Below are 70,579 nucleotides of genomic sequence, written 5' to 3'. Positions count from 1 at the left end.
GTCAGGAAGGTAGTACGTCTACATTTACCTCAGTACCTGTTTTGTTACCATTATGTGTTTGCATCCTATTCCTGTTGTGTTCCCTCTCCGGGGGTCACGCAGACACTGGGTCACCCCCAGACTCCGTAACCCCTCTAACCTCATCTATCCGACTGTCTCAACTCATAGAGAGCAAGTGGTGACAGGGGGACTTTGGAATTGCCAGTCGGCGGTGCCCAAAGCTGAGTTTATCTCAGGCTATGCATCCTTGCTCTCCCTCAGCTTCCTTGCTCTCACCGAGACATGGATCACACCAGAGAACACTGCCACACCCGCAGCCCTGTCAGATGTGTATTCTTTCTCCCACACTCCCAGAGCTGCGAGGCGAGGTGATGGTACTGGCCTGCTCATTTCCCCAACATGGAAATACTCACTCGTCTCCATCCCACAGTTCTCCCCTCCCTCTTTTGAATTCCATGCTGTCTCTGTCATGTATCCAATCAAGCTCACCATTGCTGTTGTGTATCGCCCACCAGGTCCTCTTGGTGAATTCCTAGAGGAGCTCGATACACTAGTTTCGCACTTCCCAGATGATGGGTCCGCACTCATCCTTCTCGGGGACTTCAACATCCAGAGTGAGAAATTGGAACCTTTCCTCTCCTTCCTCTCCTCCTTCGATCTTCACCTCTCTTCTTCTCCTCCCACTCACAAAGCCGGCAACCAGCTGGATCTCATCTTCACTAGACACTGTTCCACCCCTAACCTCTCTGTCACTCCCCTCCATCTCTCTGACCACTATTTCATGTCCTACTCCCTCTCCATCCCCTCTTCCCCTGTAACTCCTCCTCCTACCCACATGGTTACCGCCCGTAGCCATCTCCGCTCGCTCTCCCCTACTGACCTTTCCTCTACTGTCACCTCCGCCCTCCCCGCCCCTGAATCCTTCTCTCTCCTACCCTCTGATACTGCCACTGATCTTCTCCTCTCTACTCTTTCCTCTTCTCTGGACAATCTCTGTCCCCTCACCTCCAGGCCTGCACGCCCAACTCCACCTGCCCCATGGCTGTCGGACTCAGTGCGTACTGATAGACGGAGCCTGAGAATAGCTGAGCGCAAATGGAGGAAAGGCAAGCTCCCAGAGGACCTTCTTAATTTCCAATCTCTTCTTTCCACATTCTCCTCCTCTCTGTCTGCTGCTAAAGCTGCTTTCTTCCGCTCTAAAATCTTAACCTCTGCTTCCAATCCTAAAAAACTCTTTGAAACCTTCTCTTCACTACTCCAGCCCCCACCTCCTACTCCCAACTCCTCCCTTCTCCCTGATGATTTCGCCAACTTCTTTGACAAGAAAGTTAACGATATCAGATCCTCTTTCCCCCCTCCCCCGGTCAACGCTCCATGCACGAAACTCACCCCCCCATCCCCACCCTCTCTCCACTCCCTGCTCCCCCCCTCCTCTCCACGCCCCACCTTATCCCACTTTTCTCCCCTCTCCCCCAACGAGGCCCTCAACCTTGTAACATCTAACCGCCCCACCACGTGCTCCCTAGACCCTGTTCCCTCGACTCTCCTTCAGTCTGTTGCACCCGAACTCCTTCCCTTCCTAACCCACCTCATCAATGCATCTCTTGTTTCAGGATGTTTTCCCTCTGCTTTCAAGACTGCCAGAGTCACCCCCCTCCTAAAGAAACCATCTCTCGACCCATCTGATGTCAAAAACTACAGACCGGTTTCCCTTCTATCCTTTCTATCCAAAACACTTGAACGTGCTATCTTTAACCAACTGTCTTCGTACCTCCACCAGAACGACCTCCTAGATCCCCACCAATCCGGGTTCAAGGCTGGCCACTCGACAGAGACCGCCCTCCTTGCAGTAACAGAGTCACTCCATGCCGCTAGAGCGAACTCTCTCTCCTCTGTCCTGATACTCCTAGACCTGTCAGCAGCATTTGATACGGTAGACCACCAGATCCTCCTCTCCACCCTCGAGGAGAAAGGCATCGATGGCTCTGCACACTCCCTGTTTGCATCCTACCTGACGGGCCGCTCCTACCAGGTGACATGGAGAGGGTCGACGTCGGAATCGCGTAGTCTGACTACGGGGGTTCCACAAGGGTCTGTCCTGGGTCCTCTCCTGTTTTCCCTCTACACTACATCTCTGGGCTCTGTCATTCGCTCGCATGGCTTCTCCTATCACTGCTATGCCGATGACACCCAACTGGTTCTGTCATTTCCCCCTTCTGATACAGAAGTGGAGACACGCATAGCTGGGTGCTTGGCTGACATTTCGGAGTGGATGACGACACATCACCTCAAGCTCAATCTGGACAAGACTGAGCTGTTGTTCCTCCCGGGGAAGGGCTGTCCGCACCGGGACCTGGCCATCACCATTGAAGACACAGTGGTGACCCCGACTCGGACTGCGAGGAATCTGGGTGTGACCCTGGATGACCAACTGTCATTTTCCTCACATGTCACATCCGTCACACGTTCCTGCAGATTCATGCTCTACAACATCAGGAGGATTCGCCCTTTCCTCACTAATGAAACGGCGCAGGTACTCATCCAGGCCCTGGTCATCTCCCGCCTGGACTACTGCAACTCCCTCCTCGCGGGGGCACCGGCGTCAGCCATTAAACCTCTGGAACTTGTCCAGAAAGCTGCTGCTCGCCTGGTGTTCAACCACCCCAAGTTCTCCCACACAACTTCCCTTCTCCGTTCCCTACACTGGCTCCCTGTAGCGGCTCGCATCCAGTTTAAAACTCTAGCGCTAACCTACAGGGCAATGAAAGGAACAGCCCCCTCCTACCTCCAGGCCATGGTCAAACCCTACATCCCCTCCCGACCACTACGCTCTGCTACCTCAGGGCGACTGGTTGCCCCGTCACTCCGAGGCTCCTGCGGTCGATCGACACGGTCACGGCTCTTCTCTGTCCTGGCCCCGCAGTGGTGGAATGAGCTGCCCACTGATGTCAGGACAGCAGAGTCGCTGCCCATCTTTCGTCGCAGGCTCAAAACTCATCTCTTCAAGAAGTACTACAACAATCCTCCCACCTAAGCACTTATTATATTATATTGCACTGTACTTTAGATTGTGATTCTTGCACTTTGCTTCAGCACTAGATTATGCTCTTAGTCACTTGTTTGTTTTAGAAAGAAGATGCACTTGTGAGTTCTGGCAAGTAGTAGTACATTGGCTCTTCCTACGTTAAATGCAATTATTGTTAGTCGCTTTGGATAAAAGCGTCTGCTAAATGACTGTAATGTAATGTAATGTAATGTAATGATACTCATAGACTACTGAGGTAAGAAGAGTGATAGTCAGACTACTGAGGTTATGGAGAGTGATAGTCATAGACTACTGAGGTTATGAGGAGTGATAGTTATAGACTACTGAGGTTATGGAGAGTGATAGTCATAGACTACTGAGGTAAGAAGAGTGATAGTCATAGACTACTGAGGTTATGGAGAGTGATAGTCATAGACTACTGAGGTAAGAAGAGTGATAGTTATAGACTACTGAGGTTATGGAGAGTGATAGTCATAGACTACTGAGGTTATGGAGAGTGATAGTCATAGACTACTGAGGTTATGGAGAGTGATAGTCATAGACTACTGAGGTTATGAAGAGTGATAGTCATAGACTACTAAGGTTATGAAGAGTGATAGTCATAGACTACTGAGGTTATGAAGAGTGATAGTTATAGACTACTGAGGTTATGGAGAGTGATAGTCGTTGACTACTAAGGGTATGGAGAGTGATAGTCGTTGACTACCAGCATTGCTTTTGGGAGTGACACAGAGGTGTGGCATTCCTGCACTCCCGCCGGCCCGACACGCCCCAGGAGCATGTTGTCAAAAACAAGAAAACTTTCTCACAGTGTAACCCAGTATTCCCAGGGAATGGCCAGGAAAGAGGATCATTTCCTCAACAACCGCACCACTTTTGCCTGGGCCCAAGGAGGAGGCTGGGGCCTGGAGGCCCCGGTAGAACAGGGCCCCTCTCTTCCAGCCAGGGACCGGGGTTCTGGGGAGACAGGGGGAGGCCGAGCACGGCCAGTCAATGGAGCCTCTTATGTATCAATTACCTAAAGTATCAAACAACACTTAAGTAGGTGGTCGGCCTGTTTGTTTGACTTTGGTGGACAGAAGTCCTCTGGTGAGGGAGAGAGAGAGAGAGAGGGGGGAGAGAGAGAGAGAGAGACAAAATATAGCTCAACACAAAACGGTTCATTCCCTCCGTTTCTCCGTTCCACAGCCTATTATTATTGGCCTGATTGTAGGGTCCACCTACTAATGTGGAATGGGCCTGAAAGAGTCCCACCTCTCCCCAGATCACTCAGGCTTAGCATGCTTGTCATGTCAGTGATGTCACCACCACTGGCAGCAAATCAAAACAACAATGCAAGAGAGCAAACAAACAGCTAATCCCGAGGGGTTGTGAATGGCCAACACGCCAGGCCAGCAAATGCATTCTCATGATAATAACTGCACTGAACTTTCGACACTCTTGGTGGATGGGGGCTTTTCAGAGGGGTGGGCGGCAGGGATCAGGAGTTGTGGAAGTGATGTGTTGTATGAGGTGGGGGGGGGGGGGGCTGGAGAGACAGGGGCGGGTCGACCGGCACCCCGACAAAGAGGAGAATGTGAATTGAATGTGTGTCAGCGGTGGAGGATGATTGGCCACCGTCAGCTCCCATACACAGCTGGGGGAGACCAGACTGACCAACACAAAGAGGACAAAAGGGAGAGTAATGATTGGGCAGCTTAACACCTCTGGAGTGAGAAGTCTCACACACACACACACACACACACGAACGCACGCGCACACACACAAACAAACACAATGCAATCATAGGAGAAGAGTGCACCAATAATACCATATACCTGACCATGTTCCACCACCAATGAGACCAGTATAACATATACCTGACCACGCGTGACCATCAATGAGACCAGTATAACACCACAAACCAATGCCCAGATGTCCTCTCACCCCCTGCAACCCCCACTACCTCAGACCCCTCCTTTTACTAGTAAAACAAACATCAAGGCAAGAAAAATACTGCAACGTGATCAGTTCCCTTAACAAAACTCCTCTTAACTAATGCAGGGCAACTCCCCACCCTTAAAACATCAGCCATGCATTGAAACGGACTGATTGTCCACAGACCAGCCTGTGTGTGTGTGTGTGTGTGTGTGTGTGTGTGTGTGTGTGTGTGTGTGTGTGTGTGTGTGTGTGTGTGTGTGTGTGTGTGTGTGTGTGTGTGTGTGTGTGTGTGTGTTTGTATGTATGTGTGCATCTCGTACCCACAGCCCTTTGATGGCAGGGGGTTAAATAGGAGAAGAGAGGAAAGGAAGCCACAAAGGCCCTCTGTTGGATCCTGAGAGTGGGGTTACCTGCTCTGCTCTCCATGGCAGGGTTCGATTTCACTACACACACACACACACACACGCACGCATGCACACTACACCACACGCATGCACACACCTTGGGACGGACACACACATACATGTGCTCAGCTAGAGTTTGAAGTGAGTGGTGTGTTTGTGTGTTTCCCCCAGGGGATAAAATGGGGTTTTTATGCCACCCATTCAAAACAGGATATATAGTGACAAAAGCTTCGATAGACTGCCACATTGTGCCCCAAGGGGACTGGTCATAGTCATTGTTAGACTGAGTGTTGTTCCCTAGGAAATTACATAAATGAGCTTTTGAAAAGAAAAATGTAGAGACGTTTCTGCAAAGTTAGAGGGGCCAAACGTTTTCTTACTTACGACCCCTGAACCATCCATGGATCTATAGACAGGGTCCAGCTGGCAGCTACAACCCGACAGGACTGCCAGGCCACCCACAGCTGGTGCCTGCAACCCACCCAGAACCCGAGATACAACCCAGAACCCGAGATACAGGCATCGGTACCAGGCGCCCTACAGAATGAGGAAATGTAATTTGCCCCAAATGTATTTAGTCCCAACTGAATGGTGGTTATTCTCCGTGCTTATAGAATGAAACAAATCGACAGCAAACTGCTCAAAAGCACATTGATAGATTATGTAGGTTGAGAGGAATACAATGATGTTCACCTCACATTTGGTCGATTTTGCTGACCGCTAGTTTAAGAGAGAGTGAGAGATAAACTCTTGTCTGCGCTGTGTTCAACACATGTTAAGTGCTTTCACAGGGCGGGATTCGAACCCACGTTCAACAAGCTCTCCCGCTTGTGAGGCGGTCACGTGATAGGTGTGCCAGTAGGGATCCTCCTTGGAGAAACTATCAGCGCTCCTTTTAGGAGCGAGTCTTCACCAGCTACTCACGTTTCACTCGGTTACACTAGATCGACCAGAAGACAGGTTCATGCAACTGTTCTGTTAGCAAGTTAATTGAAGAAACGTGGTGAAAATTTGCATCGCTGCGAAGTCCCGTCTGAATGGCTTTGTAGATACTAATTGTAACACACTAATTTCCAGTGATTGGAATAGAACATTTCCAACATAGGGACAGTGTTTGGTAGTCCCGTCTGAATGTCTGAATGGGCTTGGTTTGGTTAACATTAGCAGTATTATAATTCACCAAAAATGTGAACATAGCAGATAGGAGGATATAGGCCGAGCCTACATGATAGAGACCTCTTCTTTATTATGTAGGATGTAAGATATCACGGGGGTCAATGAGGCAGAGAGGGTACAAGCCAAATGACCACAAGGGTGATTGTGTGCACAGCCTTTTGTTTCCATTGGATAGGTACAGTGCTTCCTTATGTCTTCCTCTGCCTTCCAAGCATTAAAGTCGCACTGAAATGAAAAAAGCATTCGGTCCCATTTTGGTTCACATAATTAGTCATAGTGTTCAACGGTGTATGCCAAAAAATTTACAAAATTCTACTTTTGTTGTAATCTTATATCAAAGTATATAATTTATTACTTCCTGGAAAACGTTAAGTCACGTGCAGTGACGACAACAGGTACCTTAGATTTTAGGCCAATAATCTCACGACATCCACCCGTCAATCAACGCTATCCTTCTATCGAATCTGTCTAAAGTTCTTAAAACCCGCCCACTTGTCAATGTTCCAATCAAATTCCTCTAAACGCATGTCCCACCCTCATAGCTTGTTTGCATCGGAAATACGTCAAACTACGGAAGTTAGATGATCTCAAACGTCCGTTTCATTCATGGATGTATTAATAGGTTTCAGTGCGACTTTAAGTTGTCTCTTGGAACGTGGAAGACCTCCCTTCCCATCACATCCGCAGCTTCCCCGTGTGTGTGTGTGTGTGTGTGTGTGTGTGTGTGTGAGAGAGAATGAACTGAATTGATGAAGTGTCTAGCCTATAGCCTCTGTCCAAACCACGGATGTATGGTCCACAGAGTTAACAGAAGGAAGCCACACCCTAATCACGCTGAGACAGAAAGGTTACTCTGAGATGTCTCGTGTGACAATAGCTTAAAAGGTAAAAGATATGCAAGTGGCCTGAGAGCAGGGAACTCCCTCCCTTCCCCACTCCGTCTATTACCCAGAGGCCTCTCAGACATCACACAATGCAGTCAAGATAATAGATGTTCCCACTTCACCCATGCTCAGTCACACCTGGAGTCTAACCTTAAACCCTCAGGATATCATCCATTTCTGGTTAATGAGATTGCTGATTGATGACAGTGGAGCTACCCCTAGCTTAGACAATGATCAGATGCTGACATTTAATATTAAACTCATGATGGCAGTAGAGTCCTAGATTTACACAGGCCCAAAGCAAACTGTATAACAAACCAATGAGCTGCAGAAGATGCAGTCTGCAATGGTCTACTGCTGCTCTCTGTTGGCCAGATGGTTTTACTGCATCAATGTGCTTCTTTCAAACACAAATACAGATGAATGCAAAGAAACAATGCAGTGTGGAAAAAAACAATTTCACAAGTTAAAATGGATTTAATTATACCTCCATGGGGGCGGGAGGTCGCCCCTCCAAGGGGAAACACTGAGTCTGACAGTGAATCTGGTCGAAGTAGACAAAGGCCATCAGGAGGTCCTTATTGTATGTTACCATCTGCTTCTTCTCCTTCTCCTTCTCCTACACACACACACACACACACACACACACACACACACACACACACACACACACACACACTCCATTTAACAAACTGGACTGGGACGAGGAAAGTCAGCATCAGAATCAAGTAGAGCACAGGGCCAGGACCCACCTTGTCTTTAGATAACCTGTCCTTGGACTTCCTGTCCTCTCTGCGGTCTTCTCGCCTGTCCCTGCCGTTGGAGTCTTCATCATCCTTGTCTGAGCAGAAGGGAGGAGTAAAAGTCATGTGAGGATGACTAAGACAAACCCACTCTGGGATTTAAAAAAAAATTAAATAAAGTTTGGTCTGCAGGTCTCAGATACTGTGTTAAGGTTATACATCACATGTTCAGCGTGGTGCATGATTTCTCATCACAGACCTAGTGCTTGCACAGGGCGGGATTCGAACCGACGTTGAACAAGCTCTCCCGCTTGTGAGGCGGACACGTGACCGGTGTGCCAGTAGGGATCCTCCTTGGAGAAACTATCAGCGCTCCTCTTAGGAGTGAGTCTTCACCAGCTACTCACGTTTCACTCGGTTACACTAGATCGACCAGAAGACAGGTTCATGCAACTGTTCTGTTAGCAAGTTAATTGACGAGAACGTGGTGAAAATTAGCATCGCTGCGAAGTCCCGTCTGAATGGCTTTGAAGATACTAATTGTAACACACTAATTTCAAGTGATTGGAATAGAACATTTCCAACATAGTGACAGTGTTTGGTAGTCCCGTCTGAATGGGCTTGGTTTGGATAACATTAGCTGTATTATAATTAACAAAAAATGTGAACATAGCAGATAGGAGGATATAGGCCGAGCCTACATGATAGAGACCTCTTCTTTATTATGTAGGATGTAAGATATCACGGGGGTCAATGAGGCAGAGAGGGTACAAGCCAAATGACCACAAGGGTGATTGTGTGCACAGCCTTTGGTTTCCATTGGATAGGTACAGTGCTTCCTTATGTCTTCCTCTGCCTTCCAAGCATTAAAGTCGCACTGAAATGAAAAAAGCATTCTGTCCCATTTTGGTACACATAATTAGTCATAGTGTTCAACGGTGTATGCCAAAAAATTTACAAAATTCTACTTCTGTTGTAATCTTATATCAAAGTATATAATTTATTACTTCCTGGAAAACGTTAAGTGACGTGCAGTGACGACAACAGGCACCTTAGATTTTAGGCCAATAATCTCACGACATCCACCCGTCAATCAACGCTATCCTTCTATCGAATCTGTCTAAAGTTCTTAAAACCCGCCCACTTGTCAATGTTCCAATCAAATTCCTCTAAACGCATGTCCCACCCTCATAGCTTGTTTGCATCGGAAATACGTCAAACTACGGAAGTTAGATGATCTCAAACGTCCGTTTCATTCATGGATGTATTAATAGGTTTCAGTGCGACTTTAAGTTGTCTCTTGGAACGTGGAAGACCTCCCTTCCCATCACATCCGCAGCTTCCCCGTGTGTGTGTGTGTGTGTGTGTGAGAGAGAGAATGAACTGAATTGATGAAGTGTCTAGCCTATAGCCTCTGTCCAAACCACGGATGTATGGTCCACAGAGTTAACAGAAGGAAGCCACACCCTAATCACGCTGAGACAGAAAGGTTACTCTGAGATGTCTCGTGTGACAATAGCTTAAAAGGTAAAAGATATGCAAGTGGCCTGAGAGCAGGGAACTCCCTCCCTTCCCCACTCCGTCTATTACCCAGAGGCCTCTCAGACATCACACAATGCAGTCAAGATAATAGATGTTCCCACTTCACCCATGCTCAGTCACACCTGGAGTCTGACCTTAAACCCTCAGGATATCATCCATTTCTGGTTAATGAGATTGCTGATTGATGACAGTGGAGCTACCCCTAGCTTAGACAATGATCAGACGCTGACATTTAATATTAAACTCATGATGGCAGTAGAGTCCTAGATTTACACAGGCCCAAAGCAAACTGTATAACAAACCAATGAGCTGCAGAAGATGCAGTCTGCAATGGTCTACTGCTGCTCTCTGTTGGCCAAATGGTTTTACTGCATCAATGTGCTTCTTTCAAACACAAATACAGATGAATGCAAAGAAACAATGTAGCGTGGAAAAAAACAATTTCACAAGTTAAAATGAACCACTTTTATTTTTGCAAAGGACAACCATACATTGTCAATAGAAAAATAATATGCACTGGGCTGCTTTGGGCTCATATACGTTAAGATTTGGGCTCTTTTTCCAGGTGATATACATCACATCAAACACAGTGCCCTGCCTAGTTTGCTAAAACAATCCCAAAACCTAGAACGCAAAGTATTCTTACTTCTACTTCTAGAATGCAAACAATTCCAAAGTCAAAAACTATCAGGTTCATTTTCAAGCAGTTCCTTCAAGTTTGCGAGACATTCAGTTTATGGTTTGGCTTTGTAAGTGGTTGCTTATAGGAAAATATCAATCACACTACAAGCCAGGTCAGTAAAGTACAGAAGAACTGCAATATCAAATATGTTTATTGAACGGACATGTCAACAGAGAGAAAATATCCAGAAAGTGATCAAAGCGTGTTCATTTGGAGTACTTACCCCATCCAAAAGTATTTTTTTCTCATATACTTTTAGATTACCCATTTGGAACATAAATAAACATCATTATTGCTAATTAGAATTCTCTGATAAGTACAACTCACACATACTGGCATAAATGCAGCGCAATTTGGGCAATCATGTTCGGCGAAGCAATGCGGAAAAAAACAGCCAATTTCAGCTACAAATATGAAAAACCAATACAACAAGCAAAATAAACAAATTATAATGTATCACAAACTAGGAAATTAAAACTAGCTAATTTAAACAGATGAAATTATTTTCAGGTATAAAATCATGAGGTAATATGAAAACATTAGAACCAATCAATGAATGATAATCTATAGATACATGGCCATGGGAAAAAAAGTCCAAATTTAAAAAAAAAATTGAGTCGAATTATACTTAGTGCATATTTACAGGTTTATAAGAAATTCAATATCTGACCAGACACATTCGCTGCTTCATTCATTCGTCTGAACCGTTCGCTTGAGATTTTTGGTCGTCGGCTTCAGATTGCACCTTCTGGAAGATGACAAAAACTTCAGTTAGTCTGAACATGAAAGATGTGGCAAGTACCTCACATTATACACTCAATAATTCACTGAGCCAAACAATTTCCATTAATTGAAGTTAAGCACACCCGAGTACACACAGTCTACAACAGAGGAATGATGGAGCGGGGGTGCAGGGTTACCTTCTGCAGGGTTCCCAGCAGCTCCTTCATGGTGGAGGTGAGTCTGTCTGCGGTGTTGTGGAGCTGGTTGTGGTAGTTGTCCTTCTGCTCCTCCACCGCCTTGAGGCTCTCCTCGGTCTGGCCCAGGTTGGTCTTCACCTCCTCCAGCTCTTTGGCCAGCGTCCGGTTAGCTTGCTCCAGCTGCGCCATCACCTTGGTGTCCTCGTCTGAAACAACACCACCACACAGGTGTCCCTGAGCCCAAAGCATGCAGCATCGCGCGTCTAGTCACGCGTCTTAGGAGTCACACAGCGGCAGCCTGGAAAACAGACTTGCATTCTAATTCTTTTCAAGGTTTTTCACAGAACGTCCCATTCACACTAGCAGTGTGCTCTGGCCTGTATGACAGGTTTCATGGGTGGTGGTGGGAGTACTTTGCCAGATTCACTGTCAGACTCAGTGTTTCCCCTTGGAGGGGCGACCCGCCGCCCCTTCTGAAAGACCCAAAAAGTCAAAAATAGCAGACTTTTAGATCGCCAACATTGTTAGCATAAGTCAATGGAGTTTAACATAGCGAAAATTTGCATTGTGGCTAGCGGACATTTTCTGTCTAGGAGTGAGAGATGATGAAATGAAAATATGTTCTGTTGCTGTAGCTAGCTAAATAAGTAATGTAACCACAATTAAGTGTATGTCTTCTGATGCTAGTAGCTATGTAGGCTAACATTAGCTAGGCTATTGTTGTGGACTTAATGTCGTTGCATTCAAGTTTCCATTTTTCCCATTTAGGCTATGCATTTTCAGCAATACTTTTGCGATATCTCTGTTCAGCATTCACACACATTTTCTGCAGGAAATGTCATTGTTTTCTAGTAATATGTATTTATGTGTTGTAAATAAATAATGTGAATATTTATTTACCTAAGTACTCGTTTCATTTCAGCTCAGTGTAGAGAAATGCACCGATATAACAAACATGGATATCTATGCTAACACCCCGCGGCCCACGTCTACACTAGTAGTTTGGGGGGGCCTACCACCCCCCCTGAAAAAAATCCTAGGGGAAACGTGCATACACATGACTGTGTGCCATATGAGAGTGAGAGAGCCCAGAGTCAGACTGGCATGTTGACACAGATCTTTGTCCTCAGAATACTCTCAGAGTGCAGCTTTACGAACCTTAAACCCCTCTCCACATACCTATCTTGGAGTCCTGGACCATGAGTTTCTGCTCGATCTCCTCCCTGGCTTTCTCGCTCTTGTCCAGCTTCTGCATCATGCTGCCCACGTCCACCATGGCCCCGTTGTAAACGATCAGACTGCCTGATTCGGTGGCCTCCGCAGACTCGGCCTGAGACTTGGGACCTGGCAGCAGGGCTCTGTTACCTGGGGGGAGATGGGGGGGGGGGGGGGTTCCATAAGGCTCTGGCCACACACACTAGTTTTCACTAGTGTTTCTCTGTATTCGGCAATTTCTGTTAATTCTCTTTCTATATATACAGATCCTTTCCATGAATTTGAATATCATGGAAAAGTTAGGTTTTTTTTTTCATTTAAAAAAGTGAAACTTTGATAGATTATAGATTAATTACACACAAAGTGTAATATTTCTAGCCTTTTTTTGTTTAATTTTTCATAATTTTGGCTTACAGCTCCAGAAACCCGCCAAAACATCTTCTGGAGGGTGTCAATGATAAGGACAATTGTGAAGTCTGCAGTCTTCCCCATGCTGAACTAGACTGAGATACAATTTAACGGCAACTTTGCAGGTATTTTGATTGAATTAGATGATTAGAGTGTGACACTAAGTCTAAAAGTAAATGCTGATTTTCTTCACACTATTCTGATTTCTTGAAATACTGTTTTGGGGGATCTCTGGAGCCGTTTCAAATTTTTTGAAAAATGAAACAAATAATGGGTAGAAATAATTCACTTTTGTGTGTAATGAATCTATAATCTCTGAAAATTTCACTTTTGAAAGGAATTATGGCAAAACTAACTTCCATGATATTCTATTTTTTTTGTAAAGGATCTGTATATATATCCATTGACAGGCAACGTCCGTTACCATTCACTCAGAATTTAGTGAAGCTTGCGTGGATGGAGCAATGGGGCACTCATCCTCTGACTGACTCATCCTCTGACTGACTCATCCTCTGACTGACTCACCCAGCAGGTTGTCCAGCTGTGCATCGCTGAGGGGCGGGGCAGCCTCGTCCTTGGCCCGGTCTGTTAGCTTACGGTAGAGGCAGGACTCTCTCACCACGGGCTTGTTCAACAGCTTCTTCACCTGGAGAGAAAGCACACACCCAACATTGTGGAAATATAGACATGGTACATGTTTAACTCGGGGGCAGATTTAGGCCCAGTGTGTGTGTGTGTGTGTGTGTGTGTTTTACCTGAGCACGGGACAGGTGCAGACCCAGAGTGTGTGTGTGTGTGTGTGTGTGTGTGTTTTACCTGAGCACGGGACAGGTGCAGACCCAGAGTGTGTGTGTGTGTGTGTGTGTGTGTGTGTGTTTTACCTGAGCACGGGACAGGTGCAGACCCAGAGTGTGTGTGTGTGTGTGTGTTTTACCTGAGCACGGGACAGGTGCAGACCCAGAGTGTGTGTGTGTGTGTGTGTTTTACCTGAGCACGGGACAGGTGCAGACCCAGAGTGTGTGTGTGTGTGTGTGTGTTTTACCTGAGCACGGGACAGGTGCAGACCCAGAGTGTGTGTGTGTGTGTGTGTGTGTGTGTGTGTGTGTTTTACCTGAGCACGGGACAGGTGCAGACCCAGAGTGTGTGTGTGTGTGTGTGTGTGTGTGTTTTACCTGAGCACGGGACAGGTGCAGACCCAGAGTGTGTGTGTGTGTGTGTGTGTGTTTTACCTGAGCACGGGACAGGTGCAGATCCAGAGTGTGTGTGTGTGTGTGTGTGTGTTTTACCTGAGCACGGGACAGGTGCAGACCCAGAGTGTGTGTGTGTGTGTGTGTGTGTGTGTTTTACCTGAGCACGGGACAGGTGCAGACCCAGAGAGTGTGTGAGTGTGTGTGTGTGTGTGTGTGTGTGTGTGTGTGTGTGTGTTTTACCTGAGCACGGGACAGGTGCAGACCCAGAGTGTACATGATCTCCTCCAGGTCTTTCTCCAGCAGGTAGCCACAGTGGCTCTGGTCGAAGTAGACAAAGGCCATCAGGAGGTCCTTATTGTATGTTACCATCTGCTTCTTCTCCTTCTCCTTCACACACACACACACACACACATACACACACACACACACACACACACACACACGCACACACACACACACTCCATTTAACAAACTGGACTGGGACGAGGAAAGTCAGCATCAGAATCAAGTAGAGCACAGGGCCAGGACCCACCTTGTCTTTAGATAACCTGTCCTTGGACTTCCTGTCCTCTCTGCGGTCTTCTCGCCTGTCCCTGCCGTTGGAGTCTTCATCATCCTTGTCTGAGCAGAAGGGAGGAGTAAAAGTCATGTGAGGATGACTAAGACAAACCCACTCTGGGATTTAAAAAAAAATTAAATAAAGTTGTGTCTGCAGGTCTCAGATACTGTGGTAAGGGTTATACATCACATGTTCAGCGTGGTGCATGATTTCTCATCACAGACCTAGTGTGGTCTCATCTAAGGGCACAGGTTTACACACGCGCACACACACACGCACGCACACACTTTTGACAGAACAAGACAAGAGGCGTGTGACTGCGGGAGCATGTTTGTACCGTCGTCATCGTCATCGTCGGCGTCCTCAGCCTCCAGCGGGTCGTACTCCTCAGCGTTTGGGTTGCTGCTCTCGTCCTCGTTCTCCTCCTCGTCGCGAGACTCCTCCTTCTTCAGCACCCGCTCCTTCTCCTTCTCCTTCTCCTCCTCCTGGTATCGGACAAGGCGTGGTCAGACGTATTCAGGAGCAACTCAGGAGGCCTCACCGCCAGACCGCCAGAGACCCCGGCCTCTTCGAAACGAGAATGTTTCTCGCACTCACCTTCTTCTTGTCGTCGTCCTCTTTAATCTTCTTCACTGCCGGCTCTCCGCTGTCCTCCTCTTTATCCTTCTTCACCTCCTTCTTCTCAGCCTCTTTCTTGGCCTTCTCCTTCTTCTCCTTCTTCTCCTCCTTGGAGGGCACGGCGGCCAGGGCTTTGAAGATGCGGTAGCCGAAGTCCCTCTGCAGCATCTCGTTAAACAGCTCCGCAAACAGGGACACCTGGCAGGGGACAGACGGGTGAGACCGGAGACCGCCGCCGCCGAGAACGCCACCGGTTCCCACGAGACGCCGCCATCGTCGGCCATCAGCCGTCGACATTCCACCGTGCAACAATCGAGAAATTAAACCTCCGTGATTCTCTAACTCTGACGCTAGGGCTGCACAATTAATCGTCAATTAATCGGAATCACGATTATGACCTCCGCGATTAACTAATCGCAAAAAGGCCGCAATTCATGTGATTAATAATTTTGCTTTGAATTGAGTATGCTAGGACTACACGGACGAATCACAGGCGCTTATGCTGTCTGACCAATCACATGCGTTCCCGCTGAGTGCAATTTCACTGAGAAGACAGATAGAGCAGTAGGTCAAGACAAGTGTCACAAGAGTACCTGCAGCCGTGAGTAGTGAAAAAATGAGCGAAAACGAGGTCAGTGAGTTAGTAGCAAGAACGGGATCAACGTCCGTGATTTGGGAGCATTTTGGTTATTATATATTATTATATTAAACATTAATTGCAATTAATAATCGCAATTACCATTTTGAAGCAAATAATCGCAATTATTATCTTTTGTCATAATCGTGCAGCCCTATCTGACGCCGGCGTCGAACGTGACCTACAGTGGAGCCGCAGTCGTTAATCACGACGGATTTCGTTCCCTCAGCGTCCGCTGGCTGACGGTTGATGCCGACGGCTGCTGTGGAGCCAGACGGGTTAAGGAGACGTCTCACCTCGAAGGAGTGCTCCTTGTTGTCCTCCAGCCGGTAGTCCAGCAGCACGCTCAGGGACATGATGCTGCAGTCGAACTTGCCGTTCTTGGCCGCCCAGTTGGGGTGGACGAGGATGGTGGGCTCGTCGGGGAGGACGTAGCGGCGCTCCCGACGCTGGCGCTCCAGCTCCTCCTGCTTCTTCTTCTCCTCCTCCTGAGAGAGCCAAGAACAGAGAGAGAGAGAGAGAGAGAGAGAGAGACGGATAGAGAGAGAGACGGATAGACGGAGAGAGGAGAAATGAGCAGCTTACTGTGAACAACAAGAACTCTTGGACTCCCTCTAGTGCACACAAACTATAAAGAGCATTTTCTGCGCCTCAATCCGAGTCTGTTCCCATAGTGAGTAGCCAGACAGCGTGGTGGTTGGCTGCCTGGTTAGCTACCTCTTTGTCCTCCTCCACACGCTGGGGCTCCTCCTCCTCTGGGACCAGGCTCTCCGGTTTCTCGGGCTCCTTGGTCTCCTCCACCTGCTCCTCCACCTTCAGCTGCTTGGTGAGGCGGGCGATCAGCTGAGACTTTAACCCCTTGGAGCTCAGGGAGCGAGACTCTAGCTCCTTACGCAGGTCATTAACCTACAGGGGCACACTAGGTTAGACTAACAGCTGAATGGCGGAAGGAAGGATACACATTAAACACAGCTACAAGAATTCACAACAAATATTTTAGCCGCAGGAGGGAATGCCTATGACTTTATAATAGTTACAACTTGTTATGCAAGAGCTGATCTAGACTTATAAGCTGCCAACATACCACAGCTGCATCCTACCTACCTATCTTGTCTCAAAGAAAGGTCACAAACTAGCAAGGTACAGTCATGCTCACTATTGGGCTGGGATACAGTGTTCTCTCACCTTCATGGACTTGGGGTCAAGCTTGGCCCAGTGTGTGGGGGTGGTGACCGCCTTGGACTCCTCCTCCTCCTTCTCCTCTTCCTCCTTCAGAGACAATCATCAGAGAGAGAGAGAGAGAGAGAGAGACAGAGAGAAAGAGAGACAGAGAGAAAGAGAAAGGGAGAGAGACAGAGAGAGAAAGAGAGAGAGAGAGAGTGTGTGGGAAGAAAGGAGAAGGGGACAGCCGACCATCAACACACCACTTCTCCCCCAGGTTCAGCTTGTGAAAACAAAAGTTGATCCGTGCAAGAAGCAAGGTCACATCTGTCTCTCATAGTCTTGTCCTAGTGAGCTCTCGTACTGGGTAAAAGTCCACTGCTACTGTGGAGTACACAGGGAAGCTCTCTAAGCTCTTATCAAAGCCACAGAAAATGCACCCCCCCCCCCCCCCGCCCCAGCGGCCAATCAATGCAGTTCTGTGGAACACAAAAAGGTCAATCAGTGACAGTGGGCGTGTAGTACATCAGGTGAACTCAAAGCTGGTCTCCGAACTGAGTGTGTATGGGGTAGCCCTAGTCTCCTAGTTCAGCATGATCTCCCCCCATTTGGGTATGTTGGTCCTGGTTATATATCTACGTTATAGAGAACTTCTGTCGTCCTGTCCCAACCCACTGCCCTGGCTGGAAAATCAAGATCTATTTACAGCCCAATCAGTGTAGGCTAGATTCCAATGACAGGGACAGACGGATTGTTTTGGAGTTCAGCAGATACTGAACTGAGGTAAAAAGAAACAAAAGATATATATAATATATATAAGCCAAGGTAACAATTCTAGAACAAACACACGTCTACAAGCAACTGGCTCTGCAGATTCCAGCATTCTCTTCGGAATCCTCATTCCGAATCAAAGAATCAAATGAGTTTTTTTTTTTTTGTGCATCCCAAACCCCACATGCATGGTTGGATCATTGAGATAAACACCACCGAATTCCCACCTCATACCTCAATTAACAAATACCCCCATATAAAAGCCCAGATTGCCACCCGATTAGCGGTTGCTCAAAGGGCTGGAAGCTGTTTTACCAGTTGCTGCGGTGTCGTTACATACAACCTATCCTCCCCCCTCTGAATGTGTCTGCTGGATGCGAGGGAGGGTGGGGGTGCGGATGGAGGGATGGAGTAGTCGGAGCAGAGGACAAGGGATGTGGGAGGAGTGAGAAGAGGAGGGGTTCTGGTGGAGGTACAGTACTCTGCCTGTTGTGATGTCTGTGTGTGTGTGTGTGTGTGTGTGTGTTTGTGCGTGCGTGCGTGCGTATGGTGATGGCGTGTGTAAATGTGTTTTTGTTTTGTTTTTGTAATTCCTGTGCCTTCCTGTGAGAAGCGGGAAATGAGAAGAGAGGGATTAGCGGTTCAGTGCCTGTTCTCCATCCGCCTCCTGCCGCTCGGCCGACAGCTTCTCAGCCAGCTGCTCCCGGAGTCCGCGCGACAGCCCCTCCCACTCTGAGCGGGTAGGAAGACAATGCCAAACATCCGGGAGAAACAAAACCACTGTCTCCACATGTGCGGGGACTGTCCGCCCCTTGTGCGTCTCCTCGGGGCGGTGATAGCGAATCTCTGCAAAACGATACCTGTCGCAAAGGAAGAGGGCGCATTGGAAAGAAACATTCTGGTCAGGGCACACTTTAAAAAAAAAAAAAAAAAGGCCAGCCTGGCTAAGGGGGCTAGCCTGCCACACCCAGACTAGGCTATGGTCCCACCCACCACCCTGGCCTCTGAATGACTTAATTACAGTGACCCACCTCACACGCGCGCACACACACACACACACACACACACACACACACACATAAACAATCATTATTAGGAAACCCAGTCTGCAGCTCTCCAACGGTTGTCATGGGTAACGGCGGCCATTTTGGGAAAATTGACAGACAAAAACAAAGAATACCCCCCTCCTCCCCCAGCCAATCATAGTTCAGTATTCTGCGCTTGGATAGGATATCTTACGTTGCACATGTGAGAAGAAAGACAGAATCAACAGCACAGTGAAAGCAAGTTAAATATGTAAGATATTTAACAGAGTCAAAATTAAAATTAAAGAACAGAAAGTAATGTTGGCGTCTTCTGGTCCTGGTAACTGCTCTCCCAGCCACAGAGTCAATGCATTCGTTCATTCATAACCACATAGACGGTGTCACACAGTAGACGATGGGACATCGTACAACCAAAATAATTAAGGAGGCAAATTAAACCACAGAATCATAACATAAATAATCCCAAAAAAATAAAAATAGTAATAATAATTTAAAAAGCCATCAGACGTGTCAGAGACAAGAGCTTTAGTACTGGGGTAGTAAAAATATGCAGCATGGTGCCAATTCAAGGATTTTGTGTTTAGTAAGGGAAGGCCTGGGCTAGTTATTGACAAACACAGGCTGGGAGAAGAAGGGAATGGTTGATAGAGAGAGAGAGGGACTTACCATTGAGTGCACAAACTCAAGTCAATGCCTGTGAGAGCTTTACAACAGCGTATGGCTGTCTTTATAAGGACCGAGGCGTCCTTCTCTGGTTCGGCTCCGTCCAGCGAGGGGGACCAGTGGCCCCCGATGGCCATGGCCTCGTCCTTACCCCTCATCCCCACCAGGAACTGAGGGAGCGAGGAGGAGAGAGGGATGGGATGAGGGACAACATGAGGGCAGAGAGAGGAGAGACGGAGAATGAGTCGAAGAGATGGAGAGAATAAACAGAAATAGAGAAGAGGTCAAAAAACAGATCCCTGCCATCCTACAGCTGTCCATAACTTCAAACAAAACTTAAGAACCAGACTTGGGAAGAAACCCCACTGGAGTGGTTAACACGGGAGAGCCAACATCCACTGGGTTTGTTACACACACACACACGCACACACAAACACACAAACACACAAAATGGTCAGCTCTTCGCTGGCTAAGCCTGTGCCACTTCATGGAGCCTCCTCAGCCATTGTGTGTGCTTGTGTGTGTGTGTGTGTGCGCGCGTGTGTGTGAACGAATGTGTACTGTGTACCTTGATGAGGCGAGCGGGGTGCTGGAAGGCGTCTCTGAGCTCCTGGGCGTCCTCTGCCAGAGCACAGGACTTATGGTAGAGCTCCTCCAGACTGGGGTTGGCCAGCAGCATCACCTGCACGACACACACAGCCAGCAGGGCACAGAGCGCCCGTCAGGGAGACCACCATGGTCAATGGTCTATCAGACGTCACTATGACCTCGGGGCCTTTACCGGTGCTCTGACTGACCGCCGGCGCGGTGAGCGAATCGGGCGCAGGCGTGCCCGTACCTTGGCGCTGTAGGTGTGGTTGGCGTCAGGCGGGTCCAGCACGGCGGTGTTCTTGACCAGGGAGTCCACCTCCTTGTGCATGATGTGGAAGTTGCAGTAGCTGCCGAACTGGAAGGGGCGCGTCAGGGGGAAGGCGTCCACCCAGGTGAAGACGGCGTGGAAGAAGTCGCTGGGGATGTAGAGGCTCTGGTAGCGGCGCCTCAGCTCCATCATGTCACAGTTGACCCTGGAGGGAAGAGAAGGCGCCGCATCACTACCTCCATTCACAGGTACAGTTCACTCTTAGAGGTTCTACTACCTACAGATAGAGTAGATAGAATAAATAGAATAGATAGATACTGCAGCGAGATAGATAGATAGACAGACAGATAGTTCGGGCAAGAGGAATGCCTCATGCAGGTGTCTGATCGGTGAAGTAAAAAATGAATATGATAAATTGGCCTTGTGTTGCTAAAGTTACGTAACGTTATCTGAAAATACAGTTTGAGCCGAAGCGGAGCTGCTCCATTTGAGCTACGCGCTGCTGTCTGTCTGTCCGTCAGCCCTTCAAGCGAGCGTTGTCAAGGAGATGTACACCACAAGCGTACAAGGTTCTGCAACTTTCGTGCGAGTCAGGTGCAGCGCTGCCTGATGGATTGTGCGACCGTCTTTTTGGCTGGCTGAACTAACACTAGCTTGCGTTAATGTTCCTCCAGCCACCTAAAAAGTGCCAATCAAAATAACAGAAAACAGCAGCCGTTACCACAATACATCTGATTAAAATATGTCTATAAACCATATGATTTATTAAGTGCTTGTGCGGGTTTACTGTTTTATCCCGTTCAGTTACATGTCATTAATTACATTTTAAGCTCTATGACTTTACCAGCCTTCCGAGAAGTTAGGCCATCTTTATAGACCTACTCTTCAGTTAATTCTTTTTTTTAGGCAGAGACAGGGATTGTGGTAGGAGAGGACAGGACTGTGGCACAGAGTGGAGGCACAGGTGAGAGAGAAGAGGAGAGAGAGGTTGTTGAGAGGAGCGCAAGAGAGGAGAGAGGAGAAGGAAGGGGACAGGAGAGAGGAACAAGGAAGGTAGAAGGGCAGTCTCCGATCCCACGCTTTGGTTTCGAAATCGGACTCCTTTTTTTTTTTTCACACACCACCACACCAAGAGATCAGTTCCACAGGAAACACTGCCCAGACACAGACAGACAGACAGACAGACAGACAGGCACTATTGTTGTTGTTGTGACTGACCCGTCCAGGCTGAACTTGGAGAACTGTACGGTGTAGCGGGGAACCACCCGGCGAGGGCGTCTGGGTGAGCGCTCGCGCCGCGGGGACCGGTCCCTGGAGCGCTTACGGGCGGGCGAGCGTTCTCTCGACCGCCGCCGCTCACGCTCTCTCTCACGACTGAGGGTGGAGCAGAGACGAGGAAGGGAAAGGTCAAAAGGTCAAACAGAAGTACTTATAGAATAAGCTTAATTACCACTATTATTACTACTAAAGGTGTAGCGGTCTGAGATCCGCCCAGACCTGCGCTCGTCCTTCGGCCTGAGGATGAGTTCGGGGCGGTCGTTGCGGTTGGGGAAGCGAGGGGCGGGGTCCATCCGTCGGACCGGCTGAGGCTGGGGCATCATCCTGACCGGGGGCTGAAGAAGACCCCCTGAGAACACGTCTACACACAGAGGAGGGAGAGGAGTGGTGGGGGGGGGGCATTACCGACAGAGCACTAAACGCCTCATAGGTGCGTCACGAGCGCCTCATCAAGTTTGGTAATGCCAGTAACGTGATGGGGAGAGCGCCTCCTACCTTTGGGAGGAGGCTGTGGCAGCAGGGGCTGGGGCGGGTTCTGGAGCAGCGGGGCCAGGGAGGCGGCGGACAGCTGGGCCTGCAGCAGCGACGGCGGGGGGCCCTGGGCAGGAACGCTGAAGCTGCTGGGGGGGGGCAGGGACTGCATCATGCTGGGGGTCGCCTTCATCATGGATGGAGCCGGAGGCTGGCTCTGAAAGGAGGGAGGGAGGAGCGAGAACAGAGGGGACGTTAGTGTCACATGACCCGTGGCCTCCCAAGAGACAAGAGGCAGGTTGTAAGATGTACATATGACCACTTTTAGATTAAGGCTACACTTTCTAGATGGAGTGTAGATCCGTGTGTCCCTATGTGACAGCTGACACTGCTTCCCCTACCTCGGCAGAGAGCGGAAGAAAGCACTAGTGCCCCTACGTCAAGACAAAACTCAGGATTGGCAGTGTCTCTATGAGTAGGGTGAAAATAACACATTTGACCTGTTTGTGAGCAGAGAAATGTCCTGACCTGTTTTTGAAGTGAAAAGTATTTGAGTGAAAAAAGGAGAAGGGGAAAAAAAAGAAAATAGATTGTAAATAAAATTTAAAAAAAAGAGTAGGGTGTTAGGAAACGTGAAGAGAAAGTGTGCTGAAGGTGCAGTTCACAAGATCATATTCCCGATTTATTATGAATTATAGAGAATTATTAGAGGAAACAGGCTCAACCATGAGGAGCTTACATCACATGTAGAAAGCAGAGGGATAACAGGACATTATTACATATGGACATACTGTAAGTGTGTTAGGCAGCACACATACCTTAGCTTTTTTGTTTTTTTTAAATCTTTTCTTGTATAGATCAACCAGAGCTTTCCCTGTCTATTTCCTGTCATAATGCTCAAACCCTTTTTGGATAGGACATATTATGAATTGCACCTTTAAAAACACTTTGATTTCACTGTCTGTAAAACGGCATATTTCCCTGTAGAGAGATTAGTAAATGTCATTGTTAGAGAAAAGAGAAAAGACAGCCCAAAGTCCTGAACAGAACCAGGAGAGAGAGGTGAAGAGAACTAGACGCATTCTTTTGTGTTTCAGAGTGATGAAATCAAAGAGTTGCCAGGAATCATAAAATAGTCAAAATGTCAACACTGCTGTAAAAAATGTATCTTTGAAACACAAATGAATGCTGAAAGACAAATAAAAAACTTGAGACAAAACTACTACCCACACGACATAAATACAGCAGTGACCTTACGCAAGAGAAAGGTAAGAAAATGGCACAAAGAAACAAGAACTGATGTTTGGGGGGAGCATGAGAAAAGGGAAGATGAGTGAGAGAGGAAGAGGAAGACAGGTATGGAGAAAGACAAGGGGGTGTGTGTGTGAGGGCCAGGCCAGGTGGGGGGAGGGTTACATTTTGTCTGTTGTCCATGGCGGGGTGCATGTCTGAGTAGCGAGGCTGCATCCCTGGGTCAGGGTAAAAGTTGCCCATCTGTGGGGAAACTTGAGGTAAGGGCTGTGGCTGCTGTTGATGCTAGGGGGGGATTGAGAACAGAGCAGTCAAAAAAAGACTTACACAAATGCACAAACACACACACACGCGCACACATAACACTGCGCACACATAGCACTAAAGATGTGGTAGTGAGATTTGCATCGTCTTGTAGCTGTAGCTAAGATCAGGTTCAGTAGGAACAAACGGCTGAAACAACTTTGAAAGAGAAAGAGCAGTGATATCTGGAACATTGCGGTCAGACCTCGTCTGGTTCAAAACGTTTCCCTCCTCGTTTGAGTGGCGACAAAGCGACCTGTGTGTCTGAGGCTGAACTCTCACCGACTGGTTGGACAGTTGAGGTAAGGTCTGGATGCGCTGGGCGTTCCATTTGAAGGGCATATTGGGGTTGTACACGGCCTCCACTAGGACCCTGTCGCCCACCTGAGGAGTCTTCCCCTTCACCGCACTGGCCGGGACAGAAAACCAGAAGGTACATTTATGAGACAAAGAACATCCTGCACAGTAATATTTACGTCATTTGATACAGCACCTGAAAATCTACAGGTACCAGATACTACAACAATTGCACAGTGAAACTGTCGTATCCCACCCATGATGCATGTCGTCAGCATGTCCAGTTGTTGAATGTTTAAGTGTAGCGGGCTTTTCTAGTTTAGATGCATCTATAGAGCCGGCATATATATTTTTAGTTAAGTCGCTCCACCGTCTCCCTCACCTGAGCTGGAAGAAAACGTCCTCGTCCACGAAGCCGAAGGTGTCATGCAACTTGTTGACCACTCCGGTAAAGACGCGCTGTTTCTGGGGCTGTGTCTGCTGCTGGTGGCTGGAGCGAGGCGTGGGATAGGACACGGTGATCTGGGCCGTCTGCTGGGGATTGGACAGGCTCATACTGGTGGGCAGGGCTACAGGGGGCTGGGGGGGACAGAGGAGAGAGTAATGTAGGGTTTTAATCTATGAAAATATATACTAAATATTATCTATTTAATGTTTCTTTTATGCTTTAAACAGTTTACATCCCTCTTAACCAAAACAAGATTGAATAATCGGAGATATAAGTGAAAAGTAAATAAAGTTACTGATTAACACAGTGAACCTGTCGTCCCCCACCCACATCCATTGTATGACCTAAATGGTGGTAGAGTAATTATCAGACTCTCAAAAGTGCTAGTTTTGTCAACGTTTTGATTTTGTATATGATCGATTGTATATGATCATAAGTAACCTTAAAACAGGGCTTAACATGATTTTCCTAAAATTATCAGACTTTCTCAAAAGTGCTAGTTTTGTCAACATTTGATCTGAACCATTGTATACGATCATAAGCAACCTTAAAACAGGGCTAAACATGATTTTCCTTTAAACATAATATAGTAGTCCTTTCCTCGATGTGTGGATCATGTCCAAACCACTCAAAGAACGAAGAAATGACCAACTGAAGGCTCACGGTAAGGTCCGAGGAGACTAGTCTGTTTAAATGTCTTCCTTGGGAATATGACAGAAGGCATCTCAACAACTTAATATCTATCCATCTATCTATCCTTCTATCCATCTCAGTGGTTTGACATGGTATTCGTTTCATATCTCTGTACGGATCTGAAAACACAGGATGGGTGAACGTGCTGAAGGGGAATGTTGCCTACCGGGAATTTGTTTTCACCTGTCCAGTTCTTTCACATCAGGGCAGAAGAGGGACAGAAGACAAGAGGAGAGTCATTTAAGACTGTTATGGCATTCATTCCCTGTCTTAAAACAGCAACATCTGACAAGTGAGCTCTATGAATGTTGCTAACACACTGGTACTCTCAGCGTCTATGCTGGGCTAAATCACTCAGCTCTAGCACGAGCCGACATCACAACATTGTTGATCAGAGATGCATTTTAGCTGTGAGTGTAGACATTCCGGTTACCTGTGATAGCAGCGCCTGTTGGGGCTGAGGCAGCTGAAACGGGAGAGAGAGAGAATTACATACTGACAGAGAGGGTGCCTGTTTCTTGAGTTTTGTGTGTAGTCCTGATCCCCAAACCCACTGTTAATGTGCCTTCTGCTCGCTTACCCCGTAAGAGTCTGTTGAGGGATGCCGGTGTTGCTAAATTGACAGGGTGCACACGCAAAAACAGTAATAAGCGTGTTGTTCAATTAACATGCACTATGCACTATTAACATTTTGGCATGATCTTTATCAGACAAAGTCAGTTGTCACAGTTTGTCTACACACTTTAAAATCTACATACAATACATCACCTGGGAGTTTAAAGGTTAAAAAAAGGGTAACTAACAAGTAAGAAGACCCTATCTTATAAAGAACACGAGTTGTCTGACTGACATGAAATGTAAACAGACTTCTGTGGGCCCGAGTTCTTTCTGTTCTGAAGCGTTCTGGATCTCTGCCCAGTCTTCCATTCTGCTGACACACTGCGTCATGTTTACAGGCTAGCAGATCTAGTACATGTAGCCGTCTATTCGAAAGTCATTCCAGTGCTAAGATAAGACGGTATAAAATTCCCAAAACATTGAGACTCCAAGGACAAGAATGAAACGTTACATTACATACTGGATGTTTTTTTTGTTTTGTTTTGTTTTAAAAAGAATAATATAACTGACGGTTACAGGATGTCAGCCACCATCAGATCAACTTTGTCTACCATCATCAATTTTAGACACAATTTGTTGGGTTGAGCTTAACATTTTCACTGTACTCCCTACACTTGTTGTAGCCTGTGCATATGACAAATACACTTTGAAGCTTGAAACAGAGAAAACGTGCGCAGCCCTGCAGTCCAAGCACAGTTCTGGAATGAGTCAACAACAAGAAAAATCATACCTGGTGAGGGACATTGTAGAGTTGCTGTTGTGGTGGGGGCTGTGGAGGTGGCTGCTGCTGCTGTTGTTGTTGCTGTTGTTGCTGTTGTTGCTGTTGTTGTTGTTGTTGCTGCTGCTGCTGCTGCTGTTGATACTGCTGCAGGGCTGAGTTTATCTGAGACTGTAATAAACCCAAACGTGTCAAATAACTTGGCTCATGTTCAAATCCATCATCGAAATAATTGTTCATACCAGAAAACCTGATGCTATCTGTCAAGAGCATCGTTCCATACGCTTACATTACATTTACATTATAGTCAGTAAGTGCTTTTATCCCAAGAAACTTACAATAATTGCATTTAATGTAGGTATTCAGGGTACTACTACTCAGGCAGAACTCACAAGTGCACCTCCTTCCAAAACAAATGGCCAAGAGTGTAATCTAGTGCTAAAGTCAAGGAGCAAGAGCAGCGCTTAAAAGGGAGGGTCCGTTAGAGCTAGGGTTAGAGCTAGGATTAGAGCTAGGGTAAGGGCTAGGATTAGAGCTAGGGTTAGAGCTAGGGTTAGAGCTAGGGTAAGGGCTAGGGTAAGGGCTAGGGTAAGGGCTAGGGTTAGGGCTAGGGTTAGGGCTAGGGTTAGGGCTAGGGTAAGGGTTAGGGCTAGGGCTAGGGTAAGGTTAGTACTTCCAGCAGCTCACCTGTTGCAGCGCTGCAGCTGCCGCGGCCGCAGCTTGCTGTTGCAGGGCAGCATTCTGCTGCGAGAGCTGGTAGTTGGCAGCTGACTGGTTGTTGAGGGAAGCCGCAGCCATGGCCGACTGCTGGGAGTACATGGAGGGAGACGCACCCAGAAGAGAGGGCTGCTGTACTCCTAGAGCTGCACAGAGGGGGGTTGCAGACGCAGAGAGAGGGGAAGAAAACTAGAAGTTGTCCTGGAGAATCTGAGATGAACTTTTATCTCCTCTAGATCCCATCAGTCGCATTTTAATATCTGTGCATATCGTTCAGCTTGTCCCATTCTTTAACATGTCGTATTGTTTTTATATTTTGTTTTTACTCTAATTTAAGCTCACTTAGGAGCTAGCAATAACAAACTTCAGTGCACATCATACCTGTATGATATGATATGTATGTCACAATACACAAAACATGAAAATTGATGGGTAGGAATGTAATGTAATGTAATAGTAGGAATGGAATGTGTCCAAAAGCTGAATATGAGTCATTCAGACTGTCAACTACACACTGCAGGATTCACAGCTCCTCTGCTTACTGTGCAGACTGTTGAGGTCGAGGGGCTGTCCGGAGTGGCCCGGCTGGGACCCCGCGGGGGCAGAGAACTGAGCTGCCCAGGGAGGGTTCTTCTGGCCCCCGAACTGGGCCATGGCTTCAGCTCAGGGGTCTTGGAAGAATAAATGGACGTTTATCACCTACAGAAAGAAACAGTCAAAACAATCCACGCAATGACACAACAGGAACTTTAACAGCAACCAAAACATGCAAAGTGATTCGCAACTAACCTTAGAACAAGGCCCAGTGCATTGTCTGCACAGACGTTGACAGCTAACGTTAGACTAGCTAAGCTAACAAGATTATGTCATCAGAAAACCAACCTTTAACTCACCTAGAGCAGGCTAGAGAAGAAGCATATTAATAGATAGCATGTCGACTAACCTAACACTGTGGATCAATGATTTAACTTGCTCTGCATCTGCATGCGAGGCTTAGCCCACTGTTAGATATAGATACAGTAGATGAGTTAGCTAGGCTGGCTAGTCCTAGCTAGCAGAGGAGCGGCCTGCTCCTGGCTAACCCACCTCGCTAGTCTACCTCGCTATTCAGCTGCACGGTCAGCTAAGCTAGTTAGCATAACATGCTTGCTAACTAGCAAAGTGCAGTGATCCAGCTAGCTAGGCCGTGATTACAGCACCACGAAGAAGCTGCTAGGACAGGACACGATGCTAGGTGATACAGACAGGATGGCCTCACTAGCTCACGTTACAAGCATTACTTTGTAGTAAAGTGTTGAACTCTATTACACATATAACTCCATCTTCAATGTAAATACAACGGCCGTCATGCAGAGAATAAAGAATCGCTCATTACCACACTGTCCTCTGGATCGTTAATCTGTAAACCGTTTACAGTTACACCGATACCACCGGTGGAGCTACTGCGCATGCTCCAGAATCTGCTGGAGCTACTGCGCATGCTCCAGAATCTGCTCAGGTCAGCCAGACGGGTCGACCCTGTGGTTCATCCATGGGTTCAACAGACTGGATAACCATTGATCGTATAGAAACCTAATCGCATACTCAATCTCCGTCATTTAAGACACGGTATGTGATGTAAAGGAAATGCATATCCGAAAATCAACTCAACCTTTTTATTAAAGGAATTATTAATTCATACAGCATTTAAACACGTTTATTCCACGATTAGAACAAAACCACAAGATATGAGAGTGCAGGGTGAACTGTGCAATGCAGAAAAGTGAATAGCTGTGTATCACAGTACACTGTATGGTGTCCATGCAAATACTGTAGCTAATTTTAATGCCCATTTGAGTCCATATAATAACTGTGGGCATATAGGTAAGATGAAATAAAAACATATTGCCTAGTTTCCACTATAATGCATTCACAAAAATATATGCAGGTGAATATTTCTTAAATCAAGGGGCAGTTCAGCAGCTAAACGGTGGGATACTTTATTAAACAATTGGTCATTCTTGGCCAACAATATTCCTGCCATAAGAAAATACTATAAACATCTTTTTTTCATTTTGCAAAGAAATAAATACAACAGCCATCATCAGTGTTGGCATTATACTTCCACTGGAAAACCAACAGTGTTCACAAGTAGCCTTCTTTCTTAACAGTTCCAAACAGTATTGTCATACAATGTAAATAAGAGACACAAAATCTGCCTACTGAAGAACATCAGTACAGTAGATGTGAAGGTGAATATTATTTTCTTAGAACATTACACTCTAGCAGAGGAAGCAGTAGAACAGGGTTTACCAGGTTTGCGTGACAGTAAACGATTGTCACTAGCACATGTATCAACAGTAATGCATGTGACAAGAGGGCAGGGGTCATTAGTCTTGTAATTTGCGCTCCAACTCTGAAAACACCTTTGCATTGATTTCGTCTACTTCATCTTCCACCTAGAAACACAGTTAAAAAAGACTCATTATTCCACCTTCATTCTGGTTTGAAAGGCTACAGTGTCACATGGGTGTATCACCTGTGTGTGTGTGTGTGTGTGTGTGTGTGTGTGTGTGTGTGTGTGTGTGTGTGTGCGTGTGTGTGTGCGCGTGTGTGTGTGTGCGTGTGTGTACATAAGTGACAGATGGCTTGAAGATCCAGTCGGGATCTCAGTCTCTCACCTGCTCCACGTTGTCCACCTCTGGGACGTAGAACTGCAGCATGTTCTGGATCCCGTTCTTCAGGGTCACAGTTGAGCTGGGGCAGCCGGTACAGGAGCCCACCAGCTTCAGCTTCACAGTGCCGTCCACAAAGCCCTTAAAGATCACATCACCTCCGTCCTCCTGCACTGTGGGTCTGCCAGGGAAAAGTGTGTGTAAAAGAGGATGTGGAAGATAAATAAATGTTATAGCTTATGGTTGCTTCATTCATTAAATATGACACATTTCTTATGCCTGCTTTCAAATATTGCTTTTGCCTATACCTATTGTAGTTACTGTAGGAATGAGTTATGTCCGCCGCCGGTACTGTCTCTTGTCTGCCCCTGATAAAGGTGCCTGTTATGAGGTACTCTGTGTTCTGGTTTATCTTCTGGGGGGACCAAAACATGACAACCTCTTCTCCTTTATGCACATTCCTCTGGTACCAATGATGAACAAAGTTTTCTTGATATTGCTAGTAAAATTGTACATAATGTATCTGAATTAGTTTGCCCTAGTCAGAGAGAAACTTTCTATCTCTGTACTTGTGTATTACTGTACTCCCTCAGATTACAGAGTCATAAGGCCAAAGAGAATGCACATAAATCATACTCATATGACATCGGAAAAGTTCAGACTGGTTGACCGTGACAAAGTGATAATGTCAATGTATCTTATTCAGCCTGAGGGCTTATTAAATGACTAATCAACTATGTATTTTACCTGATCCTAGTATCTAGAAGCTCCTTTATAATGGAAACAACTTCATCATCATCTTCTGAGTGACCTGGGATAGAAATAACATGATATAGACAATCATGTCGTACGTCATGTCATAAACGTTATGTATTATAAGCAATGCCCCTAATTCACAACTACATTTCACTGCAGATCATATGTGACAAATAAAATAGAATTTGGCTTTAAGTACAAATAAATAACATGATTTGGATCAAGTTGACAATATAGTGTAGAGTTCAGACCATAAATATTTGGACATTGACACAGTTTTCAGCCATTTTGGCTCTGTACACCACTACAATGGTGGGGGCCAGATAAGTGAGCTGTAAAAATTCTTCCCTGACCCCTCTCAACAAGGCGATCGATCAAGCTCCAGGAGTATGTTTGTCTACTGACAAAACAAACCCACCAGAGAGAATGCAAAAACATTAGGCATGGCCAAACTGTTTGGTACATTCTTAAAAAGAAAGAATGCGCTGGTGAGCTCTGCAACACCAAAAGACCCGGAAGACCACGGAAAAAAACTGTGGTAGATGACAGAATAATTATTTCCCTGGTGAAGAAAGACCCCTTCACAACAGCTGGCCAGATCAAGAGCACTCCCCAGGAGGAAGGCGTATCTGTGTCAAAGTCAACAAGCAGCAACTTAACCAGAGTAAATACAGAGGGTTCACCACAAGATTTAAACCATTAGTGAGCCTCAAAAAACAGGAAGACCAAATTAGAATTTGCCAAAACACATCTAAAAAAGCCTGTACAGTTCTGGAAACAACATCATATGGACAGATGAGACAAATATCAACTTGTACCAGAATGATGGGAAGAGAATAATATGGAGAAGAAAAGGAACTGCTCATGATCCAAAGCATACCACCTCATCAGTGAAGCATGATGGTGGTAGTGTTATGGTGCGGCATGTATGGCTGCCAATGAAACTGGTTTGTTTGCATTCATTGATGATGTGAATGCTGACAAAAGCAGCAGGATGAATTCTGAGCTGTTTCGGGCAATAGTATCTGCTCATATTCAGCCAAATGCTTCAGAACCCATTGGACGGCACATAACAGTGCAGATGGACAATGACCTGAAGCATACAACGAAAGCAACAAAATAGTTTTTCAAGGCCAAGAATGGAATGTTCTGCAATGGCCAAGTCAATCACCTGACCTGAATCCAACTGAGCATGCATTTCACCTGCTGAAGACAAAACTGAAGGGAAACCGCCCAAAGAACAAACAGTAACTGAAGACAGTTGCAATAGAGGCCTGGCAGAGCATCACCAGGGATGAAACCTGGCATTTGTCGATGTCTATGGGTTCCAGACTTCAGGCTGTCATTGACTGCAAAGGATTTGCAACCAAATATTAAAAAGGACAATTAGATTTTTGATAATGTTAGTTTGTCCAATTACTTTAGGTCCCTTAAAGGAGTAGTAAAGGGAAACATCATGTTTAGCCCTGTTTTAAGATTACTTATGACCATATACAATGGTTCAGATCAAAACATTGACAAAACTAGCACTTTTGAGAAAATTGATAATTGCTCTACCACCATTTAGGTCATACAATGGATGTGGGTGGGCACTGTGAAAAATCATTCAAAAACATGTTAAACTCTCGATTTCAAAGACAAGAAGCTCACCGAGGGGGTAATTGGTTTTCTGACATCAAATCTGCCGCAAAGTATGAATCCTGTAGGGTTTTATAGATCATTTTATGAAATCCATTGACTTGTATTGACGCGACCGTTGTAGATGTGTAGATCAATCCGCAGAGGGGATTCAGGAAGCGGAACTACTTACGGTAGCTATTGTTATTGTTTATGTTGCTAGGTTACCTAGATTGCGGAAGTTTACACACGTATGTGCTGCGACTAAATAGTTCTATGCTAAATATTTTAAAAAGCCTTTCCAGATGAACTAGAATCTTACTTTATGGTGAATTATATGTCAGAATGCCAACTAACACCTCGGTCAGTTTCTTGTCTTTGAAATTGAGAGTTTAACATGTTTTTTGAATGATTTTTCAAGGTGCCCACCCACATCCATTGTATGATCAAAACGGTGGTAGAGCAATTATCAGACTTTCTCAAAAGTGCTAGTTTTGTCAACTTTTTGATCTGAACCATTGTATATGATAATAAGTAACCTTAAAACAGGGCCAAACATGATTTTTCCCTTTACTACTCCTTTAAAAAGGGGGGTACCACATATAAAATGTGTTGTTTACCATTTACCATTTGTAATTCCTACAACGTTCACTTGATTTGGATGTAAATACCCTCAAATTAAAGCTGAAAGTCTGCACTTGAAGCACATATTGAATGCTTCATTTCAAATCCATTGTGGTGATGTACAGAGTCAATATGATGAAAATTGTGTCAATGTCCAAATATTTATGGACCTAACTGTAGATTCATTACGAGAGCTTCCATAAGCAGGAGGAGGATGTTCATACTCACTGCTCTCATGATGGGTTACCCCTGTGGTTATAGGGGCTCCACTATCAAAGAACTTGGTAATGGCCCCCTCAGCATGATGCTTGATGTCTGTCCATTCCACATCATCATCTGCCTAAAGACAATAAAACATGTTTTTAATTATTTAAATGTATAAATCACCACATGAATCTGATTACAAAGACAAAGGTAAAAGTGGACTATCAATAGGCTCTGTGCACCAGCTCCACTACTTCCTGAAAGTGACTTGGCATCTTTATTTCCTGTCCAATATGATTGGATTAAGTGATTAATCAGGTGTGCGCTGGGTCTCCCGCACACCTGATTAATCACTTAATCCAATCATATAGGACAGGAAATAAAGATGCCAGGTGAGTTTCAGGAAGTAGTGGAGCTGGTGCACAGAGCCTATTCTTTCATTTGATACCTTGGTGACTGTGATGAAGTCAGGGCCAAAGAACACACTTTTTACTCCTTCAATTTCAAAGAGATCCCTGTGGGAAACCAAAACTGTCGTAAGTCATAAAAAAAGTGTTCAGCAACAAGTTGTTCTCAGACATTCACAGTGGAGAGTAGCATACACTATACTGTAATTACCTACTAGTAAGTGCCTACTATAGCATAAACATAACTCAAGACATTCCTCAAAACGTTCCATGATATTCTACTCCAAGAAACCCAAGCACATTTACTGCATCCAAAACCTTCACTGAACTGCACACACACAAACAACATGGATTCAAGCTCTAACAGACAGGTCTCTTCTAATGTAATTGGAGTTGTGGCCTTATCAACCCACAGAATAAGTGTAATAATGTATATTATATCTATGTATTTACCTGGCTAAGGAGGAGCAGTCTGCAGTGCTTGCAGTGGGAAAGTCCAGGGTCCCCGTCCCTAAAACAGGTTTATTAGGAAGGAACTTCAAGCTTCTGGGGTTTGGAGTGTCCTGTGTCTGAATGGACAGATGGCGCACTAAAACAACGGAACAGACTTATTAGTGCATACTAATGAACTACTGGTGTCTTTAATTCTCCCCCAAAACGTAAAAGTATACCTCTAGAATGTTTATGCATACTGTATGCTTTCTCACCTGAGAATTGTCTCGGCCAAGTCCCTGACGCAGGCGGAACCTGAGCATTTCTGAAGCTCTGGCCTGTGAATTGTGAGTGGCACTGATTTATCGTCTTAGTTGGAAACCTTGAAAAAAAAAGTAATTGATTTCAGAGACGAGCAAACGCATGTGATTGATACTTTTTTGCGTAATTGCTAAGAGGAAGGACGGGCTGTCCTCTGCGGCGTTTTCTACCAGGTAATTTAGCTAGCTACCAATTTACTCTGTCCCTGTCAAGTGGCATTCAAAGATAGTTATAAGGACGACTAGCTATTTTCTAGGGTAAAGTTAGCAATTGTCTAATTGAAATCCTGTTTGTCTAACTCAATCATCCCACCATGGCGTCCTCTGCGACGTAGCTAGATAGCTAAGTTACTTATAATTATCTAGGAGGGAGTAGCGTGCTGGCAAACCACGTGTTATATGTTACTCACTAGTACAATTTAATCTGCTCAACAATATCATGCCATGACTGTGGCGTTAGCTAGCTGACTAAATCATCAGCGTTATCTTGCAGATTTGTAATTACAAATAAGCGAGCTAGCTGCTGGTGGTGTCGCAGTTCCCTAGACCAACATGCTAAATAGCTCGCTATCTAATTTCCAGTTTCAAACGGACTATTTTATTACATGCATGCTAAAATGTAACCATTAAACATCAATGGATCATAGTTAGTCATAGTGGAAAATCAAACCTAAGGTGTATTGTATTTTGTGACCGTATTAACTGTTGTAGACTCCATCTCATGCGCGCAGCCATTTTCTTTGTTATGAGGTGAAGGACCTCGTGGTTGACCTATAGAGTCCTGTTTGAAACTTTAGTTAGTTCGGAAATAATTTTCATCACATCCGAAAACGAATTGAAAGTAGAGCTATACAATTTTAGCAAATCTAATAAACCGAGCTAAGTTTGAGTATTTGAGCGCAGTATAATTTATACGGGAATGTACACGGACACCCTCTTTAAATCAAGGTGACGTCAAAGTATCAATATTGATAAACCTTCAATTGAAATCGATTTTCAAACAAACTGTGATAAACAAGCCGGTCCGTCATTTGGACATGTTCGTGGACTTCAGAGATGCTATTCCCTAGAATTTGCATCACCATGTGAGAGACAGGGATGACAAGAAAAGCATTCCAGGCATGACTTTCACACTGTAGTCCTACTGTGCTCCTCTCTTGTTATTCGTTGATGCGTCCAAAGTCGCATCCAAAGTCCAAACCAAATCGACTATGAACCCGTGATATATATCTGTGAAAGGAAATAAACATGATAGTATTATGCTTAAAAATTAATATAAAACTTTCAAGTGCCAGAAGGTAAAGTTGGTTTCATTATTGGACATTCAACCTCATATTCAGCATTTTGTGCCTTAGGGAGTGAATACAATCATAATTATAAAAAACAGCACAGCCCTGGCGTCAGCCATTAAACCCCTGGAACTTGTCCAGAAAGCTGCTGTTCACCTGGTGATCAATCACCCCAAGTTGTCCCACACAACTCCCCTTCTCTGCTCCCTACACTGGCTCCCTGTAGCAGCCTGCATCCGGTTTAAAACTCTGGTACTGGCCTACAGGGCAGTGAAAGGAACAGCTCCCTCTTACATCCAGGCCATGGTCAAACCCTATACCCCCTCCCGGCCGCTATGCTCTGCTACCTCAGGGTGACTGGCTGCCCCGTCACTCCGAGGTGACCTTGCGGTCGATCAACACGGTCATGGCTCTTCTCTGTCCTGACCCCGCAGTGGTGGAATGAACTGCCCACTGACGTCAGGACAGCAGAGTCGCTGCCCATCTTTCGCCGCAGGCTCAAAACTCATCTCTTCAAGAATTACTACAACGATCCTCCCTCTTAAGCACCTATTGTATTTTTGCTTTTGATTGCTATTCTTGCACTTTGCCTTCAGCACTAGATTATAAGTCCCATGTTTCAGAAAGGAGATGCACTTGTGAGTTCTGGCAAGTAGTTAAATGCAATTATTGAAGTTGCTTTCGATAAAAGCGTCAGCTAAAAGACTGTAATGTAATGCAGTGTAATGCATGTTGGCTGCTTTGACAGTCTTTGATCACATGTTTGTTGTGTTCTCATGGCAAAGGACTCCTCAGAAGTGGTAAAACGTGTTTTACAAGGGCTCATAGCCAAAACGGGCATACTACAGTAATACAACAGTGATACAACCAAAAAGCTTCTCTGTTACGACCTGCTTCTCTTCGCCCTGCTCACCCCCTGCTCCTGACCCGGACCACTCCATCCTGCCCCTATACCCTCACCCCTGCCCCAGGACACTTAGGCAAGGCAAGGTAAGTCAAGTTTATTTGTATAGCACATTTCAGCAACAAGGCAATTCAAGGTGCTTTACATGAGACATTAAAAACGTACTCCTGGACACTCACCGCTGCCCTTGGACCACCACCCCTGGACACTCTCCCTTGCACACTCACCCCTGGACAATCACCCCTGCCCCTGGACCCTCACCCCTGGACAATCACCCTCTGCCCCTGGACCCTCACCCCTGCTCTTGGACCCTCACCCCTGGACACTCTCCCCTGGACCCTCACCCCTGGACACTCTCCCCTGGACCCTCACCCCTGGACACTCTTCCCTGCCCCTGGACCCTCACCCCTGGACACTCTTCCCTGCCCCTGGACCCTCACCCCTGGACCCTCACCCCTGCATTTCGTGGCTCTGTGTGTGCGTGTGAGCAGGACATGTTTGGTATTGCTGCACTCGTTAGGTCGAGAGCTCTATGCCAGTCCAAACCCCATGTCGCTGTGACCTTCCCATGTCGAGATCTGGTCATTTCAGTTCCCCCTTTTGACAATGAATTGGGGGAATTTTTTTACCCTGCAAGTCCAAAAAACAACCCAGAGGGACAGCAGACCAAAAGGTCTGAGACACCACACCAACCAGAAAAATATATTTTGGCCCTCCAACCAAAATACCATCACCAAAGTGGAAGAAAACAGGGATCATCAACAGTTGACTGTGACCCAAGACCGCTCTGCAGGCACCTTGAATACTCTTGTGAAGGTATCATTAACAACTACTCCTATTAGCCTATAATAGTGGCATAGAACATATTGTTTTTGTAATACCTTAACAATGGTTTCATAACATTTTGTTATTTACATGCATTGCAGGTTCCCCAGAAAATTGCTCAAAAGCCTCGCAAATTGCCCAAAATCTGACAAAGACATAAAACAGAGTACACATGCAAAACCTATACATGCCAAAACTATACTATTCCTATTGTGATTGATAACACTACATTATAGAACAGCGTATCAGATGCAGCGTATCAGATATAAACAAGTGGGTGTTTTCTCTCCATAAGGTGCCATTCAGGGGGTGGGGCTCAGCGCCGGGCCGGCTTCGCTCATAATAAAAAGAAATTTGCTCCACAGGCACGACACCGTTGGCTATATTTTCTGTACAGATAGTTATGACTCCCCTGGACCTATGTATTGCATATATTGGATTTTTTTTTTTTTTTTTTTACAAAAAGTGCAGTAAATCGAACAAAGCACCTTTAATAAAGACACACAGAATAACAAACGCATGCTCTTGACAATTGACAGTTATGACAGTTATGACAAATACTAATGTATTGTTATGTTGCCTAGATGTGAAATAGTATGTATTTTAAACTTTATCTCCTTTGTTGCAGATCAAGTCTCTCTGGGGAGAGGAAAGAAAGTGGTGTGGTAGTTGCTGTTATCCAGTCAAAGGAAAACAAGAATGTTTCTGACACCCTTCATCACGAAGGGTTCTTATACCATGCTGGCAGAGGAGGTAACCAAGACTACACCGTTTGGGTAACTGTAAAAAATAAAAAATAAAATGAGGCAATGCTGCCTTTTGATTTTCCCACAGAGCTCTTCTTATAGAACTTTATATGTACTAGAAAAATATTTCAAACAAGAAATGGTGCTCAGAGAGCACAGACCTCCGCCCATGAATGCATTTCATATCTGCTCCAGAATTTAATGGGTTGTTATTTGACCTATGCTTCCCCCCTCCACCAAGTTTCATAAAATCAGTGTGGTAGTCTTAGTGTAAACCTGGTCTAAAAAATGAATTAAAGTGAATGGCCAGCTGTATTTGGGCAGCTCGTGCACCCACCCTGGGATTCGGATCCGCTTCCCCTTGGCCCATGCTACACCCCTCCACTGAGTTTCATGAAAATTGGTCAGGTAGTTTTTGTGTAATCCTGCTAACAAACAAATCAAGATAAGGCTTATGGACTCGCCCCATGAATCAATCCGCCTAAATATTTAATGGGTTCTAAGTTGGCCCATGCTCAAGGTTCAAGGTTCAAGTTTATTTGTCTCCCTAGGGAGAAATGCTTATTAGAGGTAGAGGCAGTACTGCATTACAAAAAAACAAGAATAGCATACAAGACATGAAACGTGACACGAGTACAGTGCATAGTTCCCTATTACCCTATATACATAAAGTGACCCAAGTGCATAGTTCATCACATTAATTTAGTCGCATTAGTTCAGCGCCTCCTATTCTGTCCATCCTCAGATGAGCGCTTGTTCAATAGATCAATCGAAACGGGAATGAATGAAAACTTGTTCAGCCTACATGACGGAACCCTATACCTCTTACCAGACTTCAGCAACTCATACTCAGAGTTCAACACAGGGGCTGGGTCTGACAGAATCTTCTTTGCCTCTACACCTTTCCATAGAGTTTTTGTGACAATCTGTCTGGTAGTTTTTGCATAATCCTCCTAACAGAGTGGTCAGCATCACACGAAGCACTGTCCTTTCTCTCTTCTTGTTCACACATTGGACTTCAGATACAACTTGGAGACATGCATTCTGCAGAAGTAGATTCTGCTATTGCTGGATATGTAAGGTGATTGGCCGCCCTAGGCAAAATGCCTAGGGGGGGGGGGGTGCTAGCGGACGATTCCGATTGTCGGGAGGGGGGGGGTGCTAGCGGAGATACCCCTAGTGCCTCGGCGCCCTAGGCTATTGCGTTGTATGCCAAGTGCATGCACCGCCCCTGGAGGAGGGCAGGAGGTGGAATACAGAGGCCTAATGGAGGACTTGTTGAGTGGTGCACACTAATCACTTGCAGCTCAATGTAGGAAAAAACAAGGAGATGGTGGTGGACTTCAAAAGGAAGAAGGCTCCAATGTCTCCCGTTTCCATCCAGGGGGTTGATGTTGACGTGGTCCAGTCGTGCAAGTATTTAGAGTAAAGTGCACCTGGACAACAAGCTGGAATGAGCCAGAAACACCATACACCATACACAAGAAGAGACAGAACCGACTTTACTTCCTGAGGAGGCTTAGGTCCTTTGATGTATGTAGAACCATGCTGAGCATGATCTACCATTCTGTTGTAGTGAGTGCCATAATTTATGAATCAAAGCAGCCACCATCAAGAGGATGGACAAATTGATCCAGAGGTGGTCCTGGGGTCAGCCTGGACTCAGGGAGAGTAGTGCTGTCCAAACTGCTGGCCATCATGGAGAATGTCTCCCAGCCCGACACGACACTCTGGTCAGGTAGAGGGTCGCCATCAGTTGCAGACTGATCTTCCCACGGTGTTCGACAGAGAGCGTGACCGTTTCCTCATGCCTAGACCTTTTCCTCATACCTTGGCTGAAGCAAAGGTTATTGTTGAAGACGTTGATGATAGATGGATAGATAATTGGTTGAGATGAAAGAATGGGAGAGATAAGTTTAAAATGTCCCAATCAGTTCCTGATCAACATGGATAGAAAGAAAAATAGAGCGAAAGAAGGAATATTTATCCTATAAAATTGAAATACCAACTGACCATCACGGTTCTAGTAATGAAATTGACACTCCAAGTGCATGTAAAGTTGGAAATACACCAAGCAAACAGTGCTCCTGACTGCTTCTGACACAAGGAGCCAGAAACACATAACCCCCCCCCCCCACACACACACACGCCCAAAAATAACTACCAGAGGGGGGAGGGCTGAGAGGATAAAACAAGCTAACCCAGAGGGTGACCTCAGTGAGTAGTAGGTTGGTGAATGCTATGCAGTAGAAAACCAATGTTGTCCAAACTGCTGGTCATCATGGACAATCTCTCCCACCCTCGACATGACACTCTGGTCAGGCAGAGGAGCATAATCAGTAGCAGACCGATCGTCCCGCGGTGTTTGACCGTGACCGTTTCCTCATGCCTAGAACTTATTCTCATACCACTGCTTTTCGCACGCAGATTCCTGCTCTACAACATAAGTAGAATTCTCCCCTTCCTCACTGATGTTACAGCACACTCCCTCCTTGCTGGTGCCGCGGCGTCGGCCATCAGATCTCTGGAGCTTGTCCAGAAAGATGCAGCTCTGCTTGTGTTCAACTGCCCCAAGTTCTCCTACACAATTTCCCTTCTCTGTTCTGACCACAGACTCCCTGTAGCAGCTTGTATATGTTATGGTTCAGGCCAGGTCCGCCCCGGCTCGCCCCCTGCTCCCAGTCTGGACCCTCGCCCCTGCCCCAGACCCCTGGTTCACCCCTGCCCCGGGCCCCTGGTCCACTCTGCTCGCTCCTTGCTCCCGGTCCAGACCCCTGCCCCAGGACCCCTGTTTCGCCCTGCTCGCCCCCTGCTCCCGGTCCAGACACTCGCCCCTGCCCCAGACCCCTGGTTCGCTCTGCTCACCCCCTGTTCCCGGCCTGGATTGCTGATCCTCAGCTCCTGTGCCCCCTGGACCCTCCTGGACCCTGAGCACCTCCCGTCCCAGTGACTGCCCCTGCATTACCCCCCAGAGACCTTTGTACACTCTGATCACTTTGTCACCAGGTTTTGTTCTGCCTCCTTGTGTGTTTGGTCTTGTGTTCGTTGTCTTGTCTTCTATGTTGGTTTGTGTCCTCCCAGCCCCAGCACTAGACACCTGTCCCTCACTAGTCCCACGTCACTCCAGTCCCTCTCCACTCCTGGCCCTCCGCCCCCTCTAGTTCCCTTGTTTACTGCCCAGTCACATTCCCAGTCCCAGCCTCGTTCCCTGTTCCCTTGTGTCCTAGTTCCTCTGTCCTTGTGTTGGTGTCTTATTGGAATCCCTCCATGTCCTTGTCTGGGTGATGCACCTGTCTCGTTATGTCTGGTTGCACACCTGTACGTTGTTCCTTGATTGTTCTCCCAGCTTTGTTCTCTGTCTGTTCATTGTCTTTGTTAGTGTGTTGCTCAACCGTTGTTCCTGTTCTTACTTTTGCCCGCTTTTTCTGAATAAACCCCCCTTTTGGAACCTGCGCTGCCTGCCGCCTGCATTTTGGGTCCAGCCTCCACCATCCAACCTTAACAGTATACAGTATAAGTCTTTGGTGCTGGCCTACAGTGCAGTGAAAGGAATAGCTCCTTCCTACCTTCAGGCTATAGTCAAGCCCCCCACCCGCCCCCCGACCATTTCGCAATGCTGCCTCGAGGCGATTGGTTACACCCTCTATGGCCCCTGCAGCCGAACAATCAGGTTACGCCTGTTTTCTGTCCCCACAGTGGTGGCTGACCTCTTCAAGAAGTACTACCCTGACCTTTCCTCCTAGCACTTATTGTTAGGCTAGGTGAGTTCTGGTGAGTATTACAGCTGACTACCTACTGTATGTTAAATGCAATTACTGTAAGTCTCTTATAGTCAGAAAATATTGCAAACAATCTGGGAACAAATTCCTAACCAAGAAATGTCTTCATCAATGTGTTTGTAAAGGTGTCTACTAACATGCAGTGCATCTGGAAAGTACTCACACACCTTCACGTTTTCCACATTTTGTTATGTTACAGCCTTATTCCAAAATTGATTAAATTTTTCTTTGCATTGATCTACACACAATACCCCATGATGACAAAGTGATTTTTTTTTTCATATAATTTGTTTTCATATGTATTAAAAATAAAAACTGAAATATCACATGTACATAGGTATTCACACCCTTTACTCAGTACTTTAATGAGGCACCTTCGTACATTTTGGCAAACCTCCAAGCAGGCTGTCATTTGCCCTTTACTGAGGAGAGGCTTCCGTCTGGCGACTACCATAAAGGCCTGATTGGTGGAGTGCTGCTGAGATGGTTATCTTTCTGGAAGGTTCTCCCATCTCCACAGAGGAATGGTGGAGCTCTGTCAGAGTGACCATCAGGTTTTTGCTCACCTCTGTGACCAAGGCCCTTCTCCCCTGATTACTCAGACAGCCAGCTCTAGTAACGGTGGTGGTTCCAGGCTTGTTCCATTTAAGAATGATGGTCATTGTGTTCTTCGGGACCATCAATGCTGCTGATTTTTTTTTACCTTTCCTAGATGTCTTGGAGGTCTACGGACAATTTCCTTGACTTCATGGCTTGGTTTTGGCTCTCACACAGACTGTCAACTGTGGGTTATTACTACTTTACATACAGCGCAGTAGGTGTGTGCCTTCCCAGATCATGTCCAATTAATTGCATTTATCACAGATTCAACGAGACGCAACCATTTTTAGTCACAATGGACATTGCAGGCCTCTATTGCAACTGTCTCACTGAAATCATGCGGACATGAGCATCAGTGCCAGGGCCGGCCCATGGCATGGGCGAAGTAGGCGGCCGCCTAGGGTGCCAGATTGGCAAGACCCCCCCCCCCCCCCCCCCCGGTCAACAACTCTGACAATTATTGTAATAATCACAATTATTTTTCGGACAATTAATCGTTAAGCAAAATTCATCATCGTTACAGCCCTATCTTTGATGATTATTTTAACTGTGGAACAACGTGTAAATAATGTCTTGTCCATACTACGATGTACACACCAGCACATACTGTACCAGCAGCTCAAAGATAGGATTGGTTCAAGTTTTGAACACAGCGATGATAAGAATAATTATATTAACTTGTTTAACAGTTACTAACTCTTAGCCATTGTTTTAGACCTTACTTCAAAATGCACCAATATCTCCAAATCATCTTGTTTCTGGCAAATATGACACCACTTAATTGTCAAAGCTTCCTCCCCTTTTCCCTCACACACCTCTCCTTCCTTCAGTAGTCTACCTTTATTTAAACTGAATTAAAATGGTAAAACAATGAGTATTAAACAAACATTTACACGGAAGACAGTAGGCTATTGTTGATTTAATGAAACGTTAGCCTATCGGCATAGCTGACAGGTACAGTTAATATGGACATTGTAGCGTGCACGCCATGATTCTGTCTGAGACCACCTTTAGGAAATATGGAGAAAAGCACATTATTTTGGTTACTATTTAGTTTATAGTTACATCCCACAATATGAGTAGCTGTACAGTATTTCTATGTATTACTGGAGTCGGGAATATCACAGAAACTAGAAATGGTGCTCAGAGAACACAGACCTCCGCCCCTGAATGCATTTTGTGGCTCTGTGCATGTCAAAATTGAAATGGTTCCAAATTGGCCTGTGCTAGTTTTTGGGTAATCCTGCTGACAGACGTAGGTATGGATGATTAGAGCCAGCTTACACAGTGTTACCATTTCTTAATAACGGGCAGTTTCATCCATTTTCATCAGGGGCCATTGTCAATCACAAGATTTGTGAGGACTGCAGGTATTTCTTCCTCCTTCCACTGTCAAGTGTGTGCCTAGGAGATCCCAGAAGTGGGTGAACCAGGAGGCCACTCTCTCCTCTGGGCTGCAGCCTGCTAGTTGTCCCTCCCTCGACCTCTTGCGCCCACTCATCTTGTTTATGACCTTCCATGACTCCTTGTACTGTCGTTCGTCATGCACCGCCTCCACCTTCCTCACCTTCTCCATCATCTCCTCCCCTTTGATCCTGTCGTAGGCATTGAACAGCTGCTGTTTGGCCTCGTTCAACGACTCCCGACTCCCGACTCTCTGTGGTCCCCTCTTCCTCATATCTTCTACGCGCCTCTTCCTTCCGTGCCCGCGCCCTCATGATTCCAGGTGCTTGGATCTGGGGGAGGCTCTGAGTCTCCACCCACCTCCTTGTTGCCTCCTCTTTAGCAGCGAGAAACTGCCCATATTTTGTCTGAGGCTTTTTCCTCTTCGGCCTGCAGTTGTAAGCGGCTTCTCACCTCCACCGTGTAGCTGGCCTGGAGGTCGGGGCTTCTTGCGAAGGCCTCCCAGTTGGGCCGGGGCCTCGGGATGTTCTTGGGGACCCTCAGGCTCAGACGCAGCCTCACAGAGACCACATGGTGGTTGGAGCCTACAGAGTCAAACGTACTGTACGTCTCTGAGTTGAGGATGGACATCCTCCATTTCCTGTTCCATGTTCTCTGTTGCGATTGGTGTTGTTGTGGTATGTGAAGGGTGCATCTTCTGGTCTGAGCCTCGCATTGAAGTCCCCCAGGATTATCAGGAAGTTGTGAGCCGGCACATGGTGGATCACTGTGCTTAGGTCCTCGTAGAACTTCTCCACTTCCTCAACTGGTGCTGCGTTGGTGGGAGAGTACACACTCATGACAGTTGTTACTGGGTTCTCCTCGAAGTCAGAGATAAGGATCCTGTCGGTGTGCTGCTGCACCCTACGAAGAGCTATTTGTGCTCGAGGGCTCACCAGTCCTGGGCGTAGTTCCGCCATGCAGATGAGGTGATGAATGAACATTCCCCCACTCTGCGGTATACAATTGGCTGGTCAGTGTGCACTCTCCTGTGCTCCCTTTCACTTTTAAGTGAGATCTTAAAACATACCTTTTTAACATGGCTTTTACCACATAGCTTTACTTGTTTTAATATCTTAGTGTTCTTAATTTGTACTCTTTGTATAGTTGTTGTTCTATTTTACACTATCTTTTACTTTTTTTTTTCTTTTACTTTGTTTCTTTTAAATCTGTTATCACCATGTTTATATGATTTATGTTTTTATCCATCTCTTTTTATCTAAAGCACTGTGCGCTACATTGATTTGTATGAATGGTGCTGTAGAAATAAAAGGACACTGACGTTGACATAACCAGATAAGAGGGGAGATGAGAAGGAAAAGGGAACACCCATATATGAAAATGTGTTTGTGTGTCTCTGAGTCTGTTTTTGTATTTCACATACACAAACAAAACAATGAAACAGTCTTAATGGTATCATAAACAACAAGACATTTTTGTTTTTATTAAATAAATAAATAATGTGACGAGAAAAACTCAGGTTCCTGGTTATGACTGTACTTTTACCTCGGCGCCTAACAAAGGCACATAATGCCGAATGTGAATGTGTTGAATGTCCAATATAAAACCATTTCTACCTTGCTTCAAGTGCCACCCGCTTCCACCAGGGCCTGGCTGTTCAAAAGTAATCTGATTGGATTGGATAAAATCTTGAAAATGGGTTGTTCAAAAGAAAAAAAGGATTCTGAAATCGGATTGGATTACGTAATCCAATCCTGGTTTTGATCTGGATCAAACCTTCAGTATGCGTTGTTCAAAACATTTTAGTAGGATTGGGATAACTTAGATCCAAAAAATCAGGATTAAACTGATCCCAGCAGAAGGGTGGATTCAGGGTGGATATCAGGAACAAAATGTAATAAAACTTTTAAATTGGTTAAATAATACAACATTTGTATCATGCATTTTACAATACATACATTTATTCATAATGTTCACTTGATTGGTTCAACAGTAGTGAATAAGTACATGAAGTAGATAGAGGCTATGTAGCAGCCTTTCAGTACAGCAAAGTAAAAATATTTTGGCCCCATAAAATAATCCCCCAAACAGCTGTCAATATTGAACTCAAATAATATATTTAATTCTGTCACTGATCACTGTACATTAATCCCACTAACACAATCATCAGTCATGAACTAATCAAAAATAGTGCCTAGCAATTGCATCCCTTATTGCACATCCAGTCAGTCCCTCATTCTGACAGAGCGCTGGAGGTTGGTCAGGGTCTCCAACGGGCTCAGGTGCATCATGAACGTCATCACAGAGAGGGACTTTGCGCTTGGTCGAGATGTTGTGCTGGACAATACAAGCAAGTATTATGTTGCACACTTTCTGTGGTTCCACTCTCAAGTAGTTAAAGGTATAATATGTAATATGTGGATTATTTCCCCCATCTAGTGTCTAAAGATAAGAACCTCAACAAAACAACGTATTGGTTGCTAAAATACCAGAGAATGCACTGTTTCAGTCATACTGTGATAAGATCTTCACTCCAAGAGGAACATAACGTTACACTAATCAGTAATCACAATCAAGTATTTCAGAGTGCCATGTAATAAGTTACGTTAGATGCTGTAGTGTGGAGATAACGTTAGGTCTGGCTATGCAGATTCCAAGAAAGATAACGATGGCTAGTTAGCTAGCTTACCGGTCTAGTAGAAAAGTAGCCATGTCACCATGCGACTTCATCCCATGAAACTCCATAAACTCCATCCAATGAGCAAAGGCTGGCCCGATATCTATCCGACTTTTGCTCCTTCTTCGGTCACTGAGCTTTTGAGATTCGTATCGCACGATTCGCCGGGGCTCAGGCGGAGAAGCAGGATGACGAAACTGCCATTTTACCAAACGTTTAGCTGAAAAGAGTGAGCGGAAGTGGACGGAAAAGCTGCCGTTTTATAGTCGCACACACACTAACCAACATGATAATGATGCTAATTCATGGAAGTATAACGTTAGCTGGCTACTGCTAATCTCACAGTGATGACGCTAGAATTGTACATGGCAACCCAGTGCGCCGTACCAACGCTGCAATACTATTGGCTGGTATGATATCAACAGAGTGTCATTGTCGGGCCGTCAAAATTTCATAATGTAATAATTTCAGACAAAAATATTTTTTTAATGGAAAAGCAATAATTTTACTCTGCAGCCTTCGCAAAGCCCTATGGATGTATTATTTTTGAAAAAAAAAAATTTAATCCACATATTACATATTATACCTTTAAGAGGGGCGATTACACTGTTATAGTCCTTGATATTATTGGAGGTGAGAAGTCGGAAGCTCTGCTTGGGATTCAAGGTGTTGTAGGGGATGGTGAGCCTGTGATGACAGAGGAAAGTGAGCCAGCTTCTTCAGACACATTTATTCTGAATCTCAGCCCTGTCATTGAGGAAGAAGGTGGATCCTCACTGGTAGAGCCAGCAGTTGCCACGGGACACCTGGAGAGAGGCTCGAAGCACCCAAAAACAGATGACGAGTATAAGGCACTTCTGCAAAGAGAGACTGAAAGGGCAGAAGTACAGATTCAGCTGCCAGAGGAACAACTGACTCTTACCAGACTGCAGCAAACCAAGACCAGACTTGAGATCCGCCTCCTAGAAGCCAAGCTTAGACAAGCTGGTCTCTTCACAGCAGATGAAGCATATGTTGATGAAGAAGAACTCATTAGAAGAACAGAGTAATTAATTTTGGTAAGTATTGGACATTTTTGTCTTTTTTTTTATTCAGTTCAAATCAATACATCTTTATTTGAAACTTGTTTGAAATATCTACAATGTATTTATGAGTAACGTATGTTTTTATTTATTTGTTGTAGGTCTCAGATTAACTGTTTCCATGAAATGGACTATGGAAGGGGATGTTTATATTGTTTGTTTGCTGTTCTGTTCAATCCTATTTTCTGTTCAAATAAAGAATATTGGAGTGACCCCAGGCTATTCTACCTGTTGTTCTTTACATAGCTAGTAGCCTACATTGTGATATATAGTCCCATTTAGACCACAGGTAATCCAGATTTGGTAATCCTGAAAAGTTTGTATCCGGATCAGAGTAATCCAATCCGATGTTGCTTTGAAAAACCAGCACAAAAATAAAATGGATTACGTGATCCTGGATAGCAAAAGAAGGGATTTCCAAATCTGGATCATTTTGATCCAGATTAAACCTTTGGAAAAACCGGGCCCAGGAGTTTGAGTCAGTCAGTGAGTCAGTGTCAGTCTGTGTGGCATAACGCTGTGAATGTCTGTTTAATGTCCAATATGAAACCATTTCTACCTTGGCTCAAGTGCCACCCACTTCCACCAGGAGTTTGAGTCAGTCAGTGAGTCAGTCAGTCTGTATGGCATAAAGCAAACAGAGAGATAGCGTGGAGGGCCCACCCAATATTTCCTTATTGTTCCCTGACAGGACAAGGTGGTGCTTCAAAAGGAGTGGCTCGAAGGGATGAGAAGACATTAAAGCTGCCTTGGCTCTTAAAGACAGTCGGGAATGCTGCCACCGTGGTGTGCAAAACAGATTGGCATTGTCACCTACTGTAAGTATATCAGGACAGGGCCTCTTTGTGACTAATGTGACAACGAAGAGCAAGACATATGGCTGACTGAGCTGTGAAGAATTTTAGAATCTCTGCAGAGATCCAGTATCTGCCAGACCTGTTCTAGATCCTGAGCATTCCTACTCTTTCCTGCTGCACTCTTCAGTCAAGAACAAGACATGGTCGTCTGGATCTTCCTCCCCATCTCCCTCTCCTTTGTGTCTTTCTTTGGAACCTGGTCAATGTAAGTTTAATAGAAATACGTTTACCATTCAGACATTGTCTTGATGTGTCTTTTGAAAAGAATGATTCTCTATGGAATATGATGCAAGTATTTGGATCCCGCAGAATGCAGACACAGATTGGATCACAAGATACATTTTGACACAGACGTCACATTATGTTGGGTTGAATATTGTCAACTTTTGGTTGATAATTTTGGTTGATAAGTTTTAAAGAGAACTTTTGGTTTATGTATGTAGTAGTGTAGTGTCTATCTATGTCTTTTACATTATGAACTTGAAAGTGTTTACTATAGTATACACAAAAAATAGTCCGAACACCAATGGGTAATCAGGCTCTAGGAATCTTTGGGACCCCCCACCCCTAGAATCCATCATCAAGCGGAAATCAGACAGCTTCCTTTTGTGGAGACGGATGGTGGGCTGCTCAGTGTGGGGCTGCTCAGTGGTGTTCAGCCCCCAGACAAGGTCAATAAATAGAAAAAGCATTGTTCATTGTTGAAAACACATTGCATCAATTTCATCCCCTTCATTTGTATAAACTACATGACTTGAATGACTGGTTTCAGGGCGAATGCTGATGAAACATACCAGCCTCGGTTCAGACGAATCCACCCAGTTTGTCAAGTTCTCAATGGAGTGTAATGATTGACAATTCTGTCTGATATCAGAAACATACAGTACATAGGTTGAAAGACTAACAGAACAAGATTGCTGCCCCACATTACTTATCAATATTGACTCAATCAGTACAATTGTTTGCAAGTGTGGCGAAATATCTCCTGTCGTACAACTCTGTCTAAAACTGCACAGTCAAGAAGGAACACCTAAAAATATCTCAGATGTCTCATCCAGCTTCACCTAATTTACTATTAAACCTGTAGAGCCAGTATGACTTCACACCCTGGACAGAAATCACATTTTCAACTGATAATGCTGATGCATTAACCCTTATTCAGCTGACGGGCAGTGTACAGTACAGTACTTCCTTGTTGACACAAGTGGATTGACTATAGAGGGAGAGAAGATATGGACAACAACCCCCGCACTTTGTTTCAAGTATGTTTATTATCAATGTACAATGAAAATCCATATTTGAGAGCTTCTCCTCACATAGACAGTCAATCACAAATACAAGCAAGAAGACAAGTAGCAGCAGTATAACAATAAAATACAAAATATGAGTCTGAATAGCAAAATAGTGTTTAATAGCAAAACTTGTTTCAGTTGCAGGGGTGTTCAGGTACCTCATGGCTTATAGGTTGTGGGAAGAAACTGTCTTTGTCTTTGTCTACAGTGCACCCACTCAGTCACCCATAGCCTTGTGCCTGGTTACTCATTGCACATCACAGGCAAGTGGAATCAGACAGCTTCATGACATCAAAAGTGCTTCTTTTTCCTCAGATACGGCCTGGCCTATAGCAACAACCATGTGTGCTCCCTCAGTAACTGGTATGTTGTGTCTCCATCACACAAAAGTACACTAGACTGCAAGCAGAGCAGTGATGACGGTGTCCTGATTCCTAATTTTATTTTCAGGTATATTAGGAACTGCTCAGTGAATGAATCTATTGGATGTTGTAGAGTCCCCACCATAAGGTAAGAAGCACACCACAGATGGAACCCTCTCAGTTTTAAACAGGTCTCCAGTGAGATTCGATTGAGATCAGATTGCTCTTTCTTGCTCAAACAACTGAACGCCACATTGGTTTAACACTGCTGTGTGTGGATTGAAAACGCATTAGCGTTTACACCTGTGTTCAATGTGGTCACAATGTGTCCCTTTCCACCTCCCGAGGTGGCTTGGCTAATGGTTTTGATGTTGCGTCATAACAACATTATCTACATTCTTTGTCTTCATGTTGTAGCTCAAGTGGAACCAGTCTGCCTGAAAACTCCTTGTTTACAGCCATCATCAACGCTGCTTCATTTCTGTGTGAGTTGAGCCATACTACCTATATACAGTACATTACGTGCTATGCCTACAATGTATGAACATGCATGAACGATGTGATAATGGAAGGTCATAATTACTCTTTATGCACTTTCCCATGTAGTTGCTGTGTTCTGCATGTGCCACCATGCCCATATCCTGAGAAGGAACAGTGGCAACTCCATGCTCAGCCGGATCGCCCTGGTCTTCGGTACAGTAGCTGCCCTTGGGGCATTTATAGCTGGGAACTGCAATGTGAGTAGTCCCTGCACAGCTACTACTGACAGTAACCGTAGCAACATCTACACATGATCAACTGTAGATATAACCTCTAAACATACTGTAGATAATGTTTTTTTCTTCCCTCTGGAAAATTAGTGGTAGAATCTCTGTACATCCCCCCTTTTCTCTCTGTAGAGCGCATTGTGTTGCCTCTGTGTATGAAATGCGCTATATGGCGTGAATAAAGTTGGATTTGGTTTGATAATACACTCATCAAAACATTCATGACAAGTTTAGCAAAGCAGAGGTGCATCAAGTTTTGAATGTAGACTGACACATGTGGAACACACTACAGAGTAATTATCAGATTAAAGATAATTGTTTATTTAATCAAAGTACATTAAATATTAACCGTTTTAAAATCCTTCTCAGTGTCTGATGCAGTATATATGTGGAAGCTCTGCTAACACTGCAACGGAGGTCAAAGACCTGTGTGTGAAGAGCAAACAGAGGTGGAAGACTCAGGCCTTTCATTCTGTTTGCTTTGTCAGGGAGTGAGCTGCATGTTGATTCACTAAGTCCACATCTTAGCTTTGGCACCCAATGTCTCCATATTATCATCACATCAATACTATCACCTCAAATGTAATTCACATCCACTTTTCTAGAGAAAATGCATATTGAAAGCGTCGTATTATTTTGGGACAGATCGTAATGTAGGCCTATGCGTAGCCGTAGTCAACATTGACTAAGCAAGATCAAGTTCAGGTAGGTTTATGAAGATGTCTGTCTGTTTGTCTTCCCCAGCCAGAAGAAGTAAAGTTGATGCACTACCTGGGAGCAGCAGCAAGCTTCCTGTGCATCTGTTTCTACACCATCATTCTCACTGTGCTAACCGGCAAGTGTGTCCTCACCGGACTGGAGTGGTTCCTCTACCCTGCACGCATCACCTCCACTGTGGTCCAGATCTGCACTACCATCAGCTGTATCCTTCAAATGGGGCATTACACAAAATGGAACATTACCACTGTGTGGAGAATCATAAACTATCAGCTTAAGTAGGCCTACATCACATTAGCCCTGAAAAGTAGATTTATTTTGAATGTCTGTTTAATGTGTCTTCTATGTTGTGTGGTATTTATAATCAATCAATCAATCAAAGCTTTATTTGTGTAGCGCATTTCATACCCAGAGGCAACACAATGCGCTTGGAGCATAAGCAACACGATGTACCAGAATGTAGAACGCTGGCTGCTTTAGGATTGTGATGTCCCAATCATTTGTTGTCTTTTGTTCTGGTATCTTAGATGACGTAGGCTACTTATGACCGAGATGTTAACGTAGCCTACATGTCAAGGCTCCTTTGTTCTGGTCTAAGATAGTCTGTGGGTGGCTTGAAGTGAAAGCCAACGAATACACAAAGAACAGACATTTTCAATGACCATATTTTATGCCCTTAACCGTTGACCCCCTCCAGACTCCATCTGTTTTGCCCAGAAGGACTACGTGTATCAGCACCTATCGGCCGTGTTCGAGTGGCTCCTCAGTGTCAACCTGGAGCTGTTTGAGCTCAGCTTTGCTGTGGAGTTTTATTTCTTCTCCTCCTCCATGCTGGTGGTGCTGCTGGCGAAGAGGGATGAGGAGAAGTCTCTGATCCTGACATGACTGTGACCAGGGGGACCCTGGAGGGACAGAAGTCCCGGAGGGACAGAAGTCCTGGAGGTGGAGCTTGTAGGGTCCCCAGAAATACTACACTAGGCTGCTGACCATGGTGGGACCAGAACATTTTCAACCATTTCTATTGGAATACCCGATTGTCTGAGTGGTCAGTGCCCTCGGCACTTTCACAATCTCGCCTCATTTTTGAAGGGTAGTCTATTTATTGTTCCTTTTTTATAGTCAGGCTGATCTCAGGCTCTTTGTGTGTCTGCATGTGGGTCTGAATCCCGATTTGCTCGACAACCAGGCATTGTATGAAATTGATATCCGGTGGGTGTATTGCTCAGGATTCAACGATGTGCATGTGTTGCGTGTGAAGTTGTTTGGATTAGCTGTTCTTGAGAAATCGGTTCTGAGCGGCACAGGCACGTGTTGACAGGCAAGCACCCAAGGAACTGCAGCCAGAGTGTGCTGTGTCGCCATGTGTATCCTTCAGTGTCATAACATTGCTCGCTAACTACAGCACCTACATGTTAGCAGCAGCTGATACATGCAGACACACAGACAGCAGACTATGTCTTCATCTTCGCCACAACACTGAAAACAGCTAAAACTTTCCATGGGGAAAGTAGCCTACATCATACTGTAACAACAGTGAGAAGATAATACTAACTGAGAAGATAATACTGGTGATTCTGGAACACAAGAAGTGACACTCCCATCATTGGTCTCCACACTTGGACTATCACAAGAGCAATACTGTATGTCACTGTACACTGATCACTATCTGTATTTTGGATTCTGGTGTTTTCTTTTGTGAGCACTTAACAGTATCATGTCCATTGATGTGTCATAACATGTTCTCCTTGTCTTGGAGACTTACCTCTGACTTAAAAATACTGTACAGATTGTGATATCTCAGGCTGAACACAAAGTGTACTTGAGGCTCTGACAGAGCCAAGACCTACGAAGCAGCAGAAATTTCTCTGCAGCATTCCCACCATGTTTCCAGTGGTGGGGATCTGTATCCAACTTTGGTGGGGGATGACATTTACATTGACATTTTGTGTATATTTTTATATTTTTGGGGGGACATCTTCTTATGCGGCTGTATGGTCATTTGAATGTCACTACCCCAATCTAAATACTGGGGGGGACAATTCTAATGATCTCAAATATTGGGGGGGACATGTCCCCCCTGACCCCCCCAGGATCCCCACCCCTGCATGTTTCACACTGTCACTGAGTCTAGAAGGCATATTGGTGATAAATCACTGTAGTAGCAGCACTGAGAACATGAACAAAAAGGCTTGCCATTCATTCTCTACATGAAACGACCATTGTTATACATTACTCTGCTGTTTTTAATACAACAAATAGAACAAATATGTAATTTAGGGTTTCACACATGTATTTCTGTTTTTTTAGTATTTGTAGCTGTATTTGAATGTAGCTATGTTTTCTACTGCTATATACTTTTGTATGATGTTCAAGACCTTGTGCAATGATAGTTGATAACAGGGATGTTTTGATGGTCAAGACTTGTTTACACCAATAGATTCAGAGTAATACTGGACATCAAACTTTCTAGAAAAGGCATTTACCTCAATCTGAAAATATTGACTCCCATAAAAGAGTTGAAATAATTTCTTTGGATTATTTATTTGTTAATGAATAATAAAATAAGACGTCTCATTCAGTCTCTACTCTGTTTGGATATGCCCTCTGGCAGTCTAATACTACCCTAAGCTGTTTTGATGAGTGGAAAACCTGGAGCAAGTGAACCACACCGTTTCAACACAGCTGTATAGTCTGTAAGGTATACAAGTTAAATGAATCCGCTCTGGTACACAGTAGGTGGGGTGTACTGTTGTTCAACAGTCTGCTCAACTACAGAGAATGACTGAAATGTCAGCATTGTTGAACACCAAAAAAACCCACCCTGCTTCCCTTACCAGTTATAGGATTATTCTTTCTGAGGATAATTGCCACCCTAAAGGTGGTTAGACTTGTGCAACTGAGGAAATGTGCCAACCCATTAACGCAAACTAATCCCTACTGTACGTCAGGTCCACATGTTCAAGTTCTCCATCTGGTTTATATGACTCTGGGTGTGAGGGTGCAGAGGGCGTTGCTGTACTGGTAGTGTCGTCAGGCTAAGAGCAGGTGCGTAGGTGAACAGGACACGCATGGAATTTGTACCGCATAATACTTTGTCGCGTCATCTTAGTAGGTGTGCACAGCGAAGGCCTTTGGAATGCATAAAAACTGGATTAGTTGAAATACTTGATCCTGACAGGTACCAATGTGAATCACATGCCACAGAGCTAGCTGGACTAACAACATGGTTTGGCTGGTACGATCTTAGGGTGTGTGGATAGGCTACATTAGAGATTCGGTTGCAGGTGGGTGAGTCACATTAATAGTACAGGAAATCATCATGAACAAATAAAAATGACAGCGGTTCTGGGTTTAATGCAAAGCACTTAACCTTTACTTGAAAGAAGGTAATATACATCCTGGAATTACAGATAAAGATACATTATGAGCAAAATCATTTCACAATGGATATCACCTCCGAATCCCCCTGGAGAGCAGTGGCAAATATCTAAAGTTTTGTTAGGAAGAAATCAGCGAGAAGCACACCAAAGTCTGCCCCAGCTTCATTACTGTATGATACACTGTAAAAAAAAAAAGAAAAGGTTCTATATTAAGCAGTAGTCCACATCGTTAACCTCAATAACAAAAGAAAAACACTTTTTTTTTTAAAGGGTTTCATGGTTGTCTTCCAACTAAGTATTCCAACTGCAACGCATATATCATAAATAAATCTAACTGGGGGGGAGAAAAACAAAGTTCAAAATAGTACTACAAGCAAAAATCCACAATTCCAGCATGGCTGAAACAATAAGTGGCCTTTTTCCCCCCAAATCCCACACTTGGGAAAAACATTTTTCATTTCACAGCGAATCGTTTACAAACCTTTTAAGATATACCGTTGTCTATCTGTAGGCACATCTGCAATCTTTCCTCATGCCAAACACCTCAAACTAATGCAAGTTAAAACGGCCCTTAAAATTTACTGAGGGAGTGAAAGGACGACACACTTCATCCTGGGTGGTGAGAAATGCATTTCATAAGGAGCGAACTCGGTATGAGAAAAAGAACGGTGTTACAGCTAAGAAAGGTGTTTCTCTTTTTAATTCTCCCCCAAAGCCTTCAACAGCTTCCTCCTCGGCTACGCTAGGGGGAGCAACTGGTAAGAAATCTCAGAAACTCTCAAATTCTAAAACAACTCAAGTCATCTTCTCTAGCTCAAATCCAACAGCTCCCACTTCCTCATCCTCGCCCTCCAAATCAGTACCCTGGGGACTCGGGCACTAGCTGTCCTTCAGACCGGGGAGCTCGAACTTTTTACACTGTTTACACAAACATTCCACTCTTTTCTGTAAAAAGGAAGGACACTACAGTAGTTGACAACTCAAAATTATTAATGTGATGATGCAGGGTGGGTAATTGTTTAAATCTACGGTGTGTTGAAATGGGGCTTCTTCAAACTTTATTTATACATATTTGTCAAACTGAGAACAAGTTCTTGGTAGTGGAACCACTCTTGCTGGAGGTGTCGTCATGTGACTGGTAGCCAATCGGGGTTTTGATCGGGAGGGTCAGGCGCTCCTTGTACTGTTGTCTGGGGAACGAGAGGGAGGGAGAGATGCAGAGGATAATGAATGACAGTACCACAGTCTCATTGTGTATGATCACCACCTAGTGGCCAACTGGGAACAGTGGAGCACTGAGGCGACAGCACATACCCTATCGTCATAATAGCTTCCCTGTTTTGGCAGTTGCCGGTCCAGATGGATATCTTGTCGCCCTTCGGTCTGACGTTGACCACAGCTCCACACACGTCTTCACTGGCCTCGTCGAATGACTCTCCAATCAAACACAACAGCTACAACAAACAAGTCACATGTGAGACGGGTGAAAAATCACACCACAAAACAGACGAGTGACAAAACTCTGAAGTACCATGCACCGAGGGAGTCACAAACCAGTCTAAAAGTGAACATGGGGCTGAGGGTAAAACTGATATGGGGCTGATATGGGATGGGACTTCTCAGATGGAGGCTCAAGATATATTTCCTATTCATCCCATCTAGGTAGGTAGTTAGCCAGACTCCAGCTTTAAGAGCAGAGGAGACAGAGTGGTTCACATACAACAGACAAGAGGAGACGCTAGTTGCAGAACGCTCATCTCGTCGTGAGTCTGTCCTTAAGATTTGGCAGGTTGAATCATGAATATGGCAGGCTTAGAATTTTCAACATTCCAAACTGGCTTAAAACCATTTCGGCTGTTGCATGTGAATCTGGCTCAAGTCTGCTGTACATAGCGTCTCCATCTCAAGTCTGCTGTACATAGCGTCTCCATCTCAAGTCTGCTGTACATAGCGTCTCCATCTCAAGTCTGCTGTACATAGCGTCTCCATCTCAAGTCTGCTGTACATAGCGTCTCCATCTCAAGTCTGCTGTACATACCGTCTCCATGTCAGGTCTGCTGTACATAGTGTCTCCATCTTAGGTCTGCTGTACATGGCATCCTTATCTTAAGTCTGCTGTACATAGCCGCTCCATCTTAGGTCTGCTGTACATGCAGTCTAGGGATGCACCAATGCATCATCCGATGTTGGCCTTGTTGACTGATATAGACAAACACGATCTACATTCACCGATGGCAGTGGCCGATGTTGATGTTACACCAATTTGGCTCTTTTTTGTGTGCAAAATGTTGGCCTACCCAGCTGCAGATTCAGAGAAGACCTGTGACGTAAGAGGTCAACACGCAGGCCATGTGCCAAACTCACGTACAGTTTTCAAATTAAAGTGGAAAAAAATGCTCTGAACCATCTTCATAATCCAGTATATCTCTAGGCCTAAACTTTTTTGGGATCATTAGATTACTTCATATTTCGTTTGTCCCCATCCTATTTGTATTATCTATAGTTATTTGGTGTATTTTCTAGGGATGCACGATATATTGGCAATCATATCGGTATCAGACAATGTTTTTTAATAGATCAATATCAGTATTGATATATTGCTATCGGTCCGATAAAAACAGAGCAGATGTGAACAGTTATTCCTGTCTAGCTGCTGTTGTGTTGTTTTTGAGAGGAAACAATGCGTAAACCTATGATTTATCGGCTTTTCCAAATGTTTTCGAAATAGAAACAGTATTTACATGCTTTTTCAGTATGTACCAAATTAGATTATCATAGAAACTTGTTTTTAAACAGAACATATCGACATCGGTAAATATCGGCTATCGGCCGTAACGGCAATGTTAAAATCTGTTATCGGTATCAGCCAAAATGTTCATATTGGTGCATCCCAAGTATTTTCTTTCTTTATCTAGTCTACGCTGTGAGCTATAAACCGTAAGTAGGCTATCCGTCTCAGCCGGCTAGATGGTGATGCAGTGCGTGCCGCAGAACGTTCCAGTCCAACTACACTGTGGATATGTCGTTTTACTTTGCACAAGAATGTAAGCCTAATCTTAAAATATGATGCCAGAAATAGTTCACACCTAGGTACTGATTATGCAAATGTGAAAAAAAAAAGGATTATGTGTCTAACATGTCTAATACAGCTGCACATACCGTCTCCATCCAGTAGCGGTCCAGGTCGTTGTGTCTCTGCTGTTTGTTGAGGGTCATCAGCCACCGGCCGCCCAGCTTGTTCCTGTCGTCCTCCCACATGGGCTTTATGCCATCCTGACCGACACACACACACACACACACACACACACACACACACACACACACACACACACGAGGGCTTATGTTTATCCATACAAATCATTCAGCAAGACTTTTTTTTTCTTTACAAAACTGCTATGAGCACTAGGCTTGGGCGGTTTTCCGGTATTACGGTTTACTATCAAATCTGGAAGGTCTCATCAGCGAAACCGTTTGAAGAAATATGCAGCAATTTCTGAATAAAATATATTATTATTGTTGTTGGTGGTGGTCGTGGTGTTATTATCGTCATTTAATCGTGTTAACAACACTAGAACAGTTTAGAACGCACGCACCCTTCACAGCGCTCAGTCAGAATTGTAGCCTAGCGTAGCCGGTAGGCCCTACACAGTATAGGATGATACAAGGATGTACAAGGATGACAATAATAATAATAATGTTTAGATAAATGTAGCCCAGACCAGAACGGCAGGATCTCTTTTTCGGAGGCTCTCCGTTTATTGTCCAACAAACCGTAAAGCCTCTGTCAACGAAGCCCCTCTCGCATATGGCCTAGGCTACAACAAATGCGCAAAGGAAGTGCGCATTCTTCCGCTTAAAGACAAGTAAAGTTTCCGCAGTCACTGGGTTATTATCGTCTCCATCTCGTTCCTTGTTTGAATAATAATTTAAGGGTAGACGTTCACGAGTTTTGTGCAAGCATGCATCGGCATTTGGCGTTTCTGTGTAGCCTACTTGAACTGGCTAGCTGGTAATATTTCGAGAATAGGCTGACAGTTCTATTTACTGGCTTGACCTGCGTGACAGAGGAATATTGCAACTTCGAATCGGGGAGAGACTATGCTGGAGAATGAGATGATGATGTAGTAGGCTATGATTGATGAGTGGAATAGTGAACACTACCCGAGACCATAAACGATGAAGCAGGGAAAGTGAGGATGACAGCTTTATTGAAGTTTTGTGGACATGTGCATGTTTGGGACAAATACAATAGGCTACAGAAAGGTAAGCATACAATTCTCCTTTGCACTGTTGAGTAATGTTTTTTGGAGTAAGGTTAGCTGCCGTTTTGAACTAGGGTGACAAATGGACAATGCGCCGTTCATTGTAGCCTAGGTGACATTTTTCGGCACGCGCGCCATTATCCTTCCTATCCAACGCAAATGACAGAAAAGAAAAAAATCTAATCATAAAAAAACAAGACTAATCACTGCGTGGCCTCCGTGTGTGGGGTTTAATGAATTGAAGCCACCTGGTAACAGCAGCGTGCGCTGTGATTGGTCTACTTACGAACAAGACGAACAAACAGCCTTTTTTTATAGACGGCTCCGGCCGCTCCTCTGGCCACGCCATAATAACGGTAATATCGACTACCGCGGTATTTTATGGAGCCCGTAAAAACGGTTTCAAAATGTGGATATCGCCCAACCCTAATGAGCACCACAGTGATGGTGGTGGTTTGCAGACCTGAGCCAATGACCCATTTTCATCAGATTTGTCTCACAGGTCTACTGGTTTCGTAGCACTAGGTAATGATGTCCCAAGTCTGTTGGTTTGCGAAGTCTTACCTTGAATAAGCAGTAGTCACAGCCAAAGCCTAGCTTGCTGGGTTGCTGTATGTGATTATATAATCTGAAAAAAAATAAAAAATACATGGGCAAAATTACCAACAGAGATTGTGACAACAGAACATTTTCTTTATGATACAGTAGAACCTAAGAGATCCAAAAAGTCTGGTTAACCGAACAGGTGTCAAAATCGGAGGTAGCCGTCATATTGAATTTTACTGTATCGTGACAAAATGGCTAGCACAAAATGTAAGTGATTGCAATTTCAATGCCTTATTATAGAGGGTATTTATTGATTTATATTGAGTGTATTGATTTATTCTGAGTTTTTTTTTGGTAAATTTGGTGTATTTTGAAGTCACTTTCAGTTACAAACATTTCAGAGATCCAAACGACCCTCGTTCCGATGGGTTCGCATCTCTGAGGTTCTACCGTACTCATGTTTTGCTGTAAAGCGTTCTGAACAGGCCAGTTCTCTCCACTCTGTTGTCATGATGGCACCACGGCGACAGACGGGGATGGGGTAAGAGAACTTACGCCCAGAAGTCCTCCACTGTGTCAAATTTGGAGATCAGACGCAGGTTCTCCGTCCAGCTTTTGCTCTTGTCATTCTTAAAATACCACAGGGCCCATCTGAGGAGACAGGAAGCAAGTCAACAGAGATTCACAAACAAACACAAATCCAACCATAGACTGTCTACACTTATATAACATTTAGAAGGTCACAAACTAAAGGCAATGGCACATTACAACCAAGGCAACAGAATATAGCCTTATTCCGGCGCATAACAGGTGTGTTTAGTAATCTTAACAGGTCTGAGTGTTCAGTAACACAGTTACAGTGTAGCAAAGCCTGCAGAGTCCAGGCATCACCAGGACTATGAGATAATTCACAGGAATATCTTTGTCCTAGCATTCAATGAAAGGGCTGGTTAAACAGAACTTACAGGATGATGAAATATACCGTCTTTATCCGTAAAATCTGTCACTATGCTAATCTTGAGTTGACCAGGTGTTTTGAACTTTCTTTCTGAAATATTCATCAATCAATGGTGCTTTTTATCAAATATGCTATTTGTCTTCAACATTAACAGCAAACAACCACTACAGCAAGGTGTCTGGTTATCTCATCACCATGTGATAAGAGTAATCAAAATCATATTCCAAAAGCATGAATGAAAACACACACACATTACAGGGCCTATTTCCCTAGAAAACACAAAAGCCAGTCAGTGACATATGCATATCAATGCAGAAGAGCAGATAAACAAGGCAGTCAACTGCCCTACAAATACGCCCATTGTTTATGTTCTGCGGCATTATTCTTTCATCTAGTCCGGGGGGGGGGGGGGGGGGGCACTGACTGAACCCTTTGCTCCTTCATGCTACATAACTCTGGTTCCGGGGCGATGCCCTGAACAGCCCCCTGCAGTTATCACCTCACCCCCACCCTATCTACCCTATCAACAGCAGACCATTAGCTCCACAGAAAATAGTAAGTCCTCCACAAATGATCCAGTGGCACACACACACACACACACACACACACACACACACACACACACACACACACACACACACACACACACACACACACACACACACACACACACACACACACACACACACACACACACGATAGGTTAAGCCTAACACCACTGCTGAGGAACAAGTTACGAGGTCGTCTGCTGTACCTGGACGAGGGTACGGCCAGACAGGTAAACAAACTCTTAACTGAGTCACGTCAGCGCAGCGCCTATGCGCTCATGGACCAGCCACTACTGTTGAGATGTCCAAGACCAGCGTAACAAGATCGGCTGAGCGCGAGACTGTTTACGTTTGGAATTTCACAACTATGTCAGTGACATAGCCTTGCTTTCCTAGTGCCTACCACCCGGATGGCACTGGGTCAGTATAACCCTCGGACAACCAGGTGCATTCATGGCAGCATGGCGTCAACACCACCAGTCAGACACTCCCAAAGCCCCACTGTTGAACACCAACTGGCCCTGTGGCACTGATTGGTGACGGCCTGCACCTGAACAGGCGGAAAACCCTAGAAGTGGTCTGCTGAAGGAGAGGTCCATGTCAGCACTTTACCCCTGCGCCTACCGCAATGCTGAATGGCAAAGGCTGCCACTGGCATATCATTTGAATTCCAGAACACACAAAAGTGGTGAGAGGTGTCAGTCCAGTAGTGCATAACCTCAAATGCCACTTTTGGAATAATCAAACACATTTGCCCTCATGATCACCACCCTAACTGATGGGAGTCAACACATAACAAAAACACATCTATGTTGTTTTCAATAAGGCCTGTGTGGACTGAACTTAGCAAACAAGCACTGCCTCCAGCTCAAACACTGTAAGGGGACACGGGAGATGACTCATAATGGAGGGAGTCTGAGCGATTTGGTGGAAAATCCACCATGGGCAGTGAGTGAGTCATCCATCTGGCAGAGTCGCCAGCCTCCGCAGTCAACTGGGCACTACTCATCTGGACCGACGAGCCAAAGTGAGGTGTTCTGACTAAAGTTAGCATTCAAACCTACAGCTGAAACACCTGTCGTAGGAGTATGAGTTTGTATTATAATAGTAATATACAATAGGACTATATGTGTTAGGTGTTCCATACTTGTTTTGCAAGGGGTGTTTTATGTACTCCTCGGAACTTGCAACCACAGGTGCAGGGGTCTCCGGTTGGGACTCTTCAGTATCAGCTGCTTTCTGAAAGTGAGAAGAAAACGCATGCTTCAATACTTTTTTCAGATCTACCATGGGATAGCACACAAGACCAACCCCTCCTAGATCTTATCCACTATTATAACAAACTAAGAATCGTATTTAGCTGAAGTTAACCCTGTACCATCCCAGGTGCTGTTTCCATTCGGGAGTGAAATAGATAGCCAGTGCAAGCCAGTGGTAAAGTTAAATATAGTATCTATCACAGTTATTTTCCTGCTAGCACTAGTACTATTTACTACTAGTACTTTTTACTAAAGAAGAAGCTAATTTGCATTAACGTTACACGTCATGAGCCTGATTTTAAGGATGCCAAGGTAGCTAGCACTAATGAATAGATGAGTTACTCAACCTTACTAACGGCTAGCTGCTCCTTCTATGTGGCAGACCAAGTAGACGAAGTAGTTATACAGTTATATATCAAAAAATGCATTATCTAACTTCTCGAGCTATTTAATAAACGGTAGCTAGAGATCATGCTAGCGTAAGCTAACTAGCATGTTGCTAATATAACGTTGGCTAGCTGAGACTAGCAGCCAGACACACGTGTCCAGATGTCACGATTTTTCACTTTCTTATACATTATTATAAAATCGATCACAAATACGAATGATGTTTTTAAAGGTCGCACTTAAACTAGGTAACACCATATTCATATCGAGGTATATGAATCAGTCACCAGAGGGGAAATCAAGGATGTCCAGTCCCTCCCTTGCCAACAAAGTCACTAAGCAATGCAACCCCCAGATCCATCTCTACGCTAGCTCACGTTAGCTGTCCATGTCCCACACGAGTAGCCTTCTGATCACTGAATAAGCAACATTTTCCGTCAAAATCTCGTGGATTCGACTCACATGATGATCTACCAGACCTCAAATGAAATAAATATGACCAGATTGTAATTTTCTGTTTAGGTGGTAACCGAATTTCTTGATACCTCAATCTCCCTTACCGGCTCCGACGTCGCCATCTTGACAGTAAAAAATTCTCTGTTCTTTCTGCGCTGGTGCGTCAGACACCCCTCACAAATCTACGGGAGCCCTTTTAGTTCAAGTCTGTTAGGGTAGGGTAAAAGCCCTCTCGGAAAAGTCGAGCGCAGTTATCGGTGTCTTATCTGCCGCAATTTCAAAAAAAGAAAAGAAAAGAAGAAGGAGCCGGGCATTTTCTGCTATCCTTCCACCGGGCCATAATAGTACTACATTTTATTCACTCTACGCGAGATGTATTTGCGCCGATTCTAGCTGTTACTGGAGATATGGGGTGGGAATCTTGTGAGGAGTGTCCGTATGATGAGGTTGTGAATAGGCTGCTGGGGATGGATTCTAACCAAAAGATTGCTCGACCGGGACATCCAAACCAGATCAGGTCCAGCCTGGTTTATGTGCGTGGTTGGCTTGTTTCTGTTCAGGACTGGTAGAAGGGAAGCTAGTCATTCCACTGAAATGGCAGTGAATTGAAATTACATTAAATAATGTCTGATAAATTAAAATAGGTCTTGTCGCCTGGACACATCAGTTCCAATGCAAATCCAGCACAATAAAGTTGTTTTCAGAACAAAAAGCGAATATGAAAAGCGAAAATGAATAGAGAATTTCGCCTAATTAATTTCTGCGGCCAAACCTTTCACACCAAGCGCGGTACGAAAAATAGATTTCCATGCATTCCAAACAGAATTTGCAGAAAATAAAAACTCCATGTCAATCATTTTCATTCAGTCATCACGAGCCAGACGCTCCACCCACCACTTGTGCACCTAGGCTACTTTTGCTACAAAGTGTCACAAATCAAATTGTATTCAGCGCTTCAATGTTGCATCCAACACATAGCTGCAGCCAGTTGCATAGGCCTATTGACTGGTTACATGCAACGCGCGTGACAATTTCTCAAGCAGGATAGCCACCCAAAAAAAAGTGGGTAGCCTAATCAACCTGCACACAATTTGATGTTTCTTTTCTAATCTACTAACGATTTATGCCCCCTTTCTGACAACAGAGCTGGAGGGAGAGCACCTTTAAATGACACCCTCATGAGCAACTGGACTTTAGTTTTACATTTTCATAGTCACAGCTAATTATTTAATATAATTCGGATTGTGATTTAAAATCAACTATGATCAGCAGAATCAATAAAGTTTGTCACCAAGTATTTGCCGTTTAAGGCATTCTACTAACTTTTTGGTGTCGACCAAGATATCATTTTTCAAAAGACGTGTCTATGAGAAATCCCATTCATTCTCTCGGCATTATGGAACGCTACCACTAGGGGGCGATTAGATTACTTTCCCTCCCTATAGATGAGAAGGGTATCTCTCATGGATGTATTAATTAAACTGGATACAGCCACTCCATTCACTGGCCGCTATCAACAATGAAGCCCTATTGAACCGCGCCATCTTGGCAAATTTGTAGTCATTTGACTATTTCCGGTGACTTTTGACTTGCGCAGTTGTGCTTTTCTGGCCTTCCGGTGACTTTTGACTTGCGCAGTTGAGCTTCTCTGGCCGACGCGCGTCCACGAAAAAGTTCACATTTATCTGAAATGTAGACGCGCGTTCCCGGCTCTCTCGGCTGTCCCCGCTTTGATTTAGCAATGAAAACCGGCTTGCATATTAACCTGTTTTTGTCAAATATATCAATTGGAGAAATTATTTTTTGATCCTGGCATCTTAGTTTTAACAGGTTAAATATAATTGAACATGTTTTGTTTGCTAGTAGATGGTATTCATTCCGTTCGCGATAACGTTATTGCAGCCAGGCTAAATTCCTCCAGGGAGCCAGTGACCGGCGAGTTGAAGAGCTTCACTCCCCGCCAGCAGGAGCTTTGGCCGCGGCTACCGCATCTCGGAAAACCCGCTGAGTTCGTGGCTGCTATTTCACACTCGCCCTTGATCAATCCCAATACCGATCCATGGTAATAATGAATCAATCGTTCAGATCAGATCGGCAGTGCTGCATGCATGTTACAACATCATTGTTACCTTTATTAACATAACCATAGCCTACATTTATCTCTCTAACGTTAGGCTATCCATCTTACACCAGTCGGCCATTCGATAGCTGGAAGCGGTCAACGCCAACGTTGACTGAAAACACCCAAACTCAGTGTATCGTTTCATCTTCATGCTACACATCAACTCCTTTACATTGTATGTGAATAAATTCCTGTTATTCTAAAAATATCCCATTTCTGTCTATTCTTGGAAAAGGCTAATAATTGCTGTCAAAAGATCACTCCAGTTTATCACCGTATCCCACTACCATTTCAGCTATGCACAGGAGGTTGTCTTGTGGTCATTTTCATTAAAAAATGATTAGCCTGATCAGTTTGTTGTATGTATTAAGCCCTTTTTGAGCGTTTTGTGTGTGTACATTGTTAAGTGTAAGCTTATGCAGCCTACTCCAAACTTTAATGGTTACAGCAGTCTTGTCGTCTACAAGCAACAGTCTCTGGCTTTGCATGGCAATTTATGTAGTATCATCCGAGTTCTACAAATGCTGTACTTTTTTGTACTGTAAGTAACCCCTCAATTATTCAATTTTACTGGGGAGCAGTGACCATAGCCTACTTGCCAACCCTCCTGACTTCCGCGGGAGATTCATAAATTTGAACTAGGTTGTGTAGTAGATAGGCTACAATAAATTAGGACAGATGCACATTTACTGAACAGCACAGACAGAAGTCGGACATTAAAAACAATTGCTCCATACACACATAGATATATATATAATGTTTCACATTTCGTTTTAATGCTTTTAATGTCTAATTTGTAATGCTTTTAATGCCCCCCCCCCGCAATTTGGTTTGGAAATGCTCCCTATTTCTGAGGTCCCAAGGTTGGTGAGTATGGCAAGCTATAAGCTATTAATACAAGCATACCGCTCAAAAAGGGATTAATACATACAACACACTGATCAGGCTAATCATTTTTTAATGAAAATGACCACAAGACAACCTCCTGTGCATAGTTGAAATGGTAGTGGGATACGGTGATAAACTGGAGTGATCATTTGACAGCAATTATTAGCCTTTTCCAGGAATGGACAGAAATGGGATATTTTTAGAATAACAGGAATTTATTCACATACAATGTAAAGGAGTTGATGTGTAGCATGAAGATGAAACGATACACTGAGTTTGGGTGTTTTCAGTCAACGTTGGCGTTCACCGCTTCCATTTATCGAATGGCCGACTGGTGTAAGATGGATAGCCTAGTGTTAGAGAGATAAATGTAGGCTATGGTTATGTTAATAAAGGTAACAATGATGTTGTAACATGCATGCAGCACTGCCGATCTGATCTGAACGATTGATTCATTATTACCATGGATCGGTATTGGGATTGATCAAGGGCGAGTGTGAAATAGCAGCCAGGAACTCAGCGGGTTTTCCGAGATGCGGTAGCCGCGGCCAAAGCTCCTGCTGGCGGGGAGTGAAGCTCTTCAACTCGCCGGTCACTGGCTCCCTGGAGGAATTTAGCCTGGCTGCAATAACGTTATCGCGAACGGAATGAATACCATCTACTAGCAAACAAAACATGTTCAATTATATTTAACCTGTTAAAACTAAGATGCCAGGATCAAAAAATAATTTCTCCAATTGATATATTTGACAAAAACAGGTGGAAAAAACAGAAAATCAAAGCGGGGAGAGCCGGGAACGCGCGTCTACATTTCAGATAAATGTGAACTTTTTCGTGGACGCGCGTCGGCCAGAGAAGCTCAACTGCGCAAGTCAAAAGTCACCGGAAATAGCCAAGTGACTACAAATCTAGCCAAGATGGCGCGGTTCAATAGGCCTTCACTTTAGATTTCGAATCCTGGGGGCTTGGGTATCTCTGCAGGCCCGGAGACTTCGAGGGGGCGGGTCAACTGTCAATCAATTTCTACTTTGGCCAATCAGAGGCTGACAATCGTCTTGTCAATCAAAAACTAATTTCGCCTGAAACGGTTGTCAATCAATTTTTATTTGGCGAATCGCCTTTCTCTTTGGAGAAGGGGTGTGAGACGCAAAGCTAATTTGTCATTAATAAGTGTCAGCTACGGACGATCAAGCGAACATATTGGACGTCTTTCGAGGTAAGGGAGATTGACACAAGTAACATAACAATAAGCAGTTATTTTTACGTATTTTCAATTAGTTATAACATTGACAGCGCCTAAATGCTCACATTTAAGAACGTAGACGAAGATGCTTAGATGCCTGACGTTAGCTAAATAGCTAAGTTAGTGTATACATCCACGATCCTAGCCGTCACAACGTGGCTAGCTAGGTGTAGGCTATTCTTGACCCAAGTTAACATTAGCAAAGCGGTGTACCTGCGCACATGCACAAACAGAGCAGTGCTTCTACAAAGAAATCTATCATATTTATTTTCTCATGTAAACACTGGGCGTTTGGTGTTGCCAAGCAATTAGGCTCTTTGCACAAGCTCCACTACTTCCTGAAATTCTACAGGCATCCTTATTTCCTGTCCTATACCATTGGATGGAAGTTATTTATCAGGTGTGCCGCTTATATAGATAAACAAATAGACAGGTAGGTGTGTATATATATACACAGTATGCATGATTATGTTCTGTTAAAAATATATAATTTGTTGACAGGAAACCAAGAGGTACAAGAGAGTGGAAGAGAGGGGACAGGAGGAGAGGACATAGAGATGAGAGGTGAGATACCTGATGTTAGCCAAAGAGACACTAGATTAATTAGATCCTGGCAAGTTTAATAAATAATGTGGATGGATGGCTGGGTGGGGGTGTGTGTGTTTATAGCTTATGTTTATGTTTTGTTAATTTGTGGACAGGAGATGAAAATGGACACCACAGTGGAGGAGAGGTGACAGGAGGAGACCAGCATGGACAAAAGACAGGAGGAGAGGTGACAGGAGGAGACCAACATGGACACCAAGGTGGAAGAGAGGTGACAGGAGGAGACCAACATGGACACCACAGTGGAAGAGAGGTGACAGGAGGAGACCAACATGGACACCACAGTGGAAGAGAGGTGACGGGAGGAGACCAACATGGACAAGAGTGGAAGAGAGGTGACAGGAGGAGACCAACATGGACACCACAGTGGAGGAGAGGTGACAGGAGGAGACCAACATGGACATCAGAGTGGAGGAGAGGTGACAGGAGGAGACCAACATGGACATCAGAGTGGAGGAGGCCAGGCTGGGAGAGAGGTGACAGGAGGAGCTAGTCTCATGTTTCTAATAGATGGTGTGTTCTCATCAACATTCACTTAAGTTGTGTCCTCTCTGGATGACCTCCACTGCTCTCAGTTAAAGATGATATTAATCCAATATGATGCGTGTTGTTCTTTATAGATCTAGCCTCTTCGTTTTGCTCTCAAAGTGCACCAGATTGAAGCACCACAACTAAATGACCTCGGTATTACAAAAATCCTGCGTACAGCAGCCCTGGTCCTGAATGTTTCAGAGGGCAGATGATAACCTCCTTCTAATCAAGGAGCAGGTGGTCATAACTCTGCATCACTACACTGGTGACATTTTGGTTGTACCGTCTGATCACAACACTAAGAGTTCTAAACTAATTTTTAACCTATCTGTCTACATGTCTGTCTGTCCATCTCTATCTTTCATTGTCTGCCCCTGTTTTATTATTGTATCTGAGGCTTCACGTTTGGTGATGGGACCTCAGTGGATGAGAACAGACATGCTGAATAGACATAAAGATCTAGGCATGGGCAGCATCTTTCCATCCATTTAAAAATAAATATGTATTATTGTATGCCAACCTACATTCAGTCTAGCCCTAACCCTAACCTCTTAGAGTGCAGGAAGTGTCGGCCAGCTGTGTCGTGTGTGTGTCTCCATTCTCAGCGTCAGTACATCCAGTTTGATGGTTCACCTGGGCCAGTAGGCTAAGCAGAGCCTCGACCCAAACAAGGTGTCCTGAATGGTCTCCCAGGTCCGCCTTGTACAACTGAACTGTCAGCCCAGTGTTTCAGTGTGGTCTACAAGCTATTCAATAAAACCTGGAGAAAATGATCTGTATGTTGTCTTTACACTTACAGCACACATGCTGCACAAATGATAACCTTAATTGTATGACACTTGTTTTGTCAAATGTACAAGGGTATCTCTGACTTGGCTAGACTGTGGATGTGGTGACTAGTCCAGGCCAGTCAGCATGGTAGAAGCTGCATACAGGTGAGCGGAAGCTGAAACGCTTGTTCCTTGGCTAGGCCCAAGGCAGCTTGCCAGCAGGGTCGGGCCTGTGCCGGGAGGTCAGTACATTAGAACCCCCTTAGGCGGGCTGTATGTATCCTAGGTTCTCAAACTTATATTTGTGGTATAGAAAGGTAGAACTTGCTTGGTTGATTATGTAAGTGTGTGGGGTGCTGTTGATTTTCCTCCACACATCTCTCAGCCATATGTTTCCCCTATGTGGATCTGAAAACAGTGATGGGGATTAAATTAGGTTGCTAAGAGAACTGCTAGTCACCAGAAGCATTCAAGAACATAACCTGTGCTGGAATACTAGTGTATGAACAAATCAATACAAGTAGAGCACATCTACTGACAGGCTGGCTGAATGACTAGAAGACTGACTTGGGACCTCCACTGAGGACATCCCAGTCCTGGCTATGGATCAGTAGTGATGCTCCCCTGCCCCTGTCGTCCAGGCATTTTATGACATAACCTTGAACAAATTGCAACAGAAATTATTTCAACTGTTGTAGTGTCATACATATGTTCTTTATAACATATCAGTTAGTCCCCCAAAATCCCAGTGGTGGAAAGTAATGAAAAATGCAGATGGAAGGTATGTGACAAATATACCAATTTCCAATTTTCGCCTATGTAAAAGAAAAAGGTTTATGCATGTTTTCTTGTCTGATGTCCACACAACACTGTCCCCAATCAACCAGAAACTATATAGGATGCATCACAGTGCATATACAGAAATATATTTTTAATTCTATTGGCATTTGGTGAAGAGAAAAGGGGTGAATCTCACACATATTGCAACAGAAAATCTGACGTGTATTAATCAAATAGCTCAAGAGTCTAGAACCCTGGAGAGGACAGTCTACAACCCTGGAGAACAGTCT

The 70,579-nt window shown here is 44.8% G+C and overlaps 4 protein-coding genes across 8 annotated transcripts; 1 reads left to right on the top strand and 3 right to left on the bottom strand.

The window, feature by feature from the left end:
- Positions 1-10,530: 10,530 nt before the first annotated feature.
- Positions 10,531-28,661, bottom strand: ccar1 (cell division cycle and apoptosis regulator 1). Of its 2 annotated transcripts, none has more exons than XM_084458634.1 (28): positions 28,614-28,661; positions 27,781-27,937; positions 27,209-27,384; positions 26,534-26,692; positions 25,766-25,798; positions 25,619-25,651; positions 25,352-25,378; positions 24,427-24,623; positions 24,030-24,156; positions 23,610-23,729; positions 22,218-22,410; positions 21,942-22,083; positions 21,663-21,818; positions 20,424-20,649; positions 20,154-20,267; positions 19,589-19,755; positions 18,526-18,736; positions 17,130-17,213; positions 16,662-16,850; positions 16,241-16,432; positions 15,287-15,505; positions 15,027-15,174; positions 14,663-14,751; positions 14,371-14,517; positions 13,466-13,586; positions 12,497-12,682; positions 11,318-11,523; positions 10,531-11,145 (listed from the first exon to the last, which is right to left on the bottom strand). In XM_084458634.1, the coding sequence occupies exons 2-28, from the start codon at positions 27,890-27,892 to the stop codon at positions 11,089-11,091; spliced, it is 3,831 nt and encodes a 1,276-aa protein (XP_084314760.1). In that variant the 5' UTR covers positions 27,893-27,937; positions 28,614-28,661; the 3' UTR covers positions 10,531-11,088. The 2 variants fall into 2 exon arrangements, with proteins under 2 accessions (XP_084314760.1, XP_084314761.1); XM_084458635.1 differs by having other exon boundaries at positions 14,371-14,511.
- Positions 28,662-28,909: 248 nt separating this feature from the next.
- Positions 28,910-35,092, bottom strand: LOC311325859 (NFU1 iron-sulfur cluster scaffold homolog, mitochondrial). 2 transcript variants are annotated; one of them, XM_084458658.1, is made up of 8 exons: positions 34,923-35,092; positions 34,208-34,314; positions 33,954-34,089; positions 33,542-33,608; positions 33,118-33,229; positions 30,640-30,703; positions 29,899-30,073; positions 28,910-29,676 (listed from the first exon to the last, which is right to left on the bottom strand). In XM_084458658.1, the coding sequence occupies exons 1-8, from the start codon at positions 34,985-34,987 to the stop codon at positions 29,608-29,610; spliced, it is 795 nt and encodes a 264-aa protein (XP_084314784.1). In that variant the 5' UTR covers positions 34,988-35,092; the 3' UTR covers positions 28,910-29,607. The 2 variants fall into 2 exon arrangements, with proteins under 2 accessions (XP_084314784.1, XP_084314785.1); XM_084458659.1 differs by having other exon boundaries at positions 33,954-34,011.
- Positions 35,093-48,196: 13,104 nt separating this feature from the next.
- LOC311325855 (transmembrane protein 150A) lies at positions 48,197-54,116 on the top strand. Of its 3 annotated transcripts, none has more exons than XM_084458654.1 (8): positions 48,197-48,376; positions 48,543-48,620; positions 50,023-50,070; positions 50,158-50,217; positions 50,487-50,554; positions 50,676-50,806; positions 51,581-51,758; positions 52,251-54,116. In XM_084458654.1, the coding sequence occupies exons 2-8, from the start codon at positions 48,556-48,558 to the stop codon at positions 52,436-52,438; spliced, it is 738 nt and encodes a 245-aa protein (XP_084314780.1). In that variant the 5' UTR covers positions 48,197-48,376; positions 48,543-48,555; the 3' UTR covers positions 52,439-54,116. The 3 variants fall into 3 exon arrangements, with proteins under 3 accessions (XP_084314780.1, XP_084314778.1, XP_084314779.1); XM_084458653.1 differs by having other exon boundaries at positions 48,289-48,376; positions 48,464-48,620; XM_084458652.1 differs by having other exon boundaries at positions 48,237-48,620.
- An 827-nt stretch (positions 54,117-54,943) lies between these two features.
- Positions 54,944-63,472, bottom strand: eif4e1c (eukaryotic translation initiation factor 4E family member 1c). Its single transcript, XM_084458504.1, has 7 exons — positions 63,439-63,472; positions 62,395-62,486; positions 60,297-60,392; positions 59,760-59,823; positions 58,093-58,206; positions 56,248-56,387; positions 54,944-56,123 (listed from the first exon to the last, which is right to left on the bottom strand). The coding sequence occupies exons 1-7, from the start codon at positions 63,469-63,471 to the stop codon at positions 56,009-56,011; spliced, it is 654 nt and encodes a 217-aa protein (XP_084314630.1). The 5' UTR covers position 63,472; the 3' UTR covers positions 54,944-56,008.
- Positions 63,473-70,579: the final 7,107 nt, after the last annotated feature.

This window comes from Borostomias antarcticus (assembly GCF_949987555.1).
Source record: "Borostomias antarcticus genome assembly, chromosome: 25".
NCBI classification, from domain to species: Eukaryota; Metazoa; Chordata; class Actinopteri; order Stomiiformes; family Stomiidae; genus Borostomias; species Borostomias antarcticus.
The sequence above is the reverse complement of the archived record's forward strand: the minus strand, read 5'-3'. Positions and strand labels throughout refer to the sequence as shown.

What these genes read in the sequence shown, in the direction of transcription:
- ccar1 (XM_084458634.1), bottom strand. Translation starts at nt 27,892, where the DNA reads ATGGCCCAGTTCGGGGGCCAGAAGAACCCTCCCTGGGCAGCTCAGTTC. An exon ending in GACGTTTTCTTCCAGCTCAG is followed by an intron (nt 24,157 to 24,426) that starts GTGAGGGAGACG and finishes TGTCCCGGCCAG; the next exon opens with TGCGGTGAAGGGGAAGACTC. An exon ending in CGACGATGACGATGACGACG is followed by an intron (nt 14,752 to 15,026) that starts GTACAAACATGC and finishes CCTTCTGCTCAG; the next exon opens with ACAAGGATGATGAAGACTCC.
- LOC311325855 (XM_084458654.1), top strand. Translation starts at nt 48,556, where the DNA reads ATGGTCGTCTGGATCTTCCTCCCCATCTCCCTCTCCTTTGTGTCTTTC. An exon ending in TTCTTTGGAACCTGGTCAAT is followed by an intron (nt 48,621 to 50,022) that starts GTAAGTTTAATA and finishes CTTTTTCCTCAG; the next exon opens with ATACGGCCTGGCCTATAGCA. An exon ending in GATCTGCACTACCATCAGCT is followed by an intron (nt 51,759 to 52,250) that starts GTATCCTTCAAA and finishes GACCCCCTCCAG; the next exon opens with ACTCCATCTGTTTTGCCCAG.
- eif4e1c (XM_084458504.1), bottom strand. Translation starts at nt 63,471, where the DNA reads ATGGCGACGTCGGAGCCGGTAAGGGAGATTGAG. An exon ending in ACAGTGGAGGACTTCTGGGC is followed by an intron (nt 59,824 to 60,296) that starts GTAAGTTCTCTT and finishes ATTTTTTTTCAG; the next exon opens with ATTATATAATCACATACAGC. An exon ending in GTGACTACTGCTTATTCAAG is followed by an intron (nt 58,207 to 59,759) that starts GTAAGACTTCGC and finishes TGTGTCGGTCAG; the next exon opens with GATGGCATAAAGCCCATGTG.
- LOC311325859 (XM_084458658.1), bottom strand. Translation starts at nt 34,987, where the DNA reads ATGGCTGCGCGCATGAGATGGAGTCTACAACAGTTAATACGGTCACAA. An exon ending in GGTAACCCATCATGAGAGCA is followed by an intron (nt 30,704 to 33,117) that starts GTGAGTATGAAC and finishes TTTCTATCCCAG; the next exon opens with GTCACTCAGAAGATGATGAT. An exon ending in CTTCTAGATACTAGGATCAG is followed by an intron (nt 30,074 to 30,639) that starts GTAAAATACATA and finishes TTTCCCTGGCAG; the next exon opens with ACCCACAGTGCAGGAGGACG.